Source organism: Triticum urartu, chromosome 5A (genome assembly GCF_056163025.1).
Source record: "Triticum urartu cultivar PI428250 chromosome 5A, HENAU_Tu73, whole genome shotgun sequence".
Classification (NCBI taxonomy): Eukaryota; Viridiplantae; Streptophyta; class Magnoliopsida; order Poales; family Poaceae; genus Triticum; species Triticum urartu.
In genome coordinates this window covers 562,714,187-562,785,333 of record NC_141877.1, presented here as the reverse complement: position 1 = coordinate 562,785,333, position 71,147 = coordinate 562,714,187, and the positions used below count along the sequence as shown (strand labels likewise).

The 71,147-nt window shown below is 45.3% G+C and overlaps 5 protein-coding genes and 1 pseudogene across 6 annotated transcripts; 3 read left to right on the top strand and 3 right to left on the bottom strand.

Annotated features, from left to right (window-relative positions):
- The first annotated feature begins 1,920 nt into the window (after positions 1-1,920).
- On the top strand, positions 1,921-2,591 carry LOC147972894 (uncharacterized; annotated as a pseudogene).
- A 753-nt stretch (positions 2,592-3,344) lies between these two features.
- Positions 3,345-13,475, top strand: LOC125505964 (uncharacterized). Its single transcript, XM_087524492.1, has 5 exons — positions 3,345-3,414; positions 3,493-3,576; positions 12,373-12,452; positions 13,242-13,309; positions 13,430-13,475. Exons 1-5 carry the CDS (start codon positions 3,345-3,347, stop codon positions 13,473-13,475), a joined length of 348 nt encoding a protein of 115 aa, XP_087380618.1.
- Positions 13,476-42,443: 28,968 nt separating this feature from the next.
- LOC147972893 (uncharacterized) lies at positions 42,444-54,063 on the bottom strand. Its single transcript, XM_087524491.1, has 4 exons — positions 54,053-54,063; positions 53,547-53,964; positions 52,934-53,470; positions 42,444-42,959 (listed from the first exon to the last, which is right to left on the bottom strand). The coding sequence occupies exons 1-4, from the start codon at positions 54,061-54,063 to the stop codon at positions 42,444-42,446; spliced, it is 1,482 nt and encodes a 493-aa protein (XP_087380617.1).
- Positions 54,064-55,060: 997 nt separating this feature from the next.
- On the top strand, positions 55,061-58,451 carry LOC125510564 (ATP sulfurylase 4, chloroplastic). Its single transcript, XM_048675781.2, has 5 exons — positions 55,061-55,755; positions 56,812-57,217; positions 57,478-57,738; positions 57,870-57,956; positions 58,046-58,451. Exons 1-5 carry the CDS (start codon positions 55,241-55,243, stop codon positions 58,184-58,186), a joined length of 1,410 nt encoding a protein of 469 aa, XP_048531738.2. The 5' UTR covers positions 55,061-55,240; the 3' UTR covers positions 58,187-58,451.
- A 574-nt stretch (positions 58,452-59,025) lies between these two features.
- On the bottom strand, positions 59,026-61,085 carry LOC125510565 (calmodulin-like protein 4). 2 transcript variants are annotated; one of them, XR_015602697.1, is made up of 5 exons: positions 60,850-61,085; positions 59,667-59,824; positions 59,492-59,572; positions 59,193-59,399; positions 59,026-59,100 (listed from the first exon to the last, which is right to left on the bottom strand). XR_015602697.1 is itself a non-coding variant. In XM_048675782.2 (4 exons), the coding sequence occupies exons 1-4, from the start codon at positions 60,923-60,925 to the stop codon at positions 59,247-59,249; spliced, it is 468 nt and encodes a 155-aa protein (XP_048531739.2). In that variant the 5' UTR covers positions 60,926-61,085; the 3' UTR covers positions 59,026-59,246. The 2 variants fall into 2 exon arrangements, 1 of the variants encoding a protein (XP_048531739.2); XM_048675782.2 differs by having other exon boundaries at positions 59,026-59,399.
- Positions 61,086-62,454: 1,369 nt separating this feature from the next.
- Positions 62,455-65,450, bottom strand: LOC125510566 (putative histone H2A variant 3). The gene is made up of 3 exons (XM_048675783.2): positions 65,295-65,450; positions 65,006-65,148; positions 62,455-62,982 (listed from the first exon to the last, which is right to left on the bottom strand). Exons 2-3 carry the CDS (start codon positions 65,120-65,122, stop codon positions 62,686-62,688), a joined length of 414 nt encoding a protein of 137 aa, XP_048531740.1. The 5' UTR covers positions 65,123-65,148; positions 65,295-65,450; the 3' UTR covers positions 62,455-62,685.
- Between the last annotated feature and the right edge of the window lie 5,697 nt (positions 65,451-71,147).

Below are 71,147 nucleotides of genomic sequence, written 5' to 3'. Positions count from 1 at the left end.
AGAGGGGAGAGTATCTTGTCATGTAAGATGATAAGTATTAGTGCACAAACTATTCAAAAAACCTAAGCTCCTCCATCCGCCACATCCCAGTCAGTCTTCAATATCTTGTCAGGTAAGATGATAAGTATTAGTGCACAAACTCTTTGCAAAATGGCAATGATCAGAGACATTTACCCAAGAGCAAATGCCACTGATCAGTGCACAAACTCTTTAAGCAAATGCCACTTATCAATGCCACTTGTTGTTAGTCAAATGGCACTAATCAGTGGACTTGCCCAATAGCAAGTGACATTGATAAGTGGCATTTTTCTATGGGCAAATGCCACTTGCTATTGGGCAAATGCCACTGATCAGTGGCACTGATCAGTGGACTTGCCCAACAGCAAGTGCCAATGATCAGTGCCATCTGCTTTTCTGCAAACTGCCACTCATCAGTGCACTATCCTAAGCATGGAAACATCTAAAAATAGCAACAACAAGTGCCAATAGCACCCACGTGCAGCCATGCACATTTGGTAGCATCCTAAAATGGTCCTACTACATGCATGTATAACAATCAACACAAACCCTAGCTTGAACATGTATGTTAGCAACATGAACATTATCCTAGCTTGAACATGAACATGCCATTCGCATGAACACACATCCTAGCAATACCCTACCATGAACACAGATCCTAGCAAAGCAAACTATCATTGGGATTCTAGCATGAACACAGATCCTAGGACACACTAGCAGTAGCAGTAGCAGATCCTAGGACACACACTGTACGAAACAAGAACAGATCGGTCCGATTGGATTCGGTTGGGATTGCATCCAATCGAAACAACTAACTACTAGCATAGGACTAAGAATTAAACCCCCTAATCTACAACTATGAGCAATCATTGAGGGGGTTTGACTCACCGGAGCACGCGCAGTCGCAGCGAATCACGGTCGGGCTGAAAACCCCGGCGGGAAGGAGAGAGGTGGCGGAGCAAAGGAGGAGCCGGCCCTGGCGATGGCCTGCGGCATCGGCCCCATGCTCATCGCCACGCCGGAGGTCGAGGAGGACGGCCCGCCGACACGAGAAAACCCTTGGACGCGGGTCAAGAAAACCCCCCTGCCCAATGGGATCCCAACAAGCGACGACTCCGTCGACGGCGCCTGCGCTGAGCCCAGAACCACGAGGTCCGGAATCCGCGGTGGAGCAGGAACGGCCGAAACGTCCAGCACCGCATTGACCGGCGCTGGTGGTGGCCGGCAGCAGATGGGGGACGACGCTCGCAGCGCCGACGACAGGTCCCGTCCCGAGTTCTAGAGCCCGGCCAGCCAACGCTCCTGGATGCTAGCGATGCGCTGGTCGACGGGGGTCACAGGGCGGCGCGGCGGTGGGCAAGGCGGAGCCATCGGAGGAGAGGAGAGGGAGGGGCGATGAGGGAGAGAGGAGCGGTGGAAACAGTGCGATTAGGCGGTGACAAGAGAGTGTGGAGGGCGAGTTATGAGATGTCCCCTTTGTCTTCCGCGCTGCCCGAGGCGTGCAACCGCCTCGCACGCGTGGCCGCGCCCAGCTAGGCTCGCGAGAAACTGCCCGCCGGGCCAGGCTGCAGGCTGCTTTAAGGTCCGTGCGAACCACAAATCGCATGCAGTCCAGGCAACCAAACAGGCTGCGCACATCTCGCAGACCTGGTTGGGCTGCATGTGGGCAACCAAACACGCCCTATATCTCTCTCGCGAACCCACCTCCCGCATCTCCATCGACCTAGCCACCTCCACACTCATGCATCCTCCCACGTCAATCGCGCCCAAACCTCCTCTTCTCGGATCCCGTGGGACCGAGGTGCGGGCATGGAAGCGAGCTTCCATGGCGGCCGTGGCGACCTGCAAGCAAAGGGTGACGGTGGCGGCGGCGCTCGATTAGATCTGCGGGAGAGAGAGAGGATGAGAGGGAGAGAGAGAGGGGGGAAAGGGGAGAGGGAGGGCTTCTACGTCGCTGCTCTCTGGATGCACGCCATCCACCCACGCACGCTCGCCCCCAACCTCACCGGCTTCGCCAGGTTCAGCTGCTTCAAGGACCTCCCCGAGATCCTCTACCATTTCCTCCATGGCCCCCGCGATGAGCGCAAGGACCAGGACGATGTCGCCGCGGCGGCCCCGGGGGCAAGAGAGGCAAGCGGCGCTGCGTCGGCGGCCTTGCCGCCGCCGCGGCTGAGGCCGCCAAGGCCCGGCGCGAGAAGGAGGCGGAGCACACGCAGGCCGTGCTCGCGCGCTATGACTCTGACGAGGCCTTCCACAACCTCTACGACGGCGTCGCCGACCTCTTCGCCGGGCTGCTCAAGTCGGACCTGGAGCACCTGCGCGCGGGCGACACAGCCAAGATCGTGTTCACCGCCAAGTGGTGCCCGTCACTGCGCTCGTCGTACGACCGCGCAACGCTGCTCTACGAGGCCATCGCGCGCCGGGTCTCCCCGCGCGACTCGAGCCCCGAGTACCTCGCTATCCCTGACAAGCACTACGCCTACCGCGTCCGCAACCGGCTCCGCCCTGAGGTGCACGTGCCGCTCCGCAAGGTGCTTGAGCTCCCCGAGGTCTACATGAGCGCCCGCAAGTAGGACGAGCTGCCCTACGCGCGCGCGTGGCGTCCACGGGCATGCGCCAGTACAAGGAGCCGTCCTGGTTGTGCTTCTTTCTTCTGGTAATGCATTGCTCCTCAGCTTCTTTCTTTGCATTTATTATGAGTTTTGCGTATGCTGCTGCCTCTGCAAGTGATGGTATGTGCTTTCTTTTGCTTAGTATAATTTTGGTGTGTGTGTGTGTGTTTTCTGGCGCTAGGCCTACTTTTGTCTCTAGTTTAGGTGTCTGCATATACCATGGGTTGTGCGCTTGTGTGCTGATGACGATGTTGGCATGGTTTATATTGTCTATTCTTTTTGCTTGATCAGCTTACAATCAGATTGGTGTAGTGGAGCTAAAAAATACATTGGTTGGTTGTGTCTCTTAGTTTGGTAGAAAGCGCAGTATGTCAAATTGATCGGTGTCCATCTCCCTCAATTTCTGCATATTTATTATTTGGGAAGTGAACCAGGCTACTCATCGATTAATAAAAGCTTTATAGTTTTGTTCTCATTCCAATCATTTCTTCGGTATTATTCATTTATTCTCTTAGATTAAAGGTATTATTGTGATGATGTCCTGTTGTTCTGTATGTATTGGATGGAGGATGCATCGTCGAACGACCTCTTCCCTTGTTGCAATTTCCCACATGAGCTCCTTCTTCCTGCTCCTCGCTTCACCTCTCCTCCTGCTTTGCCTCCTATCCCCCATTTTTGATTTTTTTTTCTATGATTGTACTCAATGGTGCTTGCATGTCCATCGACATTGTCATAATGGTCACCTTATCGCAGTGTATTATTTTTGGATCTCATATTCCTCAAGGTAATGGACAAGAATTTGTGTACTCGCTTGGCTAATGTTTTACTAGACCTAAAGATTTTCCCCGCTCTGCTCTGTTAGGCGCTCCATCCTCTGATTCGATGTCGGCCGATCTGACAAATAAGAGGAATAATCCAGCAGAAGAATTTGGTGAAGAAGAACAAGGTGATATTCCTCTCGTGTGAACACAATCATTGTTTTCTTGATGTTATCACCCATGTGTTAATGTTGTAGAAGATTTATCATTTGACTTCTTTTAGGTTTAATTTGTGTTTAGTTAATGCCCACAGATTGTGATGTTCACATATGGGGATTTTTGTTTGTCAATTTTGTTGCTTCAATATGTACTGCTACTGTCCATGTGGGATATATAATAGGTCAGACTGGTTTGCTAGCTTAATTTTTTAGCTCGATGTTTTCATTTAGGGGTGTCCTCTTTAGCTGCATCTTTTGTGCAGCTCCAAAATTCTAGTATGTTTCAAAGCACTTATTTCCACATTCTATTTATTATTTTCAGTAATGAAAACTCTTTTCGGTGTGCTTGATCACTCCACTTCCTGTTGGGGAACGTAGTATTTTCAAAAAAAATCCTACGCACACGCAGGATCATGGTGATGCATAGCAACGAGAGGGTAGAGTCTTGTCTACGTACTCTCGTAGACCGTTCGCGGAAGCGTTATATCAACGCGGTTGATGTAGTCATACGCCTTCACGATCCGACCGATCCAAGTACCGAAAGCACGGCACCTTCGAGTTCTGCACACGTTCGGCTCGGTGACATCCTCGCCTTCTCGATCCAGCAAGAGGGGCGAAGTAGTAGATGAGTTCTGGCAGCCCGACGGCGTGGTGACGGTGTTGGTGAAGAACAATCTCCGCAGGGCTTCGCCTAAGCACTACGAAAACTATGACGGGGGATAAACTAGAGGGGACGGGGTTGCCGGCACACGGCTTGGTGTTTCTAGATGTGTCTTTGGTGCTAGCCCTGCCCCTCTATTTATATGTTGAGCCTTGGGGTCGAAACTTGGAGCAAAAGCCTCCTCAAAGTCGGTTGCAAGAATCCCACTCGGACTCTAGGACCAAACGCCACAATCCTTGGCGTCTGGCCCAGACGCCAGGGTCTCCGGCGTTTGGCCCCCTGTCCTCCGCAATACTCCTTTTGTACCGACTTATAGCCCCGTGGGCCTGACCCCTTGGCCTAACCATATCATCTAATATATGAATCTTTACCTCCGGACCATTTCGAGCTCCTCGTCATGTCCGTGATCTCATCCGAGACTCCGAACAACATTCGGTTACCAACATACATAACTCATAAATACTATATCGTCAAGGAACGTTAAGCGTGCGGACCCTACGGGTTCGAGAACTATGTAGACATGACCGAGACACTTCTCTGGTCAATAACCAATAGCGGAACCTGGATGCCCATATTGGCTCCTACATATTCTATGAAGATCTTTATCGGTCGAACCGCATAACAACATACGTTGTTCCCTTTGTCATCGGTATGTTACTTGCCCGAGATTCGATCGTCGGTATCTTAATACCTAGTTTAATCTCGTTACCGGCAAGTCTCTTTACTCATTCTATAATACATCATCCCGCAACTAACTCATTACTTACAATGCTTGCAAGGCTTATAGTGATGTGCATTACTGAGTGGGCCCAGAGATACCTCTTCGACAATCGGAGTGACAAATCCTAATCTCGAAATACGCCAACCCAACAAGTACCTTCGGAGACACCTGTAGAGCACCTTTATAATCACCTAGTTACGTTGTGACGTTTGGTAGCACACAAAGCGTTCCTCCGGTAAACGGGAGTTGCATAATCTTATAGTCATAGGAACATGTATAAGTCATGAAGAAAGCAATAGCAACATACTAAACAATCAAATGCTAAGCTAACGGAATGGGTCAAGTCAATCACATAATTCTCCTAATGATGTGATCCCGTTAATCAAATGACAACTCATGTCTATGGTTAGGAAACATAACCATCTTTGATCAACGAGCTAGTCAAGTAGAGGCATACTAGTGACACTATGTTTGTCTATGTATTCACACATGTATCATGTTTCCGGTTAATACAATTCTAGCATGAATAATAAACATTTATCATGATATAAGGAAATAAATAATAACTTTATTATTGCCTCTAGGGCATATTTCCTTCACTCTAACACTTGCACTAGAGTCAATAATCTAGTTCACATCGCCATGTGATTTAATACCAATAGTTCACATCACCATGTGATTAACACCCATAGTTCACATCGTCATGTGATCAACACCCAAAGGGTTTACTAGAGTCAATAATCTAGTTCACATCACTATGTGATTAACACCCAAAGAGTACTAAGGTGTGATCATGTTTTGCTTCTGAGAGAAGTTTAGTCTACGGGTCTGCCACATTCAGATCCGTATGTATTTTGCAAATTTTTATGTCAAGGATGCTCTGCACGGAGCTACTCTAGCAAATTGCTCCCACTTTCAAAATGTATCCAGATTAAGACTTTAGAGTCATCTGGATCAGTGTCAAAATTTGCATTGACGTAACCCTTTACGACGAACCTTTTGTCACCTCCATAATCGAGAAACAAATCCTTATTCCACTAAGGATAATTTTGACCACTGCCCAGTGATCTACTCCTAGATCACTATTGTACTCCCTTGCCAAAATCAGTGTAGGCTAATACAATAGATCTGGTACATAGCATGGCATATTTTATAGAACCTATGGCCAAGGCATAGGGAATGACTTTCATTCTCTTTCTATCTTCTGCCATGGTCGGGATTTGAGTCTTACTCAGTTTCACACCTTGTAACACAGGCAAGAACTCTTTCTTTGACTATTCCATTTTGAACTACTTCAAAATCTTGTCAAGGTATGTACTCATTGAAAAACTTATCAAGCGTCTTGATCTATCTCTATAGATCTTGATGCTCAATATGTAAGCAGTTTCATCGAGGTCTTTCTTTGAAAAACTCCTTTCAAACATTCCTTTATGCTTTGCAGAATAATTCTACATTATCTCCGATCAACAATATGTCATTCATATATACTTATCAGAAATGCTGTAGTGCTCCCACTCACTTTCTTGTAAATACAGGCTTCATCGCAAGTCTGTATAAAACTATATGCTTTGATCAACTTATCAAAGCGTATATTCCAACTCCGAGATGCTTGCACCAGTCCATAGATGGATCGCTAGAACTTGCATATTTTGTTAGCACCTTTAGGATTGACAAAACCTTCTGGTTGCATCATATACAACTCTTCTTAAATAAATCCATTATGGAATGCAGTTTTGTTTATTCATTTGCTAGATTTCATAAAATGCGGCAATTGCTAACATGATTCGGACAGACTTAAGCATAGATACGAGTGAGAAACTCTCATCGTAGTCAACACCTTGAACCTGTCGAAAACCTTTTTGCGACAATTCTAGCTTTGTAGATAGTAACACTACTATCAGCGTCCGTCTTCCTCTTGAAGATCTATTTAATCTCAATGGCTCGCCGATCATTTGGCAAGTCAATCAAAGTCCATACTTTGTTCTCATACATGGATCTCATCTCAGATTTCATGGCCTCAAGTCATTTTGTGGAATCTGGGCTCATCATCGCTTCCTCATAGTTCGTAGGTTCGTCATGGTCAAGTAACATGACCTCCAGAACAGGATTACCATACCACTCTAGTGCGGATCTCACTCTGATTTACCTACGAGGTTCGGTAGTAACTTGATCTGAAGTTACATGATCATCATCATTAGCTTCCTCACTAATTGGTGTAGTAGTCACAGGAACAGATTTCTGTGATGAACTACTTTCCAATAAGGGAGTAGGTACAGTTACCTCATCAAGTTCTACTTTCCTCCCACTCACTTCTTTCGAGAGAAACTCCTTCTCTAGAAAGGATCCATTCTCAGCAATGAATATCTTGCCTTCGGATCTGTGATAGAAGGTGTACCCAACATTTTCTTTTGGGTATCCTATGAAGACGCACTTCTACGATTTGGGTCTGAGCTTATCAGGTTGAAACTTTTTCACATAAGCATTGCAACCTCAAACTTTAAGAAATGACAGCTTAGGTTTCTTACTAAACCACAGTTCATACGGTGTCGTCTCAACGGATTTAGATGGTGCCCTTTTTAATGTGAATGCAGCTGTCTCTAATGCATAACCCCAAAACGATAGTGGTAAATCGGCAAGAGACATCATAGATTGCACTATATCAAATAAAGTACGGTTATAATGTTCGGACACACCATTACGCTATGGTGTTCCAGGTGGCGTGAGTTGCGAAACTATTTCGCATTGTTTCAAATGAAGACCAAACTCGTAACTCAAATATTCTCCTCCATGATCAGATCGTAGAAACTTTATTTTCTTGTTACGATGATTTTCCACTTCACTCTGAAATTATATGAACTTTTCAAATTTTTCAGACTTATGTTTCATCAAGTGATATACGCATATCTTCTCAAATCATCTGTGAAGGTCAGAAAACAATGATACCCACCGTGAGTCTCAACACTCATTGGATCGCATACATCGGTATGTATTATTTCCAATAAGTCAGTGGCTCTCTCCATTGTTCTGAAGAACGGAGTCTTAGTCATCTTGCCTATGAGGCATGGTTCACAAGCATCAAAATGATTCATAATCAAGTGATTCCAAAAGCCCATCAGCATGGAGTTTCTTCATGCGCTTTACACCAATATGACCTAAACGGCAGTGCCACAAATAAGTTGCACTATCATTATTAACTTTGCATCTTTTGGCTTCAATATTATGAATATGTGTATCAATACGATTGAGATCCAACAAACCATTTTCATTGGGTGTATGACCATAGAAGGTTGTATTCATGTAAACAGAACAACAATTATTCTCTAACTTACATGAATAACCGTATTGCAATAAACATGATCCAATCATATTCATGCTCAACGCAAACACTAAATAACATTTATTTTAGGTTTAACACTAATCCCGAAAGTATAGGGAGTGTGCGATGATGATCATATCAATCTTGGAACCATTTCCAATACACATCGTCACTTGACCCTTAACTAGTCTCTGTTCATTCTGCAACTCCCGTTTCGAGTTACTATTCTTAGCAACTGAACTAGTATCAAATACTGAGGGGTTTCTATAAACACTAGTAAAGTACACATCAATAACATGTATATCAAATATACCTATGTTCACTTTGCCATCTTTCTTATCCGCCAATTACTTGGGGTAGTTCCACTTCCAGTGACCAGTCCCTTTGCAGTAGAAGCACTTAGTTTCAGGCTTAGGTCCATACTTGAGTTTTTTCACTTGAGCAGCAACTTGCTTGCCGTTCTTCTTGAAGTTCCCCTTACTTCCCTTTGTCCCTTTACTTGAAACTAGTGGTTTTGTTTACCATCAACACTTGATATTTTTCTTGATTTCTACCTTCGTCGATTTCAGCATCACGAAGAGCTTGGGAATCGTTTCCGTTATCCCTTGCATATTGTAGTTCATCATAAAGTTCTACTAACTTGGTGATGATGACTAGAGAATTCTATCAATCACTATTTTATCTGGAAGATTAACTCCCACTTGATTCAAGCGATTGTAGTACCCAGACAATCTGAGCACATGCTCACTTCTTGAGCTATTCTCCTCCATCTTTTAGCTATAGAACTTGTTGGAGACTTCATATCTCTCAACTCGGGTATTTGCTTGAAATATTAACTTCAACTCCTGGAACATCTCATATGGTCCATGACGTTCAAAACGTATTTGAAATCCCGATTCTAAGCCGTTTAAGCATGGTGCACTAAAATATCAAGTAGTCATCATATTGAGCTAGCCAAATGCTCATAACATCTGCATCTGCTCCTGCAATAGGTTTGTCACCTAGCGGTGCATCAAGGACATAATTCTTTTGTACAGCAATGAGGATAAACCTCAGATCACGGATCCAATCCGCATCATTTCTACTAACATCTTTCAACTTAGTTTTCTCTAGGAACATATCAAAAATAAAACATGGGAGCTAAATGCGAGCTATTGATCTACAACACAGATATGCTAATACTACCAGGACTAAGTTCATGATAAATTTAAGTTCAATTAATCATATTACTTAAGAACTCCCACTTAGATAGACATCCCTCTTAATCCTCTAAGTGATCACATGATCCATATCAACTAAACCATGTCCGATCATCACGTGAGATGGAGTAGTTTCAATGGTGAACATCACTATGTTGATCATATCTACTATATGATTCACGCTCGACCTTTCGGTCTCAGTGTTCTGAGGCCATATCTGTTATATGCTAGGCTCGTCAAGTTTAACCTGAGTATTCCGTGTGTGCAACTATTTTGCACCCATTGTATTTGAACGTAGAGCCTATCACACCCGATCATCACGTGGTGTCTCAGCACGAAGAACTTTTGCAACGGTGCATACTCAGGAAGAACACTTATATCTTGATAATTTAGTGAGAGATCATCTTATAATGCTACCGTCAATCAAAGCAAGATAAGATGCATAAAAGATAAACATCGCATGCAATCAATATAAGTGATACGATATGTCCATCATCTTCTTGTGCTTGTGATCTCCATCTCCAAAGCACCGTCATGATCATCATCGTCACCGGTGCGACACCTTGATCTCCATTGTACCATCGTTGTCGTCTTGCCAACTTATGCTTCTACGACTATCGCTACCGCTTAGTGATAAAGTAAAGCATTAGAGGGCGTTTGCATTGCATACAATAAAGCGACAACCATATGGCTCCTGCCAGTTGTCGATAACTCGGTTACAAAACATGATCATCTCATACAATAAAATTTAGCATCATGCCTTGACCATATCACATCACAACATGCCCTGCAAAAACAAGATAGACGTCCTCTACTTTGTTGTTGCAAGTTTTACGTGGCTGCTGCGGGCTGAGCAAGAACCGTTCTTACCTACGCATCAAAACCACAATGATAGTTTGTCAAGTTAGTGTTGTTTTAACCTTCTCAAGGACCGGGCGTAACCACACTCGGTTCAACTAAAGTTGGAGAAACTGACACCCGCTAGCCACTTGTGTGCATAGCACGGCGGTAAAACCAGTCTCGCGTAAGCGTATGTGTAATGTCAGTCCGGGCCGCTTCATCCAACAATACCGCCGAACAAAAGTGTGACATGCTGGTAAGCAGTATGACTTATATCGCCCACAACTCACTTGTGTTCTACTCGTGCATATTACATCAACGCATAAAACCTGGCTCTGATACCATTGTTGGGGAACGTAGTAATTTCAAAAAAATCCTACGCACACGCAGGATCATGATGATGCATAGCAACGATAGGGGAGAGTGTTGTCTACGTACCCTCGTAGATAGTTCGCGGAAGCGTTATATCAACGCGGTTGATGTAGTCGTACGTCTTCACGATCCGACCGATCCAAGTACCGAAAGCATGGCACCTCCGAGTTTTGCACACGTTCGGCTCGGTGACGTCCGCGCCTTCTCGATCCAGCAAGAGGGGCGAAGTAGTATATGAGTTCCGGCAGCACGACGGCGTGGTGACGGTGTTGGTGAAGAACAATCTCCGCAGGGCTTCTCCTAAGCACTACAAAAACTATGACGGAGGATAAACTAGAAGGGACGGGGTTGCCAGCACACGGCTTGGTGTTTCTAGATGTGTCTTTGGTGCTAGCCCTGCCCCTCTATTTATATGTTGAGCCCTGGGGTCGAAACTTGGAGCAAAAGCCTCCTGAAAGTCGGTTTTGCCCGAAAGGCAAGAGTCCCACTCGGACTCTAGGACCAAACGCCACAATCCTTGGCATCTGGCACAGACGCCATGGGCCTCGGCATCTCACCCAAGGCCAGACGCCAGGGTCTCCAGCGTTTCGCCCCCTGGCCTCCGCAAAACTCCTTTTGTACCAACTTATAGCCCCGTGGGCCTGACCCCTTGGCCTAACCATATCGTCCAATATATGAATCTTTATCTCCGGACCGTTCCGGAGCTCCTCGTCATGTCCGTGATCTCATCCGGGACTCCGAACAACATTCGGTTACCAACATACATAACTCATAAATACTATATCGTCAATGAACGTTAAGCGTGCGGACCCTACGGGTTCGAGAACTATGTAGACATGACCGAGACACTTCTCTGGTCAATAACCAATAGCGGAACCTGGATGCCCATATTGGCTCCTACATATTCTACGAAGATCTTTATCGGTCGAACCGCATAACAACATATGTTGTTCCCTTTGTCATCGGTATGTTGCTTGCCCGAGATCCGATCATCGGTATCTTAATACCTAGTTTAATCTCATTACCGGCAAGTCTCTTTCCTCGTTCTATAATACATCATCCCGCAACTAACTCATTAGTTACAATGTTTGCAAGGCTTATAGTGATGTGCATTACCGAGTGGGCCCAGAGATACCTCTCCGACAATCGGAGTGACTAATCCTAATCTCGAAATATGCCAACCCAACAAGTACCTTCAGAGACACCTGTAGAGCACCTTTATAATCACCCAGTTACATTGTGACGTTTGGTAGCACACAAAGTGTTCCTCCGGTAAACGGGAGTTGCATAATCTCATAGTCATAGGAACATGTATAAGTCATGAAGAAAGCAATAGCAACATACTAAACGATCAAATGCTAAGCTAACGGAATGGGTCAAGTCAATCACATAATTCTCCTAATGATGTGATCCCGTTAATCAAATGACAACTCATGTCTATGGTTAGGAAACATAACCATCTTTGATCAACGAGCTAGTCAAGTAGAGGCATACTAGTGACACTATGTTTGTCTATGTATTCACACATGTATCATGTTTCCGGTTAATACAATTCTAGCATGAATAATAAACATTTATCATGATATAAGGAAATAAATAATAACTTTATTATTGCCTATAGGGCATATTTCCTTCACTTCCATGTTTATCCTTGCAGAAAAGAATACCTTTATCCTGATAGGCATGGAAACACTGGTTCGCATTGAGTGCATCATCAGTAATCAGCTACTATGTATGGTCAGCGGACATGCTTGCTTATTCCTGTAACATATCATTACTCTATCTGCTTAGCCTTTCTAACTTTTAAGATTTGATCAATTCTTTAGAAGTTCGTACAGATCTAGAAGTATTTGGTTTTGTTGGTCAAATCCATTACCTGTCTGTCCTTATTTATTTTATTGTTCGAACAAGATACCAGATCACCTACATTCATTATTCTTGATTACAGTCTCATACTAAAGTAGTCTAAAATGGTCTGAATAGTTGTAGTAATTCATAAATATTTTAAGTGTAGTTCTTATTTGGTTTCTAGGCATAGAATTTACTTCAAAATTTTGATCTTTATTTGGTTAGTAAGGCTCTAGAATAAAACAGACCAATGATATATATATACAAACAGACACAATAGGAGTTAACTGGTACCTGGCTTTTGAAACCTCTGATATATACAAAATATTATTTGAGTAGAACAGGAGAGATGAAATCTTATGGATATTTCCGCATTTGTAAGAAACTTTCCAGCTTGGCAAGAGGGCTTGACTAGCCATGTGTAGGAATCAGCCATGCTGCCTTCCAAATGATTAGTCATTGGTGTTTTTTTATGTTCCTGTTAGCCCAAGTGCATCAGATAAGTAGATTGTTATGTTGAAAAAGGAAAGAGACTACTCTTTTGTTACTTACAGTACATATATATGCTATAACAGATTACCTTTATGCTCTTGATTTCAGTATACACCTGCGAACAAGTAAGTCAGTGATATCAATGCCTAAGAATTACTTTGTTTGCCATTCTAATCGTTACATCAGAGAGCAATGGATATAGAAGAAATATGTAAACAGTTGTCCCTAGAAGAAATATGCAACAACTTATTCAGGTTACTTAATTAATAACGCCTCTATATCATTACATACACATATTGAATGTGCCTTTTGAGAGTGAGCTTCTGTCAGTACCTCACACTTATCTTATATGCCATTCCAACTATCTGTTGTAGTAGAGAGCAAGGGACATATAAGAAATCTCTAGGCAGCTTCACTTAGATGCATCATCTTTTGCTAGGAGTCAGCTTGAAGAACGACCTTCTCAGGTTAATTCTTGTGTCAGTGTTTCGGCTTTTCTCCATTGGTTCGTAAAAATCGCATGGTAACTTGACTTTACAGAGAACCTGCTGCACTATAACTTTGGTTTAATCTGTCGATAATGCCCATGAGTATATTCTTAGTGTATGTTTGACCAGATTGTTTTAACTTATGTTGTTCCTATGCTTCAGGAGACTGCAACTGACATGCTGGATGGGGAATAACCAAATTTGTGGACAAAGACAAAGAGTTCATCACAAGGGGTGGTGTTTAGGATATATACACAAAAGAGGAAACTTTTTTTGTACAGAACCAAATTATATGATGTAATTGACCACTATTTCTAAGAAATGTTCATATCATGTATTAAGTACATTTTATTGTGTCATTTTTTTTGAGGGGTGGCTTTATTCATCAAACACCACAAAGTGTGCGATAGAGTTCATCAAACTAGGCTTTATTGTGTCACCTATGTTTACCTTCTTTTTTACTGTGTCTCTTATGTTTACCTTCCTTTTAGCATAAGCTATTTGGACATTCTAATTGCAGGCTCAATTATTTGACCCACCTATTTGGACATTCTAATTGCAGGCTTAGTTATTTGACCCACCGATGTTCTAATTTGTTGCATAATTACATTAAGCAACTATTTGCATTTCATTCTTTGTTTGAATTTTTTTTAAATTTATGCCTCCATGTTCCTGAATAACATAACAAATTATGCATGCTCAAGTATATATTTTGAAAGACAAGTCTATTCTTTTTTATAAAAGTGTTACAATTCGTGTCCTGTGTGATTGCTCAAGCCTATAGTTATTAACAAATGCAAATATTTTCAAAGTGTTTCATGGTTTTAAATGGGTCTTTGCGCCATTTGGCGCAACGGGTCATCCAGAGAGCGTGCTACTTGGAAGCCCTTCTCATGCATAGAGCTACCTCCACACATCCCGGTGGTGGGGATTGATGAGGTAGAGGAAAGCATACCAGTATATTGCAATTCCAAAACTTAAAAAAATGAGAAAGATGCCCAAACGGACAACCCATGGATTTGTAATTAACATTTAGCACTACATGTTGCCCCATTTAATGTTCTTATATAAATTTTTCTTTTCAAACTCAGATTTCTCAGCATGATAACCATATTTTCAACTAAAAAAACTTCCTTAGCTGGTCCATACATGTTATACAAATATGGTTTGTTTTTCAAACTCAGATTTCTCGGCGTGATAAACATATTTTCAATATAGCATGATCTAACACATGTGCTTTCTATTGAATATGTTCTTGCAAAATAAAACTATTTTCATCGACAACATGGCTTTGTTAAGCAACTATTTGCATATTTTCAATATAGCATGATCTAACACATGTGCTTTCTATTGAATATGTTCTTGCAAATAATTACATTAAGCAACTATTTGCATTTCATTCTTTGTTTGATTTTTTTTTAAATTTATGCCTCCATGTTCCTGAATAACATAACAAATTATGCATGCTCAAGTATATATTTTGAAAGACAAGTCTATTCTTTTTTATAAAAGTGTTACAATTCGTGTCCTGTGTGATTGCTCAAGCCTATAGTTATTAACAAATGCAAATATTTTCAAAGTGTTCATGGTTTTAAATGGGTCTTTGCGCCATTTGGCGCAACGGGTCATCCAGAGAGCGTGCTACTTGGAAGCCCTTCTCATGCATAGAGCTACCTCCACACATCCCGGTGGTGGGGATTGATGAGGTAGAGGAAAGCATACCAGTATATTGCAATTCCAAAACTTTAAAAAATAAGAAAGATGCCCAAACGGACAACCCACGGATTTGTAATTAACATTTAGCACTACATGTTGCCCCATTTAATGTTCTTATATAAATTTTTCTTTTCAAACTCAGATTTCTCAGCATGATAACCATATTTTCAACTAAAAAAACTTCCTTAGCTGGTCCATACATGTTATACAAATATGGTTTGTTTTTCAAACTCAGATTTCTCGGCATGATAAACATATTTTCAATATAGCATGATCTAACACATGTGCTTTCTATTGAATATGTTCTTGCAAAATAAAACTATTTTCATCGACAACATGGCTTTAGTGGGTCTCTGCGTCATTGGCGCAACGGGTCAACTAGTAGTTAAAATGCCTACGTGGACTTTCCTTTGGCCAACTCAGTCCGACAGACGGACCCGGCTGTCATAATAAGGCTGGTCATAGTGGGGAGTAACTTAGACTAGTGTCATGCATATGACACTAGTCTAAGATAGTACCTTCATAATGCAAAGTAACATAATAGTAGTATCATAGATGGCTTTATTTATTAGCTCGTAGACTCATCTTGTCTTAGAAAGCGTTATGTTACAATAACATATTATGTTACCACCTCTCATTAATTACTTGCCACATAAACAGAATTTTTTTCAAAATGCACTATATTACTAGCTAAGTTACTTCCATTATGACTAGCCTAAGGGTCAAGTGACATTTCCCCGTGCCAGCGTCTCCCGGCCCGCCCGCTGAGCTGCTAGGGGGGAGCTGGAGATTTCCTGCCACGACTGCACGGTGTTTGTCCCTTTGCCTATCCGTGCCCGCGTCCCCGTCGTACGGCGGCGCACCGCAGAGCTGCAGCCCGGGCGATCTCGACGTGATGCGCGTCGTCCGCCGAGGAAGGGGCGGGCCACCGGCCACCGGGACGTAGGGCAACATGCTCGATCAGCGTGGACGTACTCGCTCACGCACGCTTCTTTTGTCTGCGCGCGCGGCGCGGGCATCACACTCTGACCCGCCTCTCTCTTGGATCTCGTGGTCCGCGTGCGGTTCCCTTCCGTCGCGTCAGGGCCGAGGTTGCCATGTCCACTTCCCTCCCGTCGCCATCGCCATCGCCGCTGCGCAGGCATGCACCGCTGGCCTTTGAATTATCCGACGTACGTCACCGTGTGTGATGGTCTCCTCTCGCCTGCCAGCAGTGCCATGCTTTCTTCCCTGTACCAAAAAATACAACCTGTTTTTTCCCTAAAAAAATACAACCTATTCATATTAGTACTAGTGGTAAATTAGTTCCAGCCCGTGTTGCTTCCTCTTGAGTCTTGACAAACAGTTTGTATGTTTTTTAAGAATGTCACATCTAAACTCTCACAAATATATAATGCAGTAACAAAAAATAAAAAAAACTAAAACAAACAAATATACCATAAAACAAAGTAGACATCAGCTTAGATGTGACATAATTATGTCATATCAAGATGTGTCCTAAACAGACCCCTTGACAAAACATTGCTCGCGCCAAACCGGTGCTGATCATTTCGCAGCGCCCCTGGGTCCCGTGAAGAGCCCCCCGAATGCCCACCCACGTTACTCATTTCAGATTGGCATCTTCGGTGCTAGCAAACACGCATTAAACACTTGTTTAGCCTGCTAGAAAGGAGCCTAGGACCAGCAGAATCACGTATGGTCCTTGATTTCCCCACACTAAACAAAACAAAGCCTGTCGCTGCCTTGAAACCAGCTGTTGCTAACATAAACAAAAAGCGTATCCATTAGGCCATTACTAAAACAACACCCACAGCAATCATTCATGGCGGGAAAGCACCAAAAAAGGTTGTAACATATCTCTCGCTCGTGTTGGACTTGCCACGCTCCAAAAGCCGCCGGTAAACCCATTCAACTTTGTACTGGCAGATTCCCCTCCCCTCCCTTCAAAAAAAAACATTGTGCTTGTAGATTTCATGTGTCCGATTTGCCGGATCTGACGGTACACATGGCCGAGGCCTTCTTCGTAGATCTAATGGTCAGGGCTGCGTGTCGAGAGGTGACTCGGTGGCAACGATGCCATACAATGAGCAGGTCAGATGCTCGACATCCTTGTCCACGACTCTTTTGACTGATTGTTTGACATAGACCGACAGGAAACTCGTGCATCGATCGCGGGTGAGGGATCTTGGTTGATCGTTCGAATGGGTTCGAATGGATTCCAGTGGCTGGAGATACTACTCCCTCCGTCCGAAAATACTTGTCCTAAAAATGGTTGTATCTAGACTTATTTTAGTTATAGATACATTTATTTTATTCATTTCTCGGACAAGTATTTCCGGACGGAGGGAGTATGTCTATACTCTATAGATAGATCCGAGTGAAGCCAGAGTCATTTGCTCGGGAAGAATTGAAGGCAATGATACAATGCTGACAAACCTCGACAGAGCACCTCTCTTCGGTGTTGTGTGCAGGCCTTTGTGGGTAGCTAGGTTGATTGTGTTGTCCTGTCTCATGGGCATATTGTCACAGTTTTCGTCCCTTTTTCGCTAAATAATTGGGCAACTTTCTTCTTTTTAATTAATAGATAGAGTTCTGAAGACCCTGATGATCAAGTAACCATGTTGCTCAGATGGTATCCACCACATGGATGCCCTCACATTACATGTTCTCACCCACATCGATCCTTTCTTAGGATCGAGTCGAACAAGCCCCGTATGATAGCACCCCAAATCGGTTCACTATATAGATTATGCACAACCCCACCACATTTGACCAATAACAACAAGCGGACCTAAATTATTTGAAGTGACACATGATGGAGTTCATGCTAATCATGTTGTTTCTTTAATATGCACGTCATCGCATATGTGTTAGCTATTACTACTAAAAGTGAATGAACACATAATAACAAAGAAATGAGGTTTTTAACACATTATATACGCGGATGCTCACATACTGCATGTACATTCTTCCCTAAGAACGCACGCACGAACACTCTAACCCTATGAAAAAAGAAATGAATTGATATAAAAGCATAACAAAAAATTGAGTGCATACAACAATGATCAGTTACCAGACGAAAAGCTGGAGAGAAAACCCTAAGTTGGGATGTTGCAATCCAACATCAGACTAATTGTGTCGTTAAGGTCAATCCTCGAGCTTTATCCCTCCTACGTCTGGGTCTCTTGACGCATGACTACAATTTGATACACATATTTCCACGTGAACAAGTCTTTTGTCGATGATGAGCACCGTAGACCACAGTAGGAGACACATCGTGATGGAAGCCCGGGAGCACTCTAAGAAGGAGGCTTGTCGGAAGCATACTAACACTTGAGCAGTAATGACCATATCCTCACCAAAAAATTATGTTTCTCGGTGATACGGACTAAGCTACCACCAAGAAGGGGTCAAACGGAAGGATTATTATGCCACTACCATCGGTGCCAAGCCGACAACGCCAAAGAGACCTAGGATGAGCTCGAGCACTCCACCTAAGGGGAGACCCGTCAAAACAATGTATCAAAAAGAGAGAGGGGCATGAAAGAACTACTTGTTCTTTGAAGGCGGTGAATAAGAGAAGAAGAGCCAACCCACTAACACTAGTAGAAAAAGGGTCAAACGTGAAGCACATTAGTGACGGTTTGAATTTGAGCCGGCACTAATGTGTGCATTAGTGCCGGTTCCAATGGCTAGCCGGCCGCTCTCATTAGTACCGGTTCATGACGAACCTTTAGCACCGGTTCGTGCCACGAACCGGTACTAAAGTGAGTGGTGGCAGGATGTTGTCAGTCCGGGGCCTCTCCAGCACCTTTAGTACCGGGTCGTATCACGAACCGGTACTAAAGGTCGTCCTACATAGACCCTTCGTCCACCCGAGCTCGCTCTGTCTTTCCCCCTTTCCCCTCTCCTCTCTGTTCTTTTCCCTCTTCCTCTCAAGCTCATCACACATTTTGCCTAAAATTTGTCAAGATTTGAAGGCCCCCATCCATTCAAATGATCACAAAGGTTAGCAACTTTGTCCTTTCATCTCTCATTGCTAGATTAGCTCGTGCAATGCTTTATATAGTGATTGATTTTTGAGTTTAGTAATTTGGGAGGAATTATATATATGTTCTAGTATTTGATTTATACGCAATTTGAGGTCAAAAATAACACTTAGTTTGCATATGTAGGTGTGGTTTACTTAGTACCTTCTAAATCTCCGTCGTAACCACCGTCGATCGCTCGCAATGTCCCGTCGACGGCACCACCTTGTGGTGAGCCTCTTGTTCATGAAGTTTTATATAAAAAATTGATGTTTGTGTGATTTGGAGTTACTCATATAATTATCTTACCCATACGTTGTTTGTTGTACATAGTGCCATGGTTTTGATATCCGTCCCCGTCAGCCCTCGTCTGGGTTATGATTCGGATGTGGTATATTCTCTTTTAAAACTATTCATTGCATTTCGTGTTTATGACAAATTATGCCCATCAAGTTGACATAGATATTTGTGTGTAGGAGGTAGTTGAACCGGAAATTCCAACCGACCCTATTGTCGAGAGGTTAAATTTAGTTGAAAGAGAAAACGAGGATTTGAAGGAAAAATTGAAAAGAATTGAGGGGGAGAAGATGGAATTGGAGTTGCATGTTGCCGATGTCGCCGATGATCACAAGATTAAGATGGAGAAAATGCGCTTGAAGATTAGAAAGATTAGAAAATATGCCATTCATAGTGAGGCTTGGTATCATTATGCTGTTGGATCAATTGTTACCTTAGTTGCGATCTTGATGGCATTTATTGTTGCATTTAAATTCTTTAGCTAGAGAGTTATTTGTTTGTTGCATTTAAGTGTTGTATGATCTTTATGTATGAATTTTATGTATTGTATTAATTTGGTGTTTTCGGTGCTGTGTATTGAAGATGAGCCGACAATGGATGTATGATGACCGATGCTCTCCCGAGTTCATTAATGGTGTGCGTACTTTTCTGCTTGCGGCTGAGGCAAACAAGCGGGTGGATGGTTTTATGCCTTGTCCATGTGCTGGCTGTAAGAATGGTCACAATTACTCTACGTCAAGAACCATTCATGTCCACCTGTTTGAGTCCGGTTTCATGCCTCACTATAATGTTTGGACCAAGCATGGAGAAAGAGGGGTTATGATGGAAGACAATGAAGAAGAAGAGGACGACGACAGCTATCCTGGCCATGGGTTCCCTGAATACGATGATACAATAATGAGGGAAGAAGCTGAGCCGGTAATATGGGAAGAAGCTGAGCCGGCAATGCGGGAAGAAGCTGAAGAAGAGGCATCGGATGAGCCCGTTGATGATCTAGGTAGGGCCATTGCCGATGCAAAGAGAAGCTGCGCAAGTGATTTGGAGAAGAAGAAGTTGCAGCGCATGTTAGAGGATCACAAAAAATTGTTGTACCCGAATTGCGTAGGTGACAAGAAAAAGCTGGGCACCATACTAGAATTGCTACAATGGAAGGTAGAGAATGGTGTATCTGACAAGGAATTTGGAAAGTTGCTGGTAATGATAAAGAATATGCTTCCAAAGGACAACGAATTGCCCGAGAGTACGTGAAGGAAATATGCCCTAGAGGCAATAATAAAGTTATTATTTATTTCCATATATCATGATAAATTTTTATTATTCATGCTAGAATTGTATTATCCGGAAACATAATACTTGTGTGAATACATAGACAAACTAAACGTCACTAGTGTGCCTCTACTTGACTAGCTCGTTAATCAAAGATGGTTATGTTTCCTAACCATAGACACGTGTTGTCATTTTATTAACGGGATCACATCATTAGGAGAATGATATGATTGACATGACCCATTCCATTAGCTTAGCACCCGATCGTTTAGTATGTTGCTATTGCTTTCTTCATGACTTATACATGTTCCTATGACTATGAGATTATGCAACTCCCGTTTGCCGGAGGAACACTTTGTGTGCTACCAAACATCACAACGTAACTGGGTGATTATAAAGGAGCTCTACAGGTGTCTCCAAAGGTACATGTTGGGTTGGCGTATTTCGAGATTAGAATTTGTCACTCTGATTGTCAGAGAGGTATCTCTAGGCCCTCTCGGTAATGCACATCACATAAGCCTTGCAAGCATTGCAACTAATGAGTTAGTTGCGAGATGATGTATTACGAAACGAGTAAAGAGACTTGTCGGTAACGAGATTGAACTAGATACCGACGATCGAATCTCGGGCAAGTAACATACCGATGACAAAGGGAACAACGTATGTTGTTATGTGGTCTGACCGATAAAGATCTTCATAGAATATGTAGGAGCCAATATGAGCATCCAAGTTCCGCTATTGGTTATAGACCGGAGACATGTCTCGGTCATGTCTACATTGTTCTCGAACTCGTAGGGTCCGCACGCTTAACATTACGATGACAGTTTCATTATGAGTTTATATATTTTGATGTACCGAAGTTTGTTCGGAGTCCCGGATGTGATCACGGACATGACGAGGAGTCTCGAAATGGTCGAGACATAAAGATTGATATATTGGAAGCCTATGTTTGGACATCGGAAGTGTTCCGGGTGAAATCGGCATTTTACCAGAGTACCGGGAGGTTACCGGAACCCCCCGGTAACCTAATGGGCCTTAATGGGCCTAGTGGAGGAAGAGGAGAGGAGGCCTAGGGGCTGCCGTGCGCCCCTTCCCCCCAAGTCCGAATTGGACAAGGAGGGGGGGCGGCGCCCCCCCCTTTCCTTTCTTCCCTCTCCTCCTTCCCCCCAAGTCCTAATCCAACTAGGGAAAGGGGGGAGTCCTACTCCCGGTAGGAGTAGGACTCCTCCTGCGCGTCTACTCCTAGGGCCGGCCGCACCCCCCTTGCTCCTTTATATACGAGGGCAGGAGGGCACCTCTAGACACACAAGTTGATCTTCAAGATCGTTCTCTTAGCCGTGTGCGGTGCCCCCCTCCATCATAGTCCTCGATAATATTGTAGTGGTGCTTAGGCGAAGCCCTGCGATAGTAGAACATCAAGATCATCATCACGCCGTCGTGCTGACAGAAATCTTCCCCGACACTTTGTTGGATCGGAGTCCAGGGATCGTCATCAAGCTGAACGTGTGCTAGAACTCGGAGGTGCCGTAGTTTCGGTGCTTGATCGGTCGGGCCGTGAAGACGTACGACTACATCAACCGCGTTTTCATAACGCTTCCGCTGTCGGTCTACGAGGGTACGTAGACAACACGCTCCCCTCTCATTGCTATACATCACCATGATCTTGCGTGTGCGTAGGAAATTTTTTGAAATTACTATGTTCCCCAACAGTGGCATCCGAGCCTAGGTTTTATGTGTTGATGTTATATGCACGAGTAGAACACAAGTGAGTTGTGGGCGATATAGGTCATACTGCTTACCAGCATGTCATACTTTGGTTCGGCGGTATTGTTGAATGAAGCGGCCCGGACCGACATTACGCGTACGCTTACGCAAGACTGGTTCTACCGACGTGCTTTGCACACAGGTGGTTGGCGGGTGTCAGTTTCTCCAACTTTAGTTGAACCGAGTGTGGCTATGCCCGGTCCTTGCGAAGGTTAAAACAACACCAACTTGACAAGCTATCGTTGTGGTTTTGATGCGTAGGTAAGATTGGTTCTTGCTTAAGCCCGTAGCAGCCACGTAAAACTTGCAACAACAAAGTAGAGGACATCTAACTTGTTTTTGCAGGGCATGTTGTGATGTGATATGGTCAAGACATGATGCTAAATTTTATTGTATGAGATGATCATGTTTTGTAACCGAGTTATCGGCAAATGGCAGGAGCCATATGGTTGTCGCTTTATTGTATGCAATGCAATTGCGCTGTAATGCTTTACTTTATCACTAAGCGGTAGCGATAGTCGTGGAAGCATAAGATTGGCGAGACGACAACGATGCTACGATGGTGATCAAGGTGTCGCGCCGGTGACGATGGTGATCATGACGGTGCTTCAAAGATGGAGATCACAAGCACAAGATGATGATGGCCATATCACATCACTTATATTGATTGCATATAATGTTTATCTTTTATGCATCTTATCTTGCTTTGATTGACGGTAGCATTTTAAGATGATCTCTCACTAATTATTAAGAAGTGTTCTCCCTGAGTATGCACCGTTGCGAAAGTTCTTCGTGCTGAGACACCACGTGATGATCGGGTGTGGTAGGCTCTATGTTCAAATACAACGGGTGCAAAACAGTTGCCCACGCGGAATACTCAGGTTATACTTGACGAGCCAAGCATATACAGATATGGCCTCGGAACACGGAGACCGAAAGGTTGAGTGTGAATCATATAGTAGATATGATCAACATAGTGATGTTCACCAATGAAACTACTCCATCTCACGTGATGATCGGACATGGTTTAGTTGATTTGGATCACATGATCACTTAGAGGATTAGAGGGATGTCTATCTAAGTGGGAGTTCTTTAGTAATATGATTAATTGAACTTAAATTTATCATGAACTTAGTACCTGATAGTATCTTTATTGTTTATGTTTGATTGTGGATAGATGGCCCGTGCTGTTGTTCCGTTGAATTTTAATGCATTCCTTGAGAAAGCAAAGCTGAAAGATGATGGTAGCAATTACACGGACTGGGTCCGTACCTTGAGGATTATCCTCATTGCTGCACAGAAGAATTACGTCCTGGAAGCACCGCTGGGTGCCAGGCCTGCTGCTGGAGCAACACCAGATGTTATGAACGTCTGGCAGAGCAAAGCTGATGACTACTCGATAGTTCAGTGTGCCATGCTTTACGGCTTAGAATCAGGACTTCAACGACGTTTTGAACGTCATGGAGCATATGAGATGTTCCAGGAGTTGAAGTTAATATTTCAAGCAAATGCCCGGATTGAGAGGTATGAAGTCTCCAATAAGTTCTATAGCTGAAAGATGGAGGAGAATAGTTCTGTCAGTGAGCATATACTCAAAATGTCTGGGTATAATAATCACTTGATTCAATTGGGAGTTAATCTTCCAGATGATTGCGTCATTGACAGAATTCTCCAATCACTTCCACCTAGCTACAAGAGCTTCGTGATGAACTATAATATGCAACGGATGAATAAGACTATTCCCAAGCTCTTCGCAATGCTGAAAGCTGCGGAGGTAGAAATCAAAAAGGAGCATCAAGTGTTGATGGTCAACAAGACCACTAGTTTCAAGAAAAAGGGCAAAGGGAAGAAGAAGGGGAACTTTAAAAAGAACAGCAAGCAAGTTGCTGCTCAGGAGAAGAAACCCAAATCTGGACCTAAGCCTGAAACTGAGTGCTTCTACTGCAAGCAGACTGGTCACTAGAAGCGGAACTGCCCCAAGTATTTGGCGGATAAGAAGGATGGCAAGGTGAACAAAGGTATATGTGATATACATGTTATTGATGTGTACCTTACTAATGCTCGCAGTAGCACCTGGGTATTTGATACTGGTTCCGTTGCTAATATTTGCAACTCGAAACAGGGACTACGGATTAAGCGAAGATTGGCTAAGGACGAGGTGACGATGCGCGTGGGAAATGGTTCCAAAGTCGATGTGATCGCGGTCGGCACGCTACCTCTACATCTACCTTCGGGATTAGTATTAGACCTAAATAATAGTTATTTGGTGCCAGCGTTGAGCATGAACATTATATCTGGATCTTGTTTAATGCGAGACGGTTATTTATTTAAATCAGAGAATAATGGTTGTTCTATTTATATGAGTAATATCTTTTATGGTCATGCACCCTTGAAGAGTGGTCTATTCTTATTAAATCTCGATAGTAGTGACACACATATTCATAATGTTGAAACCAAAAGATGCAGAGTTGATAATGATAGTGCAACTTATTTGTGGCACTGCCGTTTAGGTCATATCGGTATAAAGCGCATGAAGAAACTCCATACTGATGGACTTTTGGAACCACTTGATTATGAATCACTTGGTACTTGCGAACCGTGCCTTATGGGCAAGATGACCAAAACACCGTTCTCCGGTACTATGGAGAGAGCAACAGATTTGTTGGAAATCATACATACAGATGTATGTGGTCCGATGAATGTTGAGGCTCGTGGCGGATATCGTTATTTTCTCACCTTCACAGATGACTTAAGCAGATATGGGTATATCTACTTAATGAAACATAAGTATGAAACATTTGAAAAGTTCAAAGAATTTCAGAGTGAAGTTGAAAATCATCGTAACAAGAAAATAAAATTCTTATGATCTGATCGTGGAGGAGAATATTTGAGTTACGAGTTTGGTGTACATTTGAAACAATGCGGAATAGTTTCGCAACTCACACCACCCGGAACACCACAGCGTAATGGTGTGTCCGAACATCATAATCGTACTTTACTAGATATGGTGCGATCTATGATGTCTCTTACTGATTTACCGCTATCGTTTTGGGGTTATGCTTTAGAGACGGCCGCATTCACGTTAAATAGGGCACCATCAAAATCCATTGAGACGACGCCTTATGAACTGTGGTTTGGCAAGAAACCGAAGTTGTCGTTTCTGAAAGTTTGGGGCTGCGATGCTTATGTGAAAAAGCTTCAACCTGATAAGCTCGAACCCAAATCGGAGAAATGTGTCTTCATAGGATATCCAAAGGAAACTATTGGATACACCTTCTATCACAGATCCGAAGGCAAGACTTTTGTTGCTAAATTCGGAAACTTTCTAGAGAAGGAGTTTCTCTCAAAAGAAGTGAGTGGGAGGAAAGTAGAACTTGATGAGGTAACTGTACCTGCTCCCTTATTGGAAAGTAGTACATCACAGAAACCAGTTTCTGTGACACCTACACCAATTAGTGAGGAAGCTAATGATGATGATCATGAAACTTCATAACAAGATACTACTGAACCTCATAGATCAACCAGAGTAAGATCCGCACCAGAGTGGTACGGTAATCCTGTTCTGGAAGTCATGCTACTAGATCATGATGAACCTACGAACTATGGAGAAGCGATGGTGAGCCCAGATTCCGCAAAATGGCTTGAAGCCATGAAATCTGAGATGGGATCCATGTATGAGAACAAAGTGTGGACTTTGGTTGACTTGCCCAATGATCGGTAAGCAATTGGGAATAAATGGATCTTCAAGAAGAAGACTGACGCTGACGGTAATGTTACTGTCTACAAAGCTCGACTTGTCGCAAAAGGTTTTCGACAAGTTCAAGGGATTGACTACGATGAGACCTTCCCACCCGTAGCGATGCTTAAGTCTGTCCGAATCATGTTAGCAATTGCCGCATTTTATGATTATGAAATTTGGCAGATGGATGTCAAAACTGCATTCCTGAATGGATTTCTGGAAGAAGAGTTGTATATGATGCAGCCAGAAGGTTTTGTCGATCCAAAAGGAGCTAACAAAGTGTGCAAGCTCCAGCGATCCATTTATGGACTGGTGCAAGCCTCTCGGAGTTGGAACAAACGCTTTGATAGTGTAATCAAAGCATTTGGTTTTGTACAGACTTTTGGAGAAGCATGTATTTACAAGAAAGTGAGGGGGAGCTCTGTAGCATTTCTGATACTATATGTAGATGACATATTACTAATCGGAAATGATATAGAATTTCTGGATAGCATAAAGGGATACTTGAATAAGAGTTTTTCAATGAAAGACCTCTGTGAAGCTGCTTACATATTGGGCATTAAGATCTATAGAGATAGATCAAGACGCTTAATTGGAATTTCACAAAGCACATACCTTGACAAAGTTTTGAAGAAGTTCAAAATGGATCAAGCAAAGAAAGGATTCTTGCCTATGTTACAAGGTGTGAAATTGACTAAGACTCAATGCCCGGCCACTGCAGGAGATAGAGAGAAAATGAAAGATGTTCCCTATGCTTCAGCCATAGGCTCTATCATGTATGCAATGCTGTGTACCAGACCTGATGTGTGTCTTGCTATAAGTCTAGCAGGGAGGTACCAAAGTAATCCAGGAGTGGATCACTGGATAGCGGTCAAGAACATCCTGAAATACCTGAAAAGGACTAAGGATATGTTTCTCGTATATGGAGGTGACAAAGAGCTCATCGTAAATGGTTACGTTGATGCAAGCTTTGACACTGATCCGGACGATTCTAAATCGCAAACCGGATACGTGTTTACATTAAACGGTGGAGCTGTCAGTTGGTGCAGTTCTAAACAAAGCGTTGTGGTGGGATCTACATGTGAAGCAGAGTACATAGCTGCTTCGGAAGCAGCAAACGAAGGAGTCTGGATGAAGGACTTCATATCCGATTTAGGTGTCATACCTAGTGCATCGGGTCCAATGAAAATCTTTTGTGACAATACTGGTGCAATTGCCTTGGCAAAGGAATCCAGATTTCACAAGAGAACCAAGCACATCAAGAGACGCTTCAATTCCATCCGGGATCTAGTCCAGGTGGGAGACATAGAGATTTGCAAGATACATATAGATCTGAATGTAGCAGACCCGTTGACTAAGCCTCTTCCACGAGCAAAACATGATCAGCACCAAAGCTCCATGGGTGTTAGAATCATTACTGTGTAATCTAGATTATTGACTCTAGTGCAAGTGGGAGACTGAAGCAAATATGCCCTAGAGGCAATAATAAAGTTATTATTTATTTCCTTATATCATGATAAATGTTTATTATTCATGCTAGAATTGTATTATCCGGAAACATAATACTTGTGTGAATACATAGACAAACTAAAGGCACTAGTGTGCCTCTACTTGACTAGCTCGTTAATCAAAGATGGTTATGTTTCCTAACCATAGACATGTGTTGTCATTTGATTAACGGGATCACATCATTAGGAGAATGATATGATTGACATGACCCATTCCATTAGCTTAGCACCCGATCGTTTAGTATGTTGCTATTGCTTTCTTCATGACTTATACATGTTCCTATGACTATGAGATTATGCAACTCCCGTTTGCCGGAGGAACACTTTGTGTGCTACCAAATGTCACAACGTAACTAGGTGATTATAAAGGAGCTCTACAGGTGTCTCCAAAGGTACATGTTGGGTTGGCGTATTTCGAGATTAGAATTTGTCACTCCGATTGTCGGAGAGGTATCTCTGGGCCCTCTCGGTAATGCACATCACATAAGCCTTGCAAGCATTGCAACTAATGAGTTAGTTGCGAGATGATGTATTATGAAACGAGTAAAGAGACTTGCCGGTAACGAGATTGAACTAGATACCGACGATCGAATCTCGGGCAAGTAACATACCAATGACAAAGGGAACAACGTATGTTGTTATGCGGTCTGACCGATAAAGATCTTCGTAGAATATGTAGGAGCCAATATGAGCATCCAGGTTCCGCTATTGGTTATTGACCGGAGACATGTCTCGGTCATGTCTACATTGTTCTCGAACCCGTAGGGTCCGCACGCTTAACATTACGATGACAGTTTCATTATGAGTTTATATATTTTGATGTACCGAAGTTTGTTCGGAGTCCCGGATGTGATCACGAACATGACGAGGAGTCTCGAAATGGTCGAGACATAAAGATTGATATATTGGAAGCCTATGTTTGTACATCGGAAGTGTTCCGGGTGAAATCGGCATTTTACCAGAGTACCGGGAGGTTACCGGAACCCCCCGGTAACCTAATGGGCCTAGTGGAGGAAGAGGAGAGGAGGCCTAGGGGCTGCCGCGCGCCCCTTCCCCCCCAAGTGCAAATTGGACAAGGAGGGGGGGCGGCGGCCCCCCTTTCCTTTCTTCCCTCTCCTCCTCCCCCCCAAGTCCTAATCCAACTAGGGAAAGGGGGGGAGTCCTACTCCCGGTAGGAGTAGGACTCCTCCTGCGCGCCTTCTCCTAGGGCCGGCCGCACCCCCCTTGCTCCTTTATATACGGGGGCAGGGGGGCACCTCTAGACACACAAGTTGATCTTCAAGATCGTTCTCTTAGCCGTGTGCGGTGCCCCCCTCCACCATAGTCCTCGATAATATTGTAGTGGTGCTTAGGCGAAGCCCTGCGACACTAGAACATCAAGATCGTCATCACGCCGTCGTGCTGACGGAACTCTTCCCCGACACTTTGCTGGATCGGAGTCCGGGGATCGTCATCGAGCTGAATGTGTGCTAGAACTCGGAGGTGCCGTAGTTTCGGTGCTTGATCGGTCGGGCCGTGAAGACGTACGACTACATCAACCGCGTTGTCATAACGCTTCCGATGTCGGTCTACGAGGGTACGTAGACAACACTCTCCCCTCTTGTTGCTATACATCACCATGATCTTGCATGTGCGTAGGAAATTTTTGAAATTACTACGTTCCCCAACAGTACGTACGAAGCAAAGAAGGCTGTCTGCCCTCTAGGGTTAGAGGTGCAGAAGATACATGCATGCCCTAATGATTGCATCCTCTACCGCGATGAGTACGAGGATTTGAACGCTTGCCCAGTATGCGGTGCATTGCGCTATAAGATCAGCCGCGATGACCCTAGTGATGTCGAGGGCGAGCGCCCCAAGAAGAAGATTCCTGCCAAGGTGATGTGGTATGCTCCTATAATACCACGGTTGAAACGTTTGTTCCAAAACAAAGAGCATGCCAAGGCGATGCGATGGCACAGAGAAGACCGTAAGAAAGATGGAAAGTTGAGAGTACCCGCTGACGGGTCACAGTGGAGAAAAATCGAAAGAAAGTACGGGAAGGAGTTTGCAGATGACGCAAGGAACGTATGGTTTGGTCTAAGCACAGATGGCATTAATCCTTTTGGGGAGCAGAGCAGCAACCATAGCACCTGGCCTGTGACTCTATGTTTGTATAACCTTCCTCCTTGGTTGTGCATGAAGCGGAAGTTCATTATGGTGCCAGTGCTCATCCAAGGCCCTAAGCAACCCGGCAGCGACATTGATGTGTACCTAAGGCCATTAGTTGAAGAACTCTTACAACTGTGGAATGGAACAGGTGTACGTGCGTGGGATGAGCACATGGGGGAAGAATTTGACCTCAAGGCGTTGTTGTTCGTGACCATCAATGATTGGCCTGCTCTCAGTAACCTTTCAGGACAGACAAACAAGGGATACCACGCATGCACGCACTGTTTGGACGATACCGACAGTATATATTTGGCTAATTGTAAGAAGAATGTGTACCTGGGACATCGTCTCCGAGCAGGCATCCCGTAAGAAAGAAAGGCAAGAATTTCAAAGGTGAGGCGGATCACCGAACGAAGCCTCGCCACCGTACTGGTGCTGATGTACATGATATGGTCAAGGATTTGAAGGTGGTCTTTGGAAAGGGTCCTGGTGGACAACCTGTTCCGAATGACGCTGACGGACGCGCACCCATGTGGAAGAAGAAATCTATATTTTGGGACCTGCCCTATTGGAAAGACCTAGAGGTCCGCTCCGCAATCGACGTGATGCACGTGACGAAGAATCTTTGTGTGACCCTGCTTGGCTTCTTGGGTGTGTATGGGAAGACAAAAGATACACCTAAGGCACGGGAGGACCAGCAACGTATGCACGGAAAAGACGACATACATCAGGGTCATGCAAGCTATGCTCTTACCAAAGAAGAGAAGGATATCTTCTTTGAATGCCTGCTCAGTATTAAGGTACCGTCTGGCTTCTCGTCGAATATAAAGGGAATAATAAACATGGCAGAGAAAAAGTTCTAGAACCTAAAGTCTCATGACTGCCACGTGATTATGACGCAACTGCTTCCGGTTGCATTGAGGGGGCTTCTACCGGAAAACGTTCAATTAGCCAATGTGAAGCTATGTGCATTCCTCAATGCAATCTCTCAGAAGGTAATCGATCCAGAAATCATATCAAGGTTAGAGAATGATTTGGTGCAATGTCTTGTCAGTTTCGAGTTGGTGTTCCCACCATCCTTCTTCAACATCATGACGCACGTCCTAGTTCACCTATGTGAAGAGATTAACGTTTTGGGTCCTGTATTTCTACACAATATGTTCCCCTTTGAGAGGTTCATGGGAGTCTTAAAGAAATATGTTCATAACCATGCTAGGCCAGAAGGAAGCATCTCCAAGGGCCATGAAAATGAGGAGGTCATTGAGTTTTGTATTGACTTTATTCCTGACCTTAAGCTGATTGGTGTTCCTGAATCGCGGCATAAGGGAAGACTGGATGGAAAAGGCACGCTAGGAGGGGAACAAATAATATGTATGGACGGACATTCTCTCACTGAAGCACACTACACAGTTCTACAGAATTCCGCCTTGGTGGCTCCGTATATGGATGAACACAAGAATTTGCTATGCTCCAAACACCCGGAGCGGTCTGACGACTGGATTACACGTGAACAAACCAGGAGTTTCGCCAGCTGGTTGCAGACACGTACCATGCATGACGCCTCTATTGAACATGACCTGTACTTGCTGTCCCAGTTACCATCTTCGAATATAATGACTTTCAAAGGTTATGAGATAAATGGTAATACATTTTACATGATGCCCAAGATAAGAAGAGCACCAACCAAAACAGTGGTGTCCGCTTTGATGCAGAAACCAAGACGGGAAAGGAAACATATTATGGTTATATACAGGACATATGGGAACTTGACTATCGACGTGGTTTGAAGGTCCCTTTGTTTTGGTGCAACTGGGTCAATATGACACGAGGCGGGGTAACGGAAGACCCGCAGTACGGAATGACAACAGTGGATCTCAACAATCTTGCGTATGCAGACGAACCATTTGTCCTAGCCAATGATGTGGCACATGTTTTTTATGTGAAGGACATGTCTACCAAGCCGAGAAAAAGAAAAGATAAGGAAGCGAATGCATCGTACGATGAGCCAAAGCGGCACATAGTTCTTTCTGGGAAGAGAAACATCGTGGGAGTGGATGACAAGACAGACATGCCAGGAGATTATGAAAAGTTTGATGAAATTGCTCCATTCACAGTGAATATTGACCCGAGCATCCAGTTAAATGATGAAGATTTTCCATGGCTACGGCACACAGGGACACACGCGAAGAAAAAGTTTCACACCCAAAGATCTGGGATGTGATCGGCTTCACTATCATCACTTTCTTCTGTGTTTCACACCCAGGAGGGAATCTCTGTAATAGTTAGGGTAGCTAGTTATGTGTTTTGGCATTTGAAACGCGAAGAAATTTTATGTGCAAGCAAATTCTTTCATGCATTTACTGATTTTTTTCAGCTAAATGACCCTAAAATTGAAAAGCATTTCAAATGAACTCAGAAAAGGTTGAAAGTTGGCATGGTATCATAATTTCACCCACATAGCATGTGCAAAAAAGTAGAGAGGGTTACCGCAAAAACTGGATGCACTTCGTGTACAAAATGGACAATCTCTTTCGAAGTATCAGGGTTTCGGACAAAAACTCATCCGTTACAAAGGCATTTCATTTTTTAAATAACCTAAGCATTACCAAATTGAATATAATGATAAAACACACTAATATTAAACATAAGAAAAAAGAATCACTAAAAAATCTATTTTCAAAGTTAAGTTATTCACAAACTAGTGATTCACACAAATTTCAAATAATTCAAAATTTAAACTATTCAAATTTGTAAACTACCGGTACTAACAGAAAGTTTGTAATTTTTTGTACCTAAAGCAAAAATATTCACAAAGAAACTCTAAATACAGCAAAAAACAACTCAAAAATAAATAAAATAAAAATAAATAAAGCAAAAAAATAAGAAAAATAAGCCCACCTACTGGGCCACAGCGGCCTGCATACGACTAGAAACCCAAATTCTAGTTGGGCCAGGATGCAGGCCCGCTAGCCCAGTAGGCCCAACAGGGCATCGCAGCAGAGGTAGGCCCAGAAGGCCTGCTTAAGAGAGGAGCTCGAGACAGCAGCGACGGCGGGGCTTATAAGCAGGTGCAAGTGCCCCTCGGCTAGCGAGGTGGGACTAAACTTCTGCGCCCCTCGCCTGACAGCGCACACCCTTTACTACCGGGTCGTGGCTCCAACCGGTACTAAAGGGGGGCCTTTAGTACCGGTTGGTGCCACGACCCGGTACTAAAGGGTGTGCAGTTCCCGCCGCTTCGCCTGGCCAAAACAGACCTTTAGTACCGATTGGTGGCTCCAACTGGTACTAAAGGTGTCCCCTATATAAGAAAACACTTTGAAAAATTTTAATTTCTCATCTCCCACTTCTCTCTGCCGCCGCCCCGTCCCGCGCCGTCGCCGCCCCTGTCGTGCCATCCCCGTCGACTCCGCGACGCCCCCGTCCTCGTCGCATCGTCCCCGTCGACTCCGCGCGCCCCCGTCGCCGGACTGTCTCGGTCGCCGCACCGGCCCGTCGCCGTCCCCTCGCCTCGCCGCCGTCGCCTTGGATCGCGACCTCGCCTCGCTGTCGTCGTCGCCTCGACCTCGCCCGCGCGCGCTGTGAGCCCCTCCCCCGGCCCCTCTCCTCCCTCCAATCGATCAAAGCCACCACACGCCGACGCCGGCCGTAGCGCACACACACACGTGCGCACACACACGCACACACTACATGCACACACACACACACTACACGTGCACACACACACAATTTTTCTGTTTTTAGTTTTTAGTTTTTTCTGTTTTTCTGTTTTTCATACAAAGTTTTAGATGAATTAATTAATTAGATTAGATTAATGTCAAATAGTATATAGAAATGTTAGTTATAATATATATAATGTCAAAGGTTTTTTCTGTTTTTTATACAAATGTTATAGAAATGTTAGTTATATAGAAATGTTAGAAATTTTGGAAATGTTAGTTTTAGCTAGATGAATTAGATTAATTTCAAATTGTTAGACGATGATTGATGTTTTTTCTGTTTCTTATATTTTTAATTATAAAATTTAGAATTTGCATATATGAAATCACAATCCATCATTTAAAAAATGTTACTTTACTTTTGTGGCATATAGTATTTGTTGTCGATGATGCCCGGCCCGCATCCTCGCCGTCGACCCGTTCGCGACGACGTCCTACTTCAGAGGACCCATGTCCGGGACTGGGCTCCGCCGGGCTGGCACTGGGAGGTGCTACCTTCAGGGGCGCGACGCTTGGTGAGGAACCCGGCCCCGGGTCCCGTCGTCGACCCTCATCTCCTTTGGTGGCGTTCGCGTGGGCCACTTTCGGTGCGGAGGGAGCCGGCCCCGTCGGAGGTGGTACGTCGCCGTGTCAGGGAGGAGGACAAGCACGTCCATCGCTACATGGCTGCTATGGACGTCAGGTTCTCTAATACCTGGCAGGTTCTTTGGGAAGATCACCCGAGCTATGATGCAGTGATGGTTCCTTCATTTTGGTTGTCCACCGCCTAAATTACTCTCTAGTATTCGATCTTTATTAGCTAGCTAGCTAGCTAGTGATGTATTCGATATATAATATTCGAGATGATTTATTCGAGATTATATATATTATTCGAGACGATGTATTTGAGATTATGTATATTATTAGAGACGACGTATTCGAGGTTATATTCGATGATGCTTATTATGTACTATGATTGATTCAGTTTTTCCTTATTAATTGATTGCATCCATGCATTGTAATTTGAATATATTTCTTTTGGATTAGTTAAACAAAACTTATGGCGGACAATACCGACAGAGAGGGAGAAGAGGCCCTGTTCAATATCATACGCAATCCTCGCGGGCCAGATGATGATCAGAATGAATAAGATTATGACGGCTCCGAATATCTAAACAACACCGACGAGGGTGATATGATATTCGATCGCGATGACCGAATTGATGAAGTCATGAACTATGAACATGACGAAGAAAATGTTGATCTTGAAACAACAAAGACCGGCGAGGTATATATATTTATATAAGCAGGCATCTGGTGATCATCACATGTTTTAAATGACTTGAAGATATATTAACGAATCGATCTTTCTTCTTCCAGCCATCCAGATCAAGCAAATCTTCAGGCAACAGGAAATGAGGCCCGAACAAAAAGTTGAAGGAGGGCGTAAAGTACAATATCGAGGCCATCAAACCTAATGGCGAACCATTAGCGCCTAAGAAGATTGCGGACAAGTTCATTCGTCAGTGCGGAGTTCTTGTGAAGGACCAACTCCCGATCTCCCTTCAAGAATGGAGAGAGCCGGCAAAGACACGTCCAGGAGTTCTTTTGTCGATGACAGACAAAAACTTCTGCTTTGGGAAATGCTCATGGAACATTTCACCCTACCAGATCATTTCACAGATGCAGATGTGGAGAAAGTCAAGGACGCTGCTCTTAGGAAGATGGCGGTTGCATTCAAGAACCACAAGAATCGTGAATGGGCCAAGTACGTCAAGGGAGGAAGGAAGACTCCAGTATTCGAGGGAACACTAGAGAAGCAAAGTGCTCATTGGGACGATTTCGTGAAATTCAAGGATTCGGAATTATCTAAGGAACGGTCGAGAATAAACAAGGCCAATGCCGCAAAAAAGGATAAGTTCCATAAGCTGGGGCCAGGTGGCTATGCGGTGGGAATGCCTAAGTGGGATAAGTCCGAGAAAGAGATGGAGGATGCAGGTGTCACTCCAGAAACATTGAGCTGGCCCCCCAGGCGCAGGACTTGGTTCTATGCGCATGGGGGGAGTTGGACCCGAAGACAGGCAAAGTTTCGAAGAAGGCATGTCTGGACGAAGCCAAAGATAAGCTACTTGTTGCAATAGAAGTGGCTCGATCGGGGGTGTTCGAGCCCAATAGAGAGAACGACGAGCTTACGCGTGCCCTGGGAAATCCTGAACACCCGGGAAGAACACGAGGCATGGGCGCTATTCCGTGGTATGAGAGGTTTTCGGACTGGAACACCGACTACAGAACCCGTGCGAGAAAGAAGATTGCGGAGGAGAAGAAGAGGAAGATGGAGGAGGAGTAGAGGAAGCTAGACTATGAACGCCTTCAAGGCCTAGAATCAGCGCACGCGGACTTGGCAGTCAAATTCCAGCAGCAGCAGGAGCAGATTGACTCACTTAGCCAGCAAAAGGGGTCTCAGCAGCTAGCGGATGATCCACCATTGGATAGCACCGTCCCATTCATGCCGAGAAGCAGCGTGGGTTCCGCCCCGGGCAACGCATTGCTGGATAGCTACCAAGTGGATGACATCATGGAGAACACTAACTGCGAGCTACACTTCAAAATGAAGAACATATCCATGAAGGTGGCGGACGCCCTTGCTTTTACAAATCCCCCCGAGGCAACCTTCCATTGCAACCCGATTCTAGTGGGCTATGCTCATGTCTTGGTTGATGAGGTGGTGGACAAATATTTGGGGCTAGAGCTTGACATTCCTGGGGTGACGATGAGCACACACTGGGAGAGGCCAACCATCGTATCATCCTATGGAGAAAGGATTGCATCATCTTTCGAAGGCCACCGACACCGCGTCATCCGACTCCTCGTCGAAGTCCGCCACCGAGTCAGCAGACTCCTGCTCCTCCAAGTCCACCAATGCGTCAGGCCACTCCTCCTCCAAGTCCGGCACAACTTCAGGCCACTCCTCCTCCTCCAAGTCCGGCAAAGCATCAGGACACTCCTCCTCCAAGTCCGGCACATTTAGGCCACTCCTCCTCCAAGTCTGGCACAGCTTCAGGCCACTCCTCCTCCTCCAACTCAGCCACGTCAGCCGTCTTCGCCGCCTCAGCTATGGTGCGTAGCGGTACAAGTCGAGGTAGTACTAGAGGTACAGGCGGAGGCGAGCGATTTCAATATGGTCCAAGCCTCGCGCCTCTTCCACAGAGGCCTTATGACAAGTCCGAGGAGGAAAACGTAGCCATATCGAAGGCCGAGGTGGAAGCCCATTTTGCACCGAAACCGCCACCGCTGCCAAGGGAGAAAGTGCATGTGGAAAAGATTGACCACTTCATTCGTATGGCTAGAGCACCAGCTCCCAAGCCTGTTGACACAGACTATGAGCGCCACATCAAGAAGTTAAATCGAGCACGTCTACAGAAAGAGGCGAGCTCAAGCTCGAGCAAATCAGCTGGCAAAAGGAGCGGTAAAATCATTCCCCAGCTGGGAGAACAGGCGGCGCAATCAATCCCCCCGCTTGTTGTGCCAACAACACATGAGAGTAGGCGCGCCCAATATTATTGTGGGCAAACCATTAACGTTCACAGGCTGGGCGATGTGGTAATAACCTAGAAGCATATTGAGCAGGCTGAAACGCTCATGATCACTGTTGGACAACTCCTCGATATCGAGTCCATGTCTCCGACTAGAGAGGAGGAAATAAAACAGAAATATGTCCGGGGCCAACCTTTGGTCGAGCCAGACGAGGTCAAGAACCTCCCAACGAGAATGTATGAATTGCATCAATGGTACATGGACATTACCAAGATTTTCAATCGAGAGTCCCTCATGGTGAATGTCAAGAAGGATCATTACTACCATGAGAAAGCTGTGACCGTTGAGTATTCAGAACTATTTCAGCTATACAATCAAGACGCACTCGACAAATCTATCGTCAGTTGCTATTGTCTGTAAGTGATTTATTTCTATAATTTAAGTCTCAAGCTAGCTGTAGTGATCATTTTGATCAATCATTACCTGTAATTATCCTCACTATATTCTTTTCTGTGGTATTATGCAGGACGAAGATTTATGAAATGAAAAAGATGGACGTTATGGCATTGGGTTCGTTGACCCAAATACCATTAATGAATACACATGGAAATTAGATCCATATTACGAAAAAAGTGTAGAGGAAAGCATGCTAGAGTTCTTCAAGCGCCTCAAATACAATGAAGATATACTACTTCCTTACAACTTCGAGTGAGTCACACTGTCTTGTACTACAAATTCTGTTTTTGCCTACTAGCTAGCTACATGTTTTTGCTTACATATGCCCGCTTAATTAAGACATGCAAACGTGTGTGCATGCAGATTTCACTGGATCTTGTTAATCATTAAAGTTGATGAAGGAACAGTTGAAGTACTAGACTCACTACTTAAGAAAGCAAGTGACTACACCATCGTGAAGGGGATAGTCAACAGGTAATTTCAATCATTATTAACTATATCTCGGCCTATTTAATTAGTTCGTCATTTCCTGATAACAACTATTTAATAACCCATTTATTCATTTTCTTTGTCGGCGGGCAGGGCTTGGGCAAAGTTCATCAGGGCCACTCCAGGCCCATGGAAACAAAATCTGAAATGGTATCGACCCCAGGTAAGTAATTAAGTAGTACTAGCTAGCTGCCATCTCTTTAATTATCATGCTTGATTAATTATTATCTGATCAAATTCCATTCTCGTAAAGGCCCTGAAGCAGGCGCCGGGGAATAATCTGTGTGCATACTACGTTTGCGAGAACATTCGCATGATGGCGTCCGAAAGGAGCAGATCTCAAAGACAGGAGTGGGTACGTTTGTCAGAACACTATTCACAATTTTTACACCATTATCGATATCTAGTCACACAACTAATACACATGCATATTGATCTCCTTCTTAACAGTTCAAAGAGGTGCGGGAGAAGCTCCTAACAGAGGACCGCATAGAAGCAATTCAAGAGGAAATAGCGGGATTTTTGCTCGACCATGTCATAGATCCCAAAGGAGAATACTATTACCCACTACCGTCCCCATGAACCACTTCCAATTGTTATCGTGCTCCGAAGGCATCAATTAGGCTAATGCCACTGGCTCCGAATGCACCAATTAGGAGAAAATGTATATATATATATATAATATATATATATACATGTGTGTATATATGTGTGAATTAATTAATGGTGGTTGTGAGACATTCGATGATATATATATATATATATATTATGATCGGTTCTACTAGAAATTCTATTTATATATATGCATAACGTGTACAATATGTAGTATCGTAAAATACCAGCAAACGAAAAAGAATTAAATAGAAAACACAAAATTAAATGAAAAAGAAATCATAAACCCAAAACCCCACCAACCTTTTAATACCGGTTGGTGACACCAACCGGTACTAAAGGGCTCCCTGCCCCCGAAGCTGGCTCGTGCCACGTGGTTGCCCTTTAGCACCGGTTCATGCTAAACCGGTACTAAAGGGGGGCCTTTAGTGCCTACACTTTAGCGCCGGTTACCAAACCGACACTAAAGGGCCTTACAAACCGGTGCTATTGCCCGGTTCTGCACTAGTGTAATTCCATCGAGCTATGCCAAACTGTCAATGAAATGGGATGCCATGCCATGAAAACCAACATTGCTCACCACCTCCGGCCCACACGCACATACATGATTAAACATAGTTATTCTGTGTTCACTCTGTTCCTCTATCTCCTGATAGTGGAACCCGGTCCATTTTTTGGATCGTATGGGAGAAAACATAGTAGTTATTTCTCTATTTCCTAAGAAATAGCAAAACCGATTAACCATTAGGGATAAATGCATCAAAACCAAAGAGTAAATCATACACTATAATTCATGATGACGCAGAAGAAAAGAGGAATAATCTTCTTCACCTTATTAGAAGAAAAGAGGAATAATCCTGTATCAACTGAATCAAGAAGGAGCCGCGCAGAGGACGAGTCCGTGGCTCGATGGTTTGTCATGGCGGTGGCTACCCAACCCGTCCAAGATCGTCCCTAGACCGACGTGGGTGTCTCACCCAGGATATTTTCCCCTTGCGGGTATCTCACACTTCCTCGCAACCTTGCTTATACTGTTCACAGAGCCGAACGGCTTTGAAAGTTTCTCGAGGCGCGTCACATGTGTATAGATTATATCTTAAGAGCAACTTCAATGGGGCGACCCATTTCGTCCGCGGCCGTCCGTTTGGGTCGGCGCGGACACAAAAGGCGGCCCAACGCGCCGACCCAAATGGACGCGCGTCCGTTTTTCGTTCGCGGGCGACCCATTCCCGGCTCATTTTGAACTGGATTTGCGTCATCGCGGACACGTGACGGATACGTGCGCTCGCCTACTCCTATCCCCGGGCCCGCTGGTATGTGGCACATTGGCCTCCTGTCTCACCCCCCGGCCAACACCCGCTTCCTCCTCCGCCGCCGCCGCCCATTTTTCCCGGTGACTCTTCCCGCTGCTGCCGCCTCCACATCCGCCCAGCAACGCCGCCCCCCCTCCCCGTCGCCCTCCGCCGCCGTTTTGCCGCCGGGGAGCAAACTGCTTCCCACCGCCGCTTCCCCCACCACACAGCCGCCCGTGACCAAGAAGCCGCCTCGCCGCCCTGCCACAGCCGACCGGCACACTCGTCGGACGCCAGCAGGACAGCTAGCTGGTCTGCGGGCGCCGCGACTCCCCTCGCCAGCCGTCTCCTTCATCGACGCCCGCAAGCTGTTCGACAGTTTGCCAAGATACGAAATGGACTCCGCCGACGAGTTCTTTTTCCAAAATTTCCTTTGTGACTCCGACGATTCGTCGTCCAACGACGAGGAGAAGATATTGGCTGCCGTGTTGGTCCATCACCACCTCAACAGCTAGCGGCCGTTGTTCCGTGGCTCCATTCCGGGCCACCTTCCGGCGTTGAATCGCAACCGAGAGAGCGGGCATTTCCTTCTCTGGAAGGACTACTTTGATACAACAAACCTGTTGTTCAAACATCACAAATTCCGCCCCCGGTTCCGTATGAGTAGGCATGTTTTCAACGTATTAGAGAGGGAGTGGTCGGCTATGATGACTACTTCGAGTTCAAAGAGGATGCCGTCGGCAAGATTGGTTTCTCCTCTTATCAGAAATGCCCTGCCGCCATCCGAATGCTTGCATATGGAGTGCCCGCTGATCTCATTGACGAGTACGTCCGTATGAGCGAGTCTACATGCCTAGAGTCCCTGTATAAGTTCTGCAAGGCTGTTATTTTTGTGTTTGGCCCTGAGTACTTGAGAGAGTTGACAGCTAAAGATACAACCCATTTGTTGGCGATGAATGCTAGCAGGGGCTTCTCGGGGATGCTTGGCAACATAGACTGCATGCACTGGGATTGGAAGAACTGCTCTTCTGCTTGGCAAGGGCAGTATAAGGGACATGTCAGGGCTTGCACTGTCATACTAGAGGCCGTGGTGTCTCAAGATCTCTGGATCTGGCACTCTTTCTTTGGCATGGCTGGATCACACAATGATATCAATGTGCTTCAGCGCTCGCCGGTTTTTGCTAGGCTTGCCGAAGGCAACATCTCACCGGTGAACTTTACTGTCAACGGCCATAACTACGACAAAGGGTACTATCTGGGTGACGATGTCTATCCTAAGTGGACCACTATTGTCAAGACAATACCCAACCCTGTCGGAGAGAAAAGGAAAAGATTTGCCCAAGAGCAAGAGAGTGCTAGAAAGGATGTCGAGCGTGCCTTTGGTGTTTTGCAATCTCGATGGGGCATCGTTCGGTATCCTTCTAATACTTGAAGCATGCAGAAACTGTGGGAGGTGATGACTGCTTGTGTGATCATGCACAATATGATCGTAGAAGACGAGTGCCCGGAATGTCTGTATGATCAAGGCTTTCAGTTTCAGGGTGAGAATATTGTGCCTGAGCATGGAGTAGCGGCAACATTTGAGCAGTTCACTCAATTTCATGAAGACATGTGTGATTGGGAAACTCACGTGCAACTACAAAATGATTTAGTTGAGCATATGTGGGCTCATGTTGGCAACCAATAGATGTATCTTCTTTTATTCGTTTGCAAAACTATGTGAAACATTTTTATTTGTATTTGGCTTGTAAACTATACTATTTATTTGGGCAGCCAGATTAAACATTTTCATTTGATAATATCTTGAATGCAAATCAATGTACAATTGGGCGGCCAGCCCACCATGCCGGCACATATGAGTCGGCGCGTTAGACGCACTGCCGACCCAAATGCTAAATTGGGCGGACGCCGGGCGGGCGACCGACCCAAATGGACAAAAAGCGGACAAATGCGCCGTCCGTTTGGATCGGCCCGTTGGAGTTGCTCTAATAGATGCATAGCAGGTGTGTGTAAGAGCATCTCCAATAGCCGGCCAACGCACCACGCACTAAAAACCACTTTCATGCGCGCCCTTCGCCTGGTTTTGTGTGGCCGGCAGCGCTGGCTTCAACAGCCGCGCTAAAATGCAGCGCGCGCATGCCGCTCCAGCAGTTCACAAAAATGCACCGCGCGCGACCCGCCGGCGCATGCCATATGTTGTATTTTGGACACAAAAAGGATTTCAAACATTCAAAATGCAATGAACATGGTATATAAATTGCACACAAACAAGTTGATTAATAAAAGTTCATGCCCACAAGTTCATCCAATCAAGTTCAAAATGCAAATCAAGTTCACGACACAAACTAAAGACACATCAAGCCTCGTCCTCGTCTTCATCCTCATCTTCGGAAGATGATTCTTCCTCCTCTGAAGATGATTCTTCCTCCTCGTCCTCATCATTGTCGCGCACCGCATCACGTGAAGCTCGGACGGTGTCGGCAAGATCTTCAACGGCATCTTCATGAGAAGGTGTGTGAGGCACACCGGAAGACATTCCGCCCATGGCGGCCAGAGGTGCACCCATGGCTCCCATGAAAGAAGAAAAACTCATGCCTCCCATGGCGGCCATGGCGCCGGGCGGTGCTCCAAAGCCACCCATGGCTCCCATGGTCTCCATGGTAGCTCCAAAGCCATCCATGGCACCTAAGTCACCCACGATAGCTTCGAAGCCACCCATGGCGCCAAGACAACCGCCACCCATTGCGCCAAGGCCACCGCCACCCATTGCGCGAACCATAGCTCTTTTTTGGATCAAGACTTCTTTAAGGGCAAGATTGACATACTCCTTTTGCATCTCATTGAGGATAGATGTGTCCAATAAGAACAAGTGCTTCTCTGAAAGTGCAACTATCCCTGGGTGGTTTTGGTAATTCCTAACAACATATAGCTCATTGAGCTAACATTATTCCAAGATTAATATTTCAGGAAAAGCTCAATGAATGGCATGGCATGGATGAGGAAAGTGGATCCCTCAAAATTCTAAGGACAAAAAGTTTGGCTCAAGCTTGAAGCTCAAGACTCTACATTTTATATTTTAGTGATCCAAGATCACATTGAGTCTATAGGAAAAGCCAACACTATCAAGGAGGGATGAGGTGTTGCTTAATGGCTTGCTTGCTCAAAATTCTTAGTGATATGCTCCAAAATCCTCAACTACCTTCCCACATACACATATGACCTAAACCAAAAGTCAAACTCGGCCCCATCGATTCTCTCTATCCGGCGCCACCGAGTTTCAAATGTCATAGCCACTGCCAAAAACCCTAGGCAAATCGGTCTCACCGATAGGGATCTCGGTCTCACCGAGATGGGATTGTAATCTCTTTGTTTCCCTTCGTCACGTTTCGGTCTTACCGAGATGAGCGATCGGTCCCACCGAGATTGCAATGTAAACTCTTTGTTTCCCTTTTGTAACATTTCGGTCTCACCGAGATGAGCGAATCGGTCCCACCGAGTTTACCTGACCAACTCTCTGGTTAGCTTATTACCAAAATCGGTTCCACCGAGTTTGTGTAATCGGTCACACTGAGATTACATTATGCCCTAACCCTAACCATATCGGTCCTACCGAGTTGCATCGCAGTCCCACCGAAAATCCTAACGGTCACTAGGTTTGCTGAATCGGTCCGACCGAGTTTAACCATTCGGTCCCATCGAGTTTGGAAAATTGTGTGTAACGGTTAGATTTTGTGTGGAGGCTATATATACCCCTCCACCCACTCTTCATTCATGGAGAAAGCCATCAGAACATACCTACACTTCCAATACACATTTTCTGAGAGAGAACCAGCTACACTTGTGTTGAGGTCAAGATATTCCATTCCAACCATATGAATCTTGATCTCTAGCCTTCCCAAGTTGCTTTCCACTCAAATCTTCTTTCCACCAAATCCAAATCCTGTGAGAGAGAGTTGAGTGTTGGGGAGACTATCATTTGAAGCACAAGAGCAAGGAGTTCATCATCAACACACCATTTGTTACTTCTTGGAGAGTGGTGTCTCCTAGATTGGCTAGGTGTCACTTGGGAGACTCCGACAAGATTGTGGAGTTGAACCAAGCAGTTTGTAAGGGAAAGGAGATCGCCTACTTCGTGAAGATCTACCGCTAGTGAGGCAAGTCCTTCGTGGGCGACGGCCGTGATGGAATAGACAAGGTTGCTTCTTCGTGGACCCTTCGTGGGTGGAGCCCTCCATGGACTCGCGCAACCATTACCCTCCGTGGGTTGAAGTCTCCATCAACGTGGATGTACGATAGCACCACCTATCGGAACCACGACAAAAACATCCGTGTCTCCAATTGCGTTTGAATCCTCCAAACCCTTCCCTTTACATTCTTGCAAGTTGCATGCTTTACTTTCCGCTGCTCATATACTCTTTTGCATGCTTGCTTGAATTGTGTGGAGATTGCTTGACTTGTGCTAAGATAGCTAAAATCTGCCAAGAACTAAAATTGGGAAAAGGCTAGATTTTTATTTGGTCAAGTAGTCTAATCACCCCCCTCTAGACATACTTTCGATCCTACAAGTGGTATCATTGCTTTGGTCTCCATTTGCTTTGATTTCCATAGCTTTTGGTGATCATAGCCTTGGTTTCACAACCTAGGAGAGTATGGTGTCTAGCGAGGGAAATTATCACCGTAGAGGTCCTTACTTTGATGGCACTAATTTTGCTAGTTGGAAGCATAAGATGAAAATGCATATTCTTGGACATAACCCCGCCGTTTGGGCTATTGTGTGTATTGGCTTGCAAGGTGAATTCTTTGATGGGAAAGAACCGAACCGTGAAGCTACCGTGGAAGAGTTGAAGATGCTGCAATACAACGCTCAAGCTTGTGATATCCTCTTCAACGGATTGTGCCCCGAAGAATTCAACAAAATCAGCCGTCTTGAGAACGCAAAGGAAATTTGGGATACTTTGATTGATATGCACGAAGGTACCGACTCCGTCAAGGAATCCAAATTGGATGTGCTTCAAAGTCAACTTGACAAGTTCAAAATGAAGGATGGTGATGGTGTCGCTGAAATGTACTCTAGGCTTGCTCTTATCACAAATGAGATTGCCGGCTTAGGGAGTGAAGAGATGACCGATAGATTCATCATCAAGAAGATCCTAAGAGCCTTGGATGGAAAATATGATACCGTGTGCACATTGATCCAAATGATGCCCAATTACAAAGATCTCAAGCCAACGGAAGTCATCGGAAGAATTGTTGCTCATGAGATGTCACTCAAGGATAAAGAGGAACTTCACAACAAATCAAGTGGTGCTTACAAAGCCTCATGTGAAGCCCCCACATCATCGAGTGAGAAACAAACCTTCAATGAAGAATTGAGCTTAATGGTGAAGAACTTCAACAAGTTCTACAAGAGTAGAAGCAAAGAGAGAAGCTCCAAGTCAAGGTCCTACAATGACAAAAGATCTTCTAGTCGAGAGCGAAATTGCTACAATTGTGGAAGGCCCGGACACTATTCCAATGAGTGTACGACCCCCTACAAGAGAAGAGAAGATTCTCCCAAGAGAAGAAGTAGAAGAGAAGAATCACCATCTAGAGAAAGAAGGAGTAGAGATGATCGTTATGAACGAAGACCCTCACGGAGAAGCAAGGATTCGGAAAGAAAGGACAAGTCATCAAGGATCTACACAAAACGAAGACATCAAGCTCTTGTTGGTGAATGGGTATCCGGCTCCGACTCCGACAACCACTCCGAGAGAAGCTATCACTCCAACTCCGAATATACTCAAGATGAAGGTGTTGCCGGTCTAGCACTTGTGACAACCAACTCCTATGACATATTTGACTCACCAAATGAAGGAGTTGGAACATGCTTCATGGCTAAAGGCCCAAAGGTATCACACCCCGAGTATGTTGATTTCAATAGTGATGAAGATGACTTATTAGGAGATGATGATTTACTTGTTGACAACTCTAGTGATGAATACTATGGTGAAACATCAATTAATCATGCTAATCAAGATAAAACGAATGACAATGATAAGGAGAAGATTGAGTCTCTAACTAAAGAACTAAACACTCTTAAGTTAGCTCATGAAACTATCTTAGGAGATCATCGAGAACTTTTAAGGACTCATGAGAAATTGCGCTTTGAAAAACTCAACCTTGAGCAAGAGCATGAGTTCTTAAAAGCAATCAATGATGATCTTCGTAAGAAAAGTTCTTCTTACATTGCCAAGCGTTTACTCTTATCCACTTACATGCCTCAAGTCAAGTCTAGTAACAAGAACAAGAAAGATTCTTCCTCTAGTAGTAACAATAATCATGCTAAATCCAATATTGTTGCTTCTAGTAGTTCTCTTGATTCCACTAATGATTATCTTAGCCAAGTTACACTTGAGCAAGAAAATAGCTTATTGAAGGGAATTATAGAGAAAGGTGTTTACAAGAGCCTTGCCAGAAGTAAGCAATTCGAGGAAATTGTACGCAAGCAAGGAAGGCACCGGAAGAATCAGGGTGTTGGTTTTGAACGAAAGTTCAATGACAATGGAGTTGAGTGGGAAGAAGATCAATACCCCAAGACGAAGTTTGTTCCTCAACAAGAGAAGTATGATCCTGCTTCTCTCAAAGGGACACAAGCTCAAGATGATCTTCCACCACAAGACCACAAGCAAAAAAGGCAAGGACAAGCTTCAAGAGGAAATTGATGCATTTGAAGAAGCTCCTAAGGCCTTGGTCAAGTGGGTTCCCAAGACTACTTCAAGTTCCACTTCATCAAGTACAACTACAACACCGAGGATTCCCATCAAGATGGTGTGGATCCCGAAGAAGAACTAGAGAGTTCTTGAGGGTGACTCCACCAACATACTTCACTCTTATCATCTTGGCAAGAACAAGTGCAATCAACTTCCACATCTTGCACTAGTTCAAGGAGTCACAAACCCTCTTGTTGGTAAGACAAGGGACAAGGTAACCTAAAAGCTTTCATAGACATCATCTTGTGTGTGCATCACTCTATGTATATGGATATCCTTCTTTGTTCCTTGTGGGACTAATCCGTGTAGGTATTGAAAGTGCAACTCACTCCAATGGATAGCTACAAATGATCTACATCAACATTGAGCATCCACATCTTCAACATCTACATGAAGTCATCATCGACCAAACCCAAGGTTAGTTTATCCCTTTTAGGGGGGATCTCACATCTAGGGGGAGCTTTACTCTAAGAATTGAGCTAAAGCAACTCTAATGGTGTGAACACAACAATGCTTTATGTAAAAGTGGTAACCCCACTTGTGCTTAAACGATGAGTATGACCTATGATCAAATGTTCTCATTTGACTCCTAAGTCAATATACTCATATATAGATGACCTAGTCATCGCCAATTGTTTGATAGATGCTAGAATTGGTTGTGCATGCTTTGCCACATATTTCAATTGCCATTTTATTGTGTGAGCATGTTGATTGCATATTTCACTCATTCGAGGACATCCACTTGTTGTTTTGATTGATTGATTTTCTTTTCTTTTGCCAAGTGGATGGACAAGAATGCCTAAGAACCCTCTCTAGCTATCTATGCTTTTCTCATCTCAAACTCTATTCATGCTACATCACAAAATTTGATCAAGTCAGATTCGAACCACTCTGTGTGAGGAGCACTCGGAGTCCCCGATTCGTCATAGACTTAAACTTCCAAAACTTCTTTGTGCGTTTCGGTCTGACCGATTCATCCATTTCGGTCATACCGAGATCACTAAGTCAATCTAGGTTTTCAATCTCGATGCAACCGATTTGAACCTTTCGGTCACACCGAGTTTCAGTAACTGCTTGCAGTTATGAATCTTGGTGCCACCGAGTCGTTCCACTCGGTCACACCGACAGGGTCGGGCTATATATACTCACGGGCAAAATTTTGGAAATTTCTCCGAAACCCCTTCGCCCGCACATAGCTCGCTCTGCCTCCTGGGTCTCTGGATCGTCTTCCTCGTCGCCAGCCGCCTCCTGTCGCTGGTCTCCGCCGCCGCCAACAGAATTCTTCCCCGCCGTTGCCGCCGTAGCGAGTTCATCGCCGAACTAGGGTATGGACTCGATCACAGTGCTATCCCCGTCCGATTCCTAGCACATTGTATTCATTATGATTCTTACCACGATTGAAACGCTTCTATCCAGACAAAACACTCCGTACATTAGAGTTGAATTGAAAATTTAGGGTTAGGTTTCCGCCGAAACCATCTCGGACCCACCGAGTTATGGAACTCGGTACCACCGATTCGGCTTAGGCCATTGCACATGTAATTTTCGGTCTGACCGAGAATTGTAAATCGGTGTGACCGAGTTCAGGACTTTGTGAAACCCTAGCAGTCTCGGTGCCACCGAACTGTGACTCGGTCTGACCAAGTTCACTAGTTTAGGTTCCAACAACTGCTTCGGTATCACCGAGTTTACAAATCGGTTGATCCGAAATGCTTTCTATGGAAAACTAAAACTAAGTTTTTGACTCATTCTTTTGCAAAAATCTCTGCATTTTGTGATGCTCATCCACTCTATCTCATCTATATCTATTCACAGGGTCTGCTGTCAGTGTTTGCAATATGTCTGATCAGAGTGACAGCCAGAACAGGTCAGAGGAGCAGGTTCACCTGAGTGAGGGCACTAGTCCCTCGAGCAGTTCAGATGATGGTAGCAGGAGCACTCCCAGCAACTTGCCCAAAGCTGCCACCAGAACAAGGAAGAAGAAAACTTTAGAGTCTGAGGATGAAGACTATGTGGCAGTTGAGGATGAGGCCACTTCCAAGAAGAAAGTGGTTAAGAAGGAATATAGCACTGCTCCTGCCACCAAGCCAGGCATGAAGCAAAAGGTTTCTGCAAAGAGAATTCCAATGTGTAAGGCCAGAGCATCTACTCAAGTCCCTTTGGGATCTGAACCCAAAGAGGCTATTGCAGAAGGGAATAAGGGGAAGGAGAGGATCAAAAAGACCACTGCTAGAGTGCTTGGGAGATCCTCAATCATGATGGAAGAAGAGGAAGAGAAAGAAGAGGTTGTTGCACCAGCACCTAAGGCCCAGAAGCTTATGGGTGATGCTATCAGGACAGGGGCTACTTCATCAAAGCCCAAAGAAGCACCCAAAGCATCCTCCAAGCCCAAGAGTGCACCTAAGAGGAATACCAGGAGTATACCAGCTGCTGAGAAGAATAAGGCCCTAGTGCCTGAAGTTGCTGCTGATGAAGATGATGAAGGACAAGTCCTGAGGAAGCTCAAACCCAAGATTCCAGACCACAATGATGCTCATCCTGTGGCTGAGAACATGAAGATCAGGAGAGACTCAGGGTTGAGGAAATGGAGAGAGACAGACCCATATGCTACAAGAAGAAGAACTGCTGTTGATTACAGGTTCCACACAAAGGAACAACAGGACTTCTACGAGACAGTGTTGTTGGACAAGAAGCCTATAGTGTGTGAAATGAGGTGGGTCGACTGGAAGTATATCAAGGAAAATGAGGAGCACTATCCTGGTGTGTTTGACAGCTTCCGTGCTTGTGGAGTTGCAGACTTTGTTGGGCAGAAGCTCACAAAGTGGAATGAGGAGCTCATAATGCAATTCTACTCCACAGCACACTTCTATCCAAATGGTAGGATAGTATGGATGTCTGAAGGTACAAGGTACCACTCAACTATTGAGGAATGGGCAAATCTGATCAATGCTCCTAAGGAAGAAGAAGATGACTTGGATGTCTATGCCAGGAAGAAGATGGATCACAACTCTATGGCAAACATGTACAAGGAGATTCCTGAAGATGATCTTGAGACTCACCAGTTTGGGTCAGTAAAACACTTGCTGTCAGAGCTGCCTACAATCAATTGGATCCTTAGGCACACTCTCTTGCCCAAGTCTGGTGATCACAGAATGATCAAAGGCCATGCAATTAACTTGCTACATATATTTGGTGTGCCACAGAAGTTCAAGGTCATGAGCCTTATAGTTGAGACTATCAAGAGGACTGCAGCTGACCAGAAAAGAAGTTGTGGATATGCCCCACAAGTTCAGGAGTTGATAAACTCAAAGATGGGCACAGGCACATACCTGTTGGATAAGGAACACTTGCCTATCTACCCAGACTTCGAGGACAATCAAGTCGTGATGAATGAGAATGAACCATCATTAGTACAAGCTCAAGAGAAGAAGGAGAAAGCAAAGAAAGAGAAGGCTGCCAAGATGCCAACTCAAGAGGAGGCATCTGAGTACTTTTTGAAAAGCAAGCAAGATCAGCTTGGCTACCTGATTGCATCCACTCTGAGGATTGAGAAGGGACTGGCCACCCTGACTCAAAACCAGGAGAGCTTGGAAAGAATCATGGAGCAAAAATTCTATGACTTGGATGTGAAGGTAACTGAGATTCAGTCTACTGTGGAGCAACTTCAAGATGATATGCAGGAGAGGAAGGGCAAGACAACCACTGATGCATTTGCCAGAGTGCCTAGAGCTCAGAGGTCTGCTGTAGTGCCAGTACCAGACACCAGAGCCACGTCATCTGCACCAGCTACAGCTTCAGTGCCACCAGCTCCAGCACCTACCCCAGCAGCTCCATCTACTTCGATTGAAGCCTTCGTTCTTGGAGTTCTCCGGACACCACCACCTGAAGACCAAGCCTGAGAGACGTTTTAGTGCTATGCATTTTCTATGAACTTTTTGGTGTTGCTAAAGGGGGAGAAAAATGTATAGATCATAGGCTTCGAGAGAGAGCGCTGCTTTTTATTCTCTCTTGCTTTGGTGGTTGAACTTTGTTTGTCTTTTGATTGCTTGAGATACTATGCTATTATCTGTGAGACATTGATGATCATGTGGTTGATCATAAGCTACACTTATGCTTGTTAGATGATATTATCTTACTTATCCTTATATGATCATTCACTTTGCTTGGTGATGAGTGCATGTATTCAATCTTTATTATTTTGAGCGCTCCACCAAGATGTATGTGACATGGAAGAGTAACCCATGATCCTAACTCATTGTGTATTTGCAGTCCAAAGCAAATCTTAAGATATGCACAAATTTAGGGGGAGCTCTTGCTTTTCACATACTTCTCAAAGCGACAATATCTTTCAATCTTATTATCATTTGTCGAAGCTTTGATCTATATGTTGTCATCAATTACCAAAAAGGGGGAGATTGAAAGTGCAACTATCCCTGAGCTAACATTATTCCAAGATTAATATTTCAGGAAAAGCTCAATGAATGGCATGGCATGGATGAGGAAAGTGGATCCCTCAAAATTCTAAGGACAAAAAGTTTGGCTCAAGCTTGAAGCTCAAGACTCTACATTTTATATTTTAGTGATCCAAGATCACATTGAATCTATAGGAGAAGCCAATACTATCAAGGAGGGATGAGGTGTTGCTTAATGGCTTGCTTGCTCAAAATGCTTAGTGATATGCTCCAAAATCCTCAACTACCTTCCCACATCCACATATGACCTAAACCAAAAGTCAAACTCGGCCCCATCGATTCTTTCTATCCGGCGCCACTGAGTTTCAAATGTCATAGCCACTGCCACAAACCCTAGGCAAATCGGTCTCACCGATAGGGATCTCGGTCTCACCGAGATGGGATTGTAATCTCTCTGTTTCCCTTCGTAACATTTCGGTCTTACCGAGATGAGCGATCGGTCCCACCAAGATTGCAATGTAAACTCTCTGTTTCCCTTTTGTAACATTTCGGTCTCACCGAGATGAGCGAATCGGTCCCACCGAGTTTACCTGACCAACTCTCTGGTTAGCTTATTACCAAAATCGGTTCCACCGAGTTTGTGTAATCGGTCACACCGAGATTACGTTATGCCCTAACCCTAACCATATCGGTCCTACCGAGTTGCATCTCAGTCCCACCAAAAATCCTAACGGTCACTAGGTTTGCTGAATCGGTCCGACCGAGTTTAACCATTCGGTCCCACCGAGTTTGGCAAATTGTGTGTAACGGTTAGATTCTGTGTGGAGGCTATATATACCCCTCCACCCACTCTTCATTCGTGGAGAAAGCCATCAGAACATACCTACACTTCCAATACACATTTTCTGAGAGAGAACCACCTACACTTGTGTTTTTTTTTGACTGGGAACCACCTACACTTGTGTTGAGGTCAAGATATTCCATTCCAACCATATGAATCTTGATCTCTAGCCTTCCCAAGTTGCTTTCCACTCAAATCTTCTTTCCACCAAATCCAAATCCTATGAGAGAGAGTTGAGTGTTGGGGAGACTATCATTTGAAGCACAAGAGCAAGGAGTTTATCATCAACACACCATTTGTTACTTCTTGGAGAGTGGTGTCTCCTAGATTGGCTAGGTGTCACTTGGGAGCCTCCGACAAGATTGTGGAGTTGAACCAAGGAGTTTGTAAGGGCAAGGAGATCGCCTACTTCGTGAAGATCTACCGCTAGCGAGGCAAGTCCTTCGTGGGCGACGGCCGTGATGGAATAGACAAGGTTGCTTCTTCGTGGACCCTTCGTGGGTGGAGCCCTCCGTGGACTCGCGCAACCGTTACCCTCCGTGGGTTGAAGTCTCCATCAACGTGGATGTACGATAGCACCACCTATCGGAACCACGACAAAAACATCCGTGTCTCCAATTGCGTTTGAATCCTCCAAACCCTTTCCTTTACATTCTTGCAAGTTGCATGCTTTACTTTCCGCTGCTCATATACTCTTTTGCATGATTGCTTGAATTGTGTGGAGATTGCTTGACTTGTGCTAAGATAGCTAAAATCTGCCAAGAACTAAAATTGGGAAAAGGCTAGATTTTTATTTGGTCAAGTAGTCTAATCACCTCCCCTCTAGACATACTTTTGATCCTACATTCTCCCATTCCAACAATCTAGTTCGCTCCTCATTGCTCACCTTCCTCTCCTTCAAAGCCATCTTCCTCTCCTCGGCCGCCACCCTCCTCTCCTCGGCCGCCAACCTCCTCTCAACGGTCGCAACATCTTGCTTCCTTGCCATTTTCCTCACCTCGTTGGCTTCTCTTCTTGCCTTGACAATAGCTTCCATAGCATTTTTGAACTCATCATCTCCTTTCCTCTTCTTCTTTTCTTTTGCGTCTTTCTTGCACCCATCCGGTCGTTTTGGCTTCAAGTATGAAACCGAGTTGGGTGTGGGGCTTCTCTTGCCGTCACTTGATGCACCATCCTCCTCCTCATCATCATCATCCAACTCAATTGTTCGCTTGCGTTTGTTGCTCAAATCCAAATCATCCAAATCATCACGCTTCTTCCATTTCTCATCATCCTTCAACACTTCATAGCAATGAGGCAAGGTAAATATCCTTCCTTTCTTGATCTTCCCCTTCTTGGTTCTCTTATCCTCTCCTTTGAACAAGTTTTGTGCAATGTTGTACTACATGAAAACAAAGCAAGTTAGAACTTCAAACACCAACAACAAGTATGATGAACATGGATGAAATGCCACTTACTCTATCGTCCTCATTGGTGCCACTTGGGTTCAACTTGTCAACCGCCTTTTGTGCGGCTGCCCACTTTTGGCAATCCTTGTTGATTGTCGACCACCAGGACCGAAGTGATCGCTCGGAGCGGTCAATTCCACTCACGTTGTGAACATCAAAGTGTTCTTTCATCCGCCCCCAATAAGCATCTCTACTTTGACCACCTCCAACGGATGGATCCCTTGACACTTGCAACCAAGTATTGCATAGTAAGATGTCTTCGGTGTTGGTGTAATTGCCCGCTCTTCCTTTCGCCGCATCGACAATGCCCTCACCATCCTCGTCCACCTCGAACTCATGGTCTTCAAAATGCATGTCACTGGTTTGAGACCAATGCGAATTGTTGGAGCCAACACCCATAGTTGACATGTATACATCATCGTTGAGACTACAAAATACATAGAACAATGCAAATAAGCTATCTATATAAATGCATTCAAAAAATGACAAGAAAAGAAAAGTGGGAATTTTTTTACCTTTGAGGCATATTGTCGAACACGTTGTGCGCGTCGGCCACCGGCTCAACGAGTGAGCTCGCCGGCGCTTCAGTAGCCGCCGCGCCCGTCACACGCCCTGCAAGCTTCTTCCTCCTCGCCTTCGAGGTGCCAGAGCCGTCCGCTGCCTTGTTCTTCTTCGCGGATGTCTTGCCCTTCTTCGGCCGCGCCGCATTGGGGAGCTTCGAGGGGGGGGGGCGCCGGCGCGACGCCACCCGCCGCCGAGGTCATCCGCGGCGGCATGAAGAGGCCACGCGCGAGGCCGATGCTCGAAGGAGTTCCGGCGGAGGCGAGGCCAACGCTCCCCGCGCTAGGGTTTGCGGCGGTGGAGGGGTCGCGGCTATAGGATGGGGTCAGCGGGGTGCCGGCGCGTGCGTCCATCGGGTCAAGTTCGCCGGCGCCGGCGCGCGCGGGGCGAAGGTGGCGAGGAGGAGAGAGTGCGTCGCGAGCGCTCGTGTGTGCCGCGCGCAGAAGCGGGCGCCCCAAATACACAGTGCGAGTTGGCGATTCGGATCGCGCGCCCAACTCCATATGCCGCGCGCGCGGTTATTGCGCGCCCGCTGGAGCCACTCTACCGGTTGCACGCGCGCTAAAATGGCCAAATTTACTGCGCGGCGCTTGTTTAGGGCGGCTGTTGGAGATGCTCTAATGGTGTGTGTTGTGGTCTATGATTTGTGCCCATGTAATCGAGGGTTTTTTGAGGGTCAAGGAAGAAGGAGCCATGAAGGGCCATAAACCCCCACAGCGTAGACGATCCAACCTCGACAAAAGACACATAAGTTCAGACGTCACGAAAGTCGTTCGGGACACCAGTCCAAGTCCAAGTGTAACTCAAAAAAAAAAAATCCGAAACTGCAGCAAGGTTGCGAGGAAGGCACTTCCCAGCCCGCTCCATCATCCTCATCAGCCCCCATTAGCGCAGCCCCCACCCCCCTTGTCCACGTTCACCGCGCCCATGGCCTCCGCCCCGCACCCTCCCCGCAATCCCATCCAGGTTCACCTTCGCCCTCCCCCCCATTTTTTATACACGCACCCACCACCAAGGTCAGGCCGCCCGCCAGCCACAAGGCAAGAGCGAGACGAAAACACAAACGCCCCGACACGATATAAGTAGTGGGGGGAGGTGGAATCTGAGAGAGACCAAATCGTCGACGGGAAGCAGCAGCAGCCATGGCGACGCAGGCCGCCTTCGCAGTGAGATTCCCGCAGCTGGCGCGGCCGGGCAGGGGCCATGGTCAGGGACAGCCGGCGCGGGTGGGGGTCGCGGTGAGGGGCGGCAGGGCGGCGGCGCGCGGGGTGCGGTGCCGGGTCGGCGGCCTGATCGAGCCGGACGGGGGCAGGCTGGTGGAGCTGGTGGCGCCCGAGGAGGGCGGCCGGCGGGCGGCGCTGCGCCGGGAGGCGGCGGCGCTGCCGCACCGCGTGCGCCTGGGCCGCGTGGACACCGAGTGGCTGCACGTGCTCAGCGAGGGCTGGGCCAGCCCGCTGCGCGGCTTCATGCGCGAGACCGAGTTCCTCCAAGCACTTCATTTCAACGCCGTCCGCGGCGCCGATGGCACCCTCGTCAACATGTCCGTGCCCATCGTCCTCGCCCTCGACGACGCCCAGCGCCGCGCCATCCAGGCCGACGGCGCCACCGCCGTCGCGCTCGTCGACGCCCACGACCGCCCCGTCGCCGTGCTCAGCGAGTGAGAACACAACACATCCCCTTCCTTCTCTATCTCTTTTTTTCCCCTCTCTCCGATTCATGTCTGCCAATCCTTTCTTTCTCACATGCCCCCGTATGTGCAATTACGCATTGGTAGGTCACGACTGAATGTAGCTGCCAATTTTAAGATACGAGTAGAATTTATTACGATGTTCTGGTAGGAATTGGGGGCTTGTGTTGTGACCTTATTTAGGCTCCTGCTGACAATGGTGGTTTCTTCAACCTGAAACATATGGTTTGCACATTTCAATAGCTACATAGCTTATCTTCATACACAATTCTAGGTCTTATGTGAACTTAGTGTAAGTATATATTTCTTTTGCCAAGAATGCGGGCGCAATTTTCTACCTCAAGTGGTTATTTGACAGTCAAACTAAATTTGTAACAGTTTCTGCTTTTGTGGAATGGGGCTATGATAGTGAGGACTTCACTCATACTTTTAACAGTATATTTGTATATGTTGACAGACTTCAGATATCCGTGGTATTCCAATCATGCATCCTCCAATAGATGATTAGTAAAGTCGACAATACCTTTGGTCGTAGTCAACTTGGTAATACCGTTGGTCGTAGTAAACTTGGTAATATCTTCGGTCGTATTAAACTTGACAATACCTTCAGGCATATTAAATTACATATCTTATCGTATCGTTTCCTTGAATAGATACCGTTTTGTCGTTTTTTTGCCGCCATTCCTAGTACTTTAGGACGTGCGATGCCTCGTACTTACATCACCGTGATTCTCTTGTATTTGCCATTTAAGTATAGACTTCTTTTAAACATTGAACGCTAAAAATGAAAATGATGCTGGCCCAGAAATGTAGTCACCTGATAACTAAAGTGACATAATGACATCGACGTAAGACGCCGCTATCTGTTGACGGAATCTCTAGTCTTGAGCAGATGTTACACATGGCTTCCAACGTGTTGGAAACAAGCATAGCCTATTTATATGATAAGGAGTGTGGTTTTCTTTTACTGTACTTAATGCTCTACAACTGCAACTCATTTTTAACACTCGCCCCTTCTTTCTTCAGTATTGAGATCTACAAGCATAACAAGGAAGAAAGAATCGCACGGACTTGGGGAACAACTGCACGCGGACTGCCGTACGTAGAGGAGGCCATTACAAATGCTGGTGATTGGCTGATTGGTGGAGACCTGGAGGTTATAGAACCAATCAAGTATAATGATGGTCTGGATCAGTATCGTTTATCTCCATCACAGCTGCGTGAAGAATTTGCCAGGCGCAATGCAGATGCAGTATTTGCTTTTCAACTTCGTAACCCTGTGCACAATGGGCATGCGCTGCTCATGACTGATACACGGAGGCGCCTTCTTGAGATGGGCTACAAAAACCCTGTTCTTCTTCTCCATCCACTGGGAGGATTCACAAAGGCAGATGACGTGCCTCTTAGTGTGAGAATGAAGCAGCATGAGAAGGTATTGCGTTATAATGATCCTACCGTCCTTTTTCTAAAGAAAAAAAAAGACTCCTAGTACTCCCTCCGTCCCAAAATAAGTGTCTCAACTTAAGTACAACTTGGTACTAAAGTTAGTACAAAGTTGAGACACTTATTTTGGGATGGAGGGAGTATGTCATAGAAACTTACGGTGAAAACTTTTATTTGATTACACTAGGATAGACACATTAAAAAGGATAATTCCTGCATTGTTGTGACGTTTCTTCTTCATTTTGCCAGGTTCTTGAGGAAGGTGTCCTAAACCCAGAATCAACTGTGGTTGCAATCTTCCCTTCACCAATGCATTATGCTGGGCCAACTGAGGTGCAGTGGCATGCCAAGGCTCGTATTAATGCTGGTGCAAACTTCTATATTGTCGGAAGGGATCCTGCTGGTATGGGCCACCCGACCGAAAAGAGGGACCTTTATGATGCTGATCACGGGAAAAAAGTACTGAGTATGGCTCCTGGGCTTGAGAGGCTCAATATCCTTCCTTTCAAGGTGGGTAATCCTTCCAGACCAGACACCTCATTCTGATCTTGACACAAACGACTGTTATTCAATTTTGAAATAGAATATCCTTGACATATTTTGGTTTCTTGACCTGTCTTCTGATTCTTATTTTGGATCAGGTTGCTGCGTATGACACAAAGCATAACAAGATGAATTTCTTTGATCCATCAAGGAAAGAAGACTTCCTGTTCATCTCTGGCACAAAGGTAATTCATTTCGGTGTCGTTGGCACATCATTAACTTTGGCACCAACATTTTGTTAGCCATGCCCTGACACCCTTGCCTCTGTAAACAGATGCGCAGCCTTGCCAAGAACCGTGAGAGCCCACCAGATGGTTTTATGTGCCCTGGTGGCTGGAAGGTCCTCGTTGAGTACTACGACAGCTTGGCACCGCCAGAAGGCAGCAGCAAACTGCGAGAGGCAGTTGCAGCGTAGAAGCCGAAAGACGCTTCGGATAAGTAATATCGTTGTATCACGTGTCATGAACCGATGATATATGATTGTGTATTGGTGGTAAGACTTGACATTTGGGCATGATCCCCAGCACTCCCCGTGTGGTTTGTACTGCTTACTAGTATATCTGCTAGCAGTGTTGCCCCCTGGAGCCCATCATGTGCTTGTGGTGCCAATAAGGATGGGTTTTGTATCCTCTTCGGATTTGTACATAACGACATATAATAGTGTGGTGGTAATTTATCTAGTGCTTGATGTGCTTGCTAAGATCTCTTCTTAGGTTTTGATATTCAAATTTCTTCATGACTTTAGTTCCATGGTGTTATATTTTTCACTGGAGCACATGATATACATATAGATCATGGCAAAATGAAAAGGATACATTCAAGCGTAAGTGATGAAATTGACATGAGAGATTATTTTAGGGACTGACTGAGTTAGAAAATACAGTTGAGTTTGTGTGTACCGTTGGATGATCCATTTTTGTGTTCCTCATTCTGCTGCTTCTTTCTCAAGCCACCACCGCAGGCTAGGCAGAAGTAGTGGTTCTCCTTGGAGGAGGGCTTTTTGTCCCTTTAATCCGAAACGGACATATAGGGGAAGAGTAGGGGATGCTCTTGGAGATGCCCTAACTCCAGCATAGTCTGCCTGCCATTCATCTTAGTCTCAGTTGGAATCGGCTGTGCACCCCCCCCCCCCCCCCCCCCCCCCCCCCCCCCAAGACAAAAATGACTGTTCTAGCTAATGCCATTCATTTGGTACACACCTGACCACGCGATAGACATTGTAAAACAAGGTAAACACGGCTAACATACCTTGCAAGAACCAAAGAACGTGGTGTAAATATATGTGGCAATTGCCGTTTATATAGTGCACAAACAGCTTCTAAGATGAATACACAAGCTTACAGTGGCTTCAGAAAATAACAGTACCACAAGCAGCGAATTTACAACGGAGACAGTGCATCCAATCTGAGAACCAGTGGTTTCACATCTATCGCCAGCATGTATATTTTTAGAGCAAACAGCATATTTAATTTTGTTCACCCAGTTATCTTGCGCTCGGCATTCTTCATCATGAGCACGAATTCGTCGTAGTTCACCTGCCCGTCGCCATCAGTGTCCGCCTCCCTGATCATCTGCTCAACCTCCTCGTCGGTCATCTTCTCCCCGAGATTGATCATCACCGTCCTCAGCTGCATTTCACATGGGCAACATGAAATTCAGGAGTGCCTCAAATGAGCTTGGGAATTATCTGAACTTGAGAAGAGGGTGCCAATATACTCACCTCAACAGGGGAGATAAAACCATTCCGATCCTTGTCCAGGACCTCGAAAGCTTCCTTGAGCTCTTCATCTCCATCTCCATCCTACAATTCACGTGGAAATCAAAAGTAACAGCACGTTCAAGCTAGTAGAATCAAATCAAACAGTTGATTATTTCATCTGATTGCAGAGCTTCACCTGCATCTTCCTGGCAATGAGGCTCAAGAACTCCTGGAAATCAATGGTGCCATTTCCATCCATGTCGACTTCACGCATCATGTCATTGAGCTCTTGGTTGGTCGGATCGAGGCCGAGGGAGCGAGTCACCGCGGCCAGCTCTTCCAAGCTGATGCATCCTTCATGTGACAAATTAATGTCCCAATATCTCACATGTCAATCAGAATCAAAAAATAATTATTGTTCAATTTAGCTCATACTTATCCTGAATTCCCGATCCCGGAGAGGCCAAGACAACACCACGTGCGAAGCACGGTCAAAGATTTTGGCAAAAGATAGAGGTTTGAGGAGGCAAAGGATATGATAAACTGGAGTACTAGTTAAATGTATACGAGTAGAGAAGTGTGTGACAAGTAATATCACCACAGCCATCAGAAAACAGTTTTGATTCTTGAAGGGAATGTCATGGATTGCTTAAGGAACTTTCTGTCTAAAAATTACTTGAGGAACTTGGGCATTAGATTAGCGAGCCATGTATGGGCATTTTTTGTGTGTAGAAAGTAGGTGGACTGCAGAGATAAAAAAAATTCTGAAGAAAGCAGGTGGACTGCAAAGCACTTGCTGTGACAAGCTAAAGGGTTCTTTGACTAAACCAAGTGCTTGTTTGGCACAACAGGTCTCTGCAGTAGGGGGGTTTCATATGAATGAGACGGACCCTACATGTTTGTTCTGTATAAAATTCTTTGAATTGCAGGGTTGAATCCACTACTCTAGCATCGTTCGAGAGAGGAACTAAAAACAGGCTATAATATCTGAAATTAGTCATATACTGCTTGCTCTAGAGCAGACAGAGTTGGACAAGCGGCGACGCGTTAGAAAACCATGAGCCCGTCTTATTTATGGTTCATTCAGGTTAGGACTGCCAGTTCTGCATTTGAGGAGTTTTTTTTTTTGCGCAAAGCATTTGAGGAGTTTTTGCGTCTATACGGAGCTTTGTGTTGCTACAAAAGCCTTGTTGATTTCTATCTAGTAGTCCACGACAGATACTAGAAAAGACAAAACACCCGCAAAAAAGAAAGATGAAATGGAAGTAAAACAATAGCATTGCTTGGAAAAGCCAGCTATGAGCAACAAAGTAGGAACAAACACTGAAAATAAGCAAAGCGATCGATCGAGGAGAGGGGAAAGCAGTAGGCGGACGGACCATCGCCGTTCTTGTCGAAGAGGGAGAAGGCCTCCCGGAACGCCGCCATCTGCTCGCCCGTCAGCGCTTGTTCCATGCGCACACCGCGGCCTCTGGATCAATGTTCAGTGGAGCAAGGAGGAGAAGAAGCAAGCTGTGGCTAGCAAGAAGAAATACATGGGGGAGAGGAGAGGGAGGAAGGAAGCTGGGTGGAAGTATCCTGCAATGCCAATGCCAATGGCCATGGGAGAAAAAGGGCCGGGTAGAGAGATAAATAAAGATGACCTGACCTCGGTTGGGTCTCACACTCGGTGTGCTCGGAGACGGACAGGGACGCACACGCGCTAGCCACGCTGTGGACGCTGGGCGGCTCGGCTTGTGGAAAAACTTGGCGCTGGGTCTCCTGGTTTTCCCGGCCATTTCCTGCACTTTCCCTGCCATTCCCCCGCGGTGTGCTCGCGACAGCGACCACAAGAGCAGTCCCGATCTCATCCAAGAGCTGATGAATCGTATATACACTCTGCCTTTTGTTTTCGTTGCATTCAGGGACAGAGGAAGGATGGTAGGTGAGGTCTGGGAAAAGACTATACGAGGCAAATTTTATCACCGCACTGTAATTTAGAGAGGCCGTGTCGAAACCAGGACCTCTTGCACAAGTGGGAAGTACTCCACCTCTGTGCCGGGCCTCATCTTCATCGTTTATGAATATAGAGATGAGATAAAAATCAAAGGGGATTAGTGTCCCAGACTGCCCAAGCTCTAGAGCTATAACAGGATTTAGCCAAACGACCTGCTACTGTACTTCATCAGCAGCCCGGTTAGACGAGATGAATCTGATCATACCAAAGTGGCTCTGAAACTTTGAATTCGAAACCTGATTGGTCCAGAAAGAGCAAATTGAGGATTTTAACAAACAGGGGAAGCAAAGCGTGTACGGGTAAGCAACTCTACTGCAGGACTGATGGAGGTGAAACGTGAGTGAAGAAGTTGCAACTCTACTGCTTGCTCTACTGCAGCTACGCACCTGGAGTGTGCCACTGTCCATAGGACTAGGGAAAAAACATAACAGGTGTAGCTTCAGACGGGCTGGATAAACTTTGAAGTGGGCAGCTACGACTTAGAAAAGTAACATGTTTGGTAACTTGAACTTAGTCGGCCATTAATAAAACAATCAGCACTGACGACTTCTTCATACACAAGCTGGATCAACAACAATGTAAATAAATTGTTTAAGTATGGGTCTTGTCTAGTCACCCAAGAGCTACTCAAGCGAACAGCACTTGTGCGTCACCGATGATTACTGCATCTGGTTAGGATCAGCCATGCATACTGAACACACAGCAGCACACTGCTGCAGCAGAATCAATCATTCAACGGTTGTAGACCGACAAAATAAATATCTGCAGCCTAGAATTAAGGGCCCAAATGGGTACCCTCCAGGGTCACAGATTTGCATCCCTAATTTGTCTGCTCTAGACTTGAGCCCCTTCCACTGGGCTATACTGACAAAACAAGAATAAAAACCAACTTGAAAAAACCGATAACAAAAACCAACTCAAGAAAAAACCAGAACAAAAACAGCTACCAGAGGGCGCTGATGGAGACAAACAACAAATACTCAGAACATGTCTAAAAGGTTTTTGCATTCAGAGTCCAATCACAGAGTCAGCGAACGAACATAAACACCATGTCCAAATGACTGAATCAGTACCAGGTAAACATTACACAGACAGACAACGACTTCGATCTGGAAGGAGCACAGCTAAACACTAAATGACACGACGATAAACTTATCTGACAGACGACTGAGAAAATGTCCAGTTCAAGCTAGAGATGCTCCTTTGCTATTTTTTCTGTTCACTCTTTGGAGGACTTGTTGATCAGGGACTTGTGGATGTGTGGGATCACACCTCCACCAGCAATGGTGCCCTTGATGAGGGTGTCGAGCTCCTCGTCTCCACGGATGGCCAGTTGGAGGTGACGAGGGGTGATACGCTTGACCTTGAGATCCTTGCTGGCGTTCCCAGCCAGCTCCAGAACCTCAGCTGTCAGGTACTCCAGGATAGCAGCAGAGTAGACCGCCGCAGTAGCACCAACACGGCCATTGGCCTGAGTCCTTTGCTTCAGCTGACGATGGATACGGCCCACAGGGAACTGAAATATCACATAGCCAAGAATTAGTACACAGAGCATGCCTCACAATAAAAGAGACCTACACGAAAATTGCATAACAGTAACATCAAATCGAAAGATGCAAACACCGAAAATCAAGTGTCTTAGCAGGATTTCGTCAAAACATCCGACTATACGGACATACCAACTTAGGCACCCATGCTGCAAAGTGCAAGGCCAAATAAATAATATATATGCATAAATTTGAAAACCATGGACCAATTGGCAATCACATATTTAAAGTGGAGTGTGAAACAGATGTGAAAGCAGAAAGCACGTACACAAGTCGGTATCACAGATCAGCGTATGCTAACAAACTATCACTTGTTTAGTACAGTACATGATACCAAGAAAGATTCAGCATGACTAGTGAGATTGATGTGACAACAGTATATCATACACACAATAAAACTAGGACGTGTCGATTACTTCATGACTTGCAAGAAGTTAAGGGGGGAAAAGCCACAATAGCCTCATTCAATCATTTGTGTCTCCCAGCATAGCTCACCACATGCATTCCCAAAGGGGCAAATTACAGAATCACAACCTTCCTCTCTAACTAGTAAACAGCGCTCAGACCAAAGCTAATGTGATATGATCTCCATCAGTATTCCCCAATTGCCCATCTTTCACTATTATGACCATAACACCACTGCAGTCTCATCAATAGTTGCCTTTCCTAGGTCTACAGGATCGAGGGACGGGACGAGGGTCAAGCATCGCCGGTGGCCAAACATAGGGATCAAAACACAACCAAAAGTCTCAGGACGATGACCCAAGAACAACGATGGGACAAGGCATACTGTGGTTGGTTAACTAATTAATTAGTTGCCTAATTACATGCATTGATTCTAGTGATAATTTTATCTACGTCCTGATCTGCATCCAACCCGATTTGCATCTACCGAAATGGGGCCGCAGCATTGTTCCACGCTTCAGACAACTATGGACTCACCACCTATCTATAGACCAATGCACAAGGAATTCTATCATCATGAAATCTACAAAACCTCGATGCATATCACGAACCCTAGACCCAGGTTAACCACCCCGAAAAAGGGGCCACGGCATCGTTCCGCGTGAATGGGTCGCGTCCCCGCCGTCGACTCGTGTCGTCCCGCACCACAATCCCAACCCTAGATCCAGGCAAACCACCCCGGAAAAGGGGTCACGGTATCGTTCCACGTGAATGGGTCCCGTCCCCGCCGTCGACTCGTGTCATCCCGCACCTCAATCCCAACCCTAGATCTAGGCGGACCACCCGGAAAAAGAGGCCGTAGCATCATTCCGCGTGAACGGGTCGTGTCCCCGCCGTCGACTCCTGTCGTCCCGCACCTCAATCCCAACCCTAGATCCAGGCGGACCCCCCCCCCCCCCAAAAAAAGGGGCCGCGGCATCGTTCCACATGAATGGGTCACGTCCCCGTCGTCGACTTGTGTCGTCCCGCACCTCAATCCCAACCCTAGATCCAAGCGGACCACCCCCGAAAAGGGGCCGCGGCATCGTTCCGCGTGAACGGGTCGCGTCCCCGCCGTCGACTCGTGTTGTCCCGCACCTCAATCCCAAACCCTAGATCCAGCCGAACCACCCCGGAAGAGGGGCCGCGGCATCGTTCCGCGCTTCGGACAACTTTGGACTCACCACCTATCTATATACCAATGCACAATGAATTCTATCAATGAAATCTACAAAACCTCAACGCATATCACGAACCAAATCCTGAGAGAGCAAATGCTTCTCCAGATCTACAAAAATTCTGCAAGACGCTACAACCTACCGAATCTCTAAAACCCCGCTTAGCTTCCACGCAACCAATTCACCGAAGAACCTAACCCATGCCGAGTATAAACAACAGGAACAGCACGCAATCACCTCCCTACAGCTTCCGGGAGGCGTGCCCTACCACGGCCAGCACGCCAGCGCGCGCGACGCTTCGAATTCGAAGCAAATCTAAGCCCGCCTACGGAGAAAGTAAAGCAGAGCAAGTGCGTGCGAGCTCGCTCACCTGCAGCCCCGCGCGGGACGAGCGGGAGATGGGGGCCTTCTTCCCCTTGTCCTTCTCGGCGGTCTTGGCGGCCGTCGTCTTGGCCGCGAGCAGGCCCTTGCCTCCCTTCCCGGCCATCTCCTCCTTCCGCCTCGGCGAGAACCCTGCACAAACGGAGGACCGAATCCGACGGGTCGGGCGGCGAATCAGCGCAGATCGGGGGAGGAATCGGGCGGATCCCGCGGCCCGGATGGATAAATCGCGGGGGAAATTGGTGGAGTTCCGGTGGGATTCGCGGGCAGACCCTTACCTTTCCGGCTTCCCTTCCTTTCTCCTCACGCGACGCGACTCGGAGCGGGGAGCGGAGAGAGATTTTTTTTCTGCTTGGTGCGGGGGCTGGGGCTCGGGTTGGTGGGGATTTTATAGACGAGGATATTGACGACCGGGCCCCTGTGGTAGGAGGTTATTCCGTGCAGCTCCTCGTGGTGCTTAAGAACTTCTGACAAGGGCTGTTATAAAGTTTATATTGGTTCTAAGGGGTTGATATGCTAATCGTAAAGGCTAGCCGGTTTTGAGCGGCTGCTACTGTGGGCTTTCGAAATTGCCGCCTGAAACCCTCGTTGCTGAGCATAATCACGCAGTTTAGAACCTGCATTTTTTCCTTTTTAGTTGAAGAACCTGCAACCGGTGATCTCAAGCATGGCGTAGTTCATTTTAGAGCAAGATAGCCACATCACAGACTCGTTTTTCTTTGCTTTTTGGGGAGAGTGTAATTGACTTCTTTTTCTGCGTAGAGTGCAATTCAAATTTCTGGGTTTATACTATGTTTTTCTAAATAAAATACGGTGAAAAAAACTATAAGTAAATTTGTATACAACTAGTGGGTTCTTGTGTGATTTTTATTATTTCATGGTGTTATATATAGTTCACATTGATGCACTAGAGACGGGGCTAGTAATCACATACAAGGGGGCAATGGAAGAAATAAAAGGTTGGAGGGGGGCAAACATATAAATTTCAAGCACTTTGTGCTAATGATCTAGGGGTGCTTTCTGGGAAAAAGTTGGGCCGAGGGGAAGGGGGGGGGGGGGAGGGGGCTGGCTCCAGCTTTCACATCCCTGGCTCCATCCTTGGATGCCCTTACTCCACCGCATTTACGTTTCGACTGGAATATAAATATCGAATATTTGCTATGCGCTGGCGATTTGCTGCCCGAAACACCGAAATAACCCTTGCTGCTGAGGATATTCACGTAGCCCAGCAACTTTTTCTTTTTAGGTGAGGGGGGCTGGCTCCAGCTTGCACACCCCTAGCTTCATCCTTGGATGCCCTTACTCCATCGCATTTACGTTTCGACTCGAATATAAATATCGAATATTTGCTATGCGTTGGCGATTTACTGCCCGAAACACCGAAACAACCCTTGTTGCTGAGGATATTCACGCAGCCCAGCAACTTTTTCTTTTTAGGTGAGGGGGGCTGGCTCCAGCTTGCACACTCCTGGCTCCATCCTTGGATGCCCTTACTCCACCACATTTACGTTTCGACTGGAACATAAATATCGAATATTTGCTATGCCCTGGCGATTTGATGCCTGAAACACCGTAACAACCCTTGCTGCTGAGGATATTCACGCAGTGCAGCAACTTTTTCTTTTTAGGTGAAGAGCGTGCAACCGATGATCTCAAGCACGGTGTAATTCATTTTAGAGCAAGATAGCCACATCATGAGCTAATTTCTCTTTGCTTTTTGTGGATAGTGTAATTCACTTTTTTGCAGAGGACACAATCCAAATTTCTGATTTTTTACTATGCTTTTTAAAAATAAAAGATGGTGAAAAATAAAAGACCGTGAAAAAACTTTAAGTAAATTTGTATGCAACTAACGAGTTCTTGTGAGATTTTTTCATTTCATACAGTTTGTGTTCACATTGATGCCCCAGAGACGGGGCTAGTAATCTCATACAAGGGGGATGGCAATGAAAGAAGTAAAAGGTTGGAGGGGGCAAACATAGAAATTTCGTGATCTAGGAGTGCTTTTTGAGAAAAAGTTGGGGGTGGTTGGCTCCAGCTTGCACACCCCTGACTTCGTCCTTGGATGCCCCTTACTCCACCGCATTTTACGTTTGCGACTGGAATATAAATATCGAATATTCGCTATGAGCTGGCGATTGAAACGTATTGATATGCATATCTTTGGTATAAATCCTTGCGATGCCAAATATAGATATCTCACATTTATTCCATAAATTCATGCGGTGGCGGTTGAAACGTGTGATACGCGTAAACCTGGTCGTGGACTGTCCCGATGCCCATAAACAACCGGGTCGGGGATTGCCTTTGAAGCCAGGCTTGGGTTTCACTTTACAACCCAAAAGAGTATTCGGGTCGGGCTTGGGCTTTCGTTTTCCTGATTTCCGAGCCGAGCTTTCACGTGTGTAGGCTGAAGCACGGTGTTCGGGCGGAGCTACTTTTTAGGCCCGGCTTGGGCTCGGACCGATGTATGTCAACATACATGTTGTTGGACTAATGTTTTTTTTAAGTTTATTTCAAGAAAAGTTCAACCTAGGCAAATAGATTGATGGAGAAGTGGAGCCCTCAAGCTACAAAGGACAAGCACTGGAAAAGCTTCAAGACTCTTCATTTTTGGTTCAGTGATCCAGTATCACACTGAGTCCATAGGAAAGCCAATACTATTAAAAGGGGTGAGGTTTTGATCATGAGTCGTTTGCTCAAGTGCTTGAAGATATTGCTCCAAAAACCTCAACCACACTCTCACAATCCAATCTGTCCAAAACCCTAAAGTTATTCTCAGTCCCACCGAAACATATTCAACCAGACCCACCGAGATACATTAGAGAGAGCCACTGCCTAAACCCTAGAAACTCGGTCTCACCGAGATGGCATTCGATCCCACCGAAGTGCACGTGCAAACTTTCTGTAACCCATCGACTTCATTTTTCGGAATTACTGAGTGAAACCATTCGGAATTACCAAAACACTGATAGTGCTTAAGTCAGCACAAACCGGTCACACCGAGTGGATCCATCCGGTATCACCGAAGCGTTTGAAGTTCAAACCTTTTACACTAGTCGGTGCCTCCGAGTTTTTCACCCAGTCTCACCGAGTTGTGCATAAAGGTGTGTAAAGGCTAGATCTTTGGTGATGGCTATATATACCCCATCCACACCACTTACTCTCAAAGAGAGCAACCAGGACGAAGCCACCACTTCCCATATCCATTTTTGAGAGAGAACCACCTACACTTGTGTTGAGATCAAGCGATTCCACTCCAACCATTTGATCCTTGATTTCTAGCCCCCTTAAGTTACTTTCCACTCCAATCCTTCTCCCACCACCATGGCATATCTGTGAGAGAGCGATTGAGTGTTGAGGAGGCTATCTTTTAAAGCACAAGAGCAAGGAGTTCAGCATCAACAACAACATCTATTACCTTTTGGAGAGTGGTGTCTCCTAGATTGGTTAGGTGTCACTTAAGAGCCACCAAATCTTATGGAGTTGAACCAAGGAGTTTGTAAAGGGCAAGGAGATCGCCTACTTTGTGAAGATCTACCCCGAGTGAGGCTAGCCCTTCGTGGGCGGAAGTCATGATTTAATAGACAAGGGTGATTCTTCGTGGACCCGTCATGGGTGGAGCCCTCTGTGGACTCTCACAACAGTTACCCTCTGTGGGTTGATGTCTCCATCAATGTGGATGTACTGTGTTGAATAAATTTTAAAAAACACATAAATATCAAATCCAATCAGTAAATGAAGTTCCATCAGTAACCATGTTTTGGAAGAAATTCCTGACATCGGTCAGTGAACCTGCTGAAGGAAATATGCCCTAGAGGCAATAATAAAGTTATTATTTTATATTTCCTTATTCATGATAAAGGTTTATTATTGATGCTAGAATTGTATTGATCGGAAATCTTAATACATGTGTGAATACATAAACAAACATCGCTTCCCTAGTGAGCCTCTAGTAGACTAGCTCATTGATCAAAGACGGTTAAGGTTCCCTAACCATGGACATGAGTTGACATTTGATAAACGGGATCACATCATTAGGAGAATGATGTGATGGACAAGACTCATCCATTAGCTTAGCATAATGATCGTTCAGTTTTATTGCTATTGCTTTCTTCATGTCAAATACATATTCCTTCGACTATGAGATTATGCAACTCCCGAATACCGGAGGAATACCTTGTGTGATATCAAACGTCACAACGTAACTGGGTGATTATAAAGATGCTCTACAGGTATCTCTAAAGGTGTTTGTTGGGTTGGCATAGATTGAGATTAGGATGTGTCACTCCGAGTATCGAAGAGGTATCTCTGGGGCCTCTCAGTAATACACATCATAAGAAGCCTTGCAAGCAAAGTGACTAATGAGTTAGTTGTAGGATGATGTATTACGGAACAAGTAAAGATAATTTTCGGTAACGATATTGAACTAGGTATGAAGATACCGACGATCGAATCTCGGGCAAGTAACATACCGATGACAAAGGGAATTACGTATGTTGTTATAATGCTTCGACCGATAAAGATATCCGTAGAATATGTAGGAGCCAATATGAGCATCCAGGTTCCACTATTGGTTATTGACCGGAGAGGTGCCTCGGTCATGTCTACATAGTTCTCGAACCCGTAGGGTCCGCACGCTTAACGTTCGGTGACGATATCGTATTATATGAGTTATGCGATTTGTTGACCGAATGTTATTCGGAATCCCGGATGGGATCATGGGCATGACGAGGAGCTTCGAAATGATCGAGAGGTAAAGATTGATATATAGGACGATAGTATTCAGACATCAGAAGCCTCTTCTCCCCTCCCACCTATATATATGTGGGGAAGGGGGCGCCTAGAACACACAACATCAATTGGTAGCAGTGTGTGGCACCCCCCCTCCACAGTTTACACCCCAGTCATATTCTCGCGGTGCTTAGGCGAAGCCCTGCGCGGATCACTTCACCATCACTATCACCACGTCGTCGTGCTGATGAAACTCATCTACAACCTTGACACCTTGCAAGATCGAGAAGGCGAGGGATGTCACCGAGCTGAACGTGTGCAGAACTCAGATGTGCCGTACATTCGGTACTCGGTGGAGCGCGAAGAAAGTTTGACTACATCAACCGCGTTGTGAAACACTTCCGTTTACGGTCTACGAGGGTACGTAGACACTCTCTCCCCTCATTGCTTGATACATCTCCAACGTATCTATAATTTTTGATTGTTCCATGCTATATTATATTCTGTTTTGGACATTATTGGGCTTTATTATACACTTTTATATTATTTTTGGGACTAACCTATTAACCGGAGGCCCGGCCCAGAATTGCTGTTTTTTGCCTATTTCAGAGTTTCGCAGAAAAAGAATATCAAACGGAGTCCAAACGAAATGAAACCTTCGGGAACGTGATTTTCGGAACGAACATGATCCAGAGGACTTGGACCCTGCGTCAAGACATCAACCAGGAGGCCACGAGGTAGGGGGGCGCGCCTACCCCCCTGGGCGCGCCCTCCACCCTCGTGGGCCCCCTGTTGCTTCATCGACGTACTCCTTCCTCCTATATATACTTACGTACCCCAAAATTACTAGATACGGAGCCAAAACCCTAATTCCACCGTCGTAAATTTCTGTATCCACGAGATCCCATCTTGGGGCCTTTTCCGGAGCTCCACCGGAGGGGGCATCGATCACGGAGGGCTTCTACATCAACACCATAGCCCCTCCGATGAAGTGTGAGTAGTTTACCTCAGACCTTCGGGTCCATAGTTATTAGCTAGATGGCTTCTTCTCTCTTTTTGGATCTCAATACAAAGTTCTCCCCCTCTCTTGTGGAGATCTATTCAATGTAATCTTCTTTTGCGGTGTGTTTGTTGAGACCGATGAATTGTGGTTTTATGATCAAGTTTATGTATGAACAATATTTGAATCTTCTCTGAATTCTTTTATGTATGATTGGTTATCTTTGCAAGTCTCTTCGAATTGTTAGTTTGGTTTGGCCTACTAGATTGATCTTTCTTGCAATGGGAGAAGTGCTTAGTTTTGGGTTCAATCTTGCGGTGTCCTTTCCCAGTGACAGTAGGGGCAGCAAGGCACGTATTGTATTGTTGCCATCGAGGATAGCAAGATGAGTTTATAT

Coding starts and splice junctions, on each gene's coding strand:
- LOC125505964 (XM_087524492.1), top strand. CDS start 3,345: ATGTCCATCGACATTGTCATAATGGTCACCTTATCGCAGTGTATTATT. Junction 12,453..13,241: donor GTAATCAGCTACTATGTATG/GTCAGCGGACAT, acceptor TCGTTACATCAG/AGAGCAATGGATATAGAAGA. Junction 13,310..13,429: donor ATATGCAACAACTTATTCAG/GTTACTTAATTA, acceptor TATCTGTTGTAG/TAGAGAGCAAGGGACATATA.
- LOC147972893 (XM_087524491.1), bottom strand. Junction 53,471..53,546: donor GCACCAATGAGGACGATAGA/GTAAGTGGCATT, acceptor GTTTTCATGTAG/TACAACATTGCACAAAACTT. Junction 42,960..52,933: donor GATTGTTGGAATGGGAGAAT/GTAGGATCAAAA, acceptor CTTTCAGAGAAG/CACTTGTTCTTATTGGACAC.
- LOC125510564 (XM_048675781.2), top strand. CDS start 55,241: ATGGCGACGCAGGCCGCCTTCGCAGTGAGATTCCCGCAGCTGGCGCGG. Junction 57,739..57,869: donor TCAATATCCTTCCTTTCAAG/GTGGGTAATCCT, acceptor ATTTTGGATCAG/GTTGCTGCGTATGACACAAA. Junction 57,957..58,045: donor TGTTCATCTCTGGCACAAAG/GTAATTCATTTC, acceptor CTCTGTAAACAG/ATGCGCAGCCTTGCCAAGAA.
- LOC125510565 (XM_048675782.2), bottom strand. CDS start 60,925: ATGGAACAAGCGCTGACGGGCGAGCAGATGGCGGCGTTCCGGGAGGCC. Junction 59,573..59,666: donor TCATTGCCAGGAAGATGCAG/GTGAAGCTCTGC, acceptor CGTGAATTGTAG/GATGGAGATGGAGATGAAGA. Junction 59,400..59,491: donor GTTTTATCTCCCCTGTTGAG/GTGAGTATATTG, acceptor TGTGAAATGCAG/CTGAGGACGGTGATGATCAA.
- LOC125510566 (XM_048675783.2), bottom strand. CDS start 65,122: ATGGCCGGGAAGGGAGGCAAGGGCCTGCTCGCGGCCAAGACGACGGCC. Junction 62,983..65,005: donor CGTCCCGCGCGGGGCTGCAG/GTGAGCGAGCTC, acceptor GTGATATTTCAG/TTCCCTGTGGGCCGTATCCA.